Here is a 72,089-nt window from a genome sequence, read left to right as displayed (position 1 = left end):
GCCATGTGCGCCGGCTGGCACAGAGAAAAATAACATAGAAGCTGACATTGAGAAAATTTTAGCATTCCTTACCAATGTATACCACATGATAATTGCGTTGAAGTAGAAATTCTGCGTACTAGGAAGAGTAAAGGATTGCACCACATTTCACATGTAACACCGTTTATTGAGAGATAACCTGCTTTTTAACTTAGTCTTTGCCATAATATTTTTCACTTCATGCTACTAGTACAATTTGTCGGACTTAGAAACTGTTAACATGCAACAATGTTTGAAGTTAAATATCCAGTCAAGAACCTAGGGAACATATTTAGACAGTAATAACGAATGCATTGTTATAGTGAACATATGACACAGTGTTAGTGTATGTGTACATTGTTGTTAGTTGCACGATTACGTAACGACTATAAGGCTCACATACTTAGAACACGTACCGGTACTGCTAATGAGATTTTAATGCAACACTTTGGTTTACTTGAAAATACATTCTGGATTTAAAATACTTTCTGAGAGATACCGGATGACACAGTGGTTAGTTTATTTGACAGCTACACGATTATATCACGACGCTACTAATGAGTGACACAATTTATATTATTGCTTTTGCGCTGTATCTGTTTTATATCTGCACAGTTTTTCTGAATTCTTCTGGAAAGTAAAACATGTTTTAGTAGTAACTTTTGTGATATAGCTACAATGAGACAGTCTTTTCCATAGCACAACAATACGTTACAGTGCAGTGCTTTCTTCATCAGGGTAATAAGCGTAACAACTAAGATATATATACGCAAAGCATTTCACTTTTTTTTATGAGGAGGTTAGTACATCTACTTCAGCAGAACTTTGCTTACAGAGGACGATAACTACGACAGTTCCACAGAATTATGTTACAGTAAGACGCACATTTAGCGCTGCTGGACATGCATTTGTGTGATTAATTTTGTACTTAAAACATTTATTTTTAAAGAGTTTTTAATTATAATGATACAAAGGTTTTCCGTGATACATTTCATTCCATTGCTGTAATCTGTAACACCTGAGGTTATAATTACATTAATCCTCAGAGGGGTACACACTTACTTTGTGTACCATGTGTTTGGCAAGCACAAGCAGCCCTAGCTAATATGGTATTTGCTTATACAACTTTACACATTGGTACCATATTTCTCTAACACAGAATTACACAGCTATCTGATTATTTAACAGAGAAACAATTTTTTTTATAATGTCAGTGACACATGTTTACGCAAATTACACAGTTGGATAATTTCACACTTATGAAATTGTATTTTATCTGCACTGTGTGAACTGTTCATATTTTTTCAGAACCATTGTGATACTATGAGAGCTTTGAATGCCGTATTTGGTAAGGGAGCATGATTTTTGAAGTACGTTTGAGGTAGATAACTTTATTGAAGGTCTTGAAATTATTGAAATAAGCTGCGACGATTTTGTGATGTGAGTGATCTGTTATGATGTTATTATTACGATGACGAAGTGTATTATGCTGTTGAGGTATGTTTATGATCAGTAAGCTGATGTTATATGAGGAGTTTGATTATGGTATATATTTAATATGATGAAATATTCAAGAAGTGTCGACGAATATATATGTGTGTAATAAGGGAAGGAGTAATGAGTAGTGGTTAGGGACTCTGATTTGTGAAAAAGGATGTTGGAAACCAAGAATCGTACTTTAAGAGTTATGAAATGTGTGTAAATGCGTGAATGTATCACAATGATGATGAATATTTTTTGGACACTGTTATATTTATAGCATTTTGTTTCTACACATTTGCAACGCAAATTCTCGACCTGTGAAATTGTTATATGAGACTGTCACTGTAGTGCAAACTGGTGTCGTAAATATTTCGGTAAGAAAGCCAAGTGACCTAGACGTAATGTGTTGTGAGCGGCCAGCTGTGCCAGCCGCCTGGAGAAAAAGTCTTTAGGTGGAGCAAAAAGAGGCCATTAACCTTGCTATTGACATTCCTTTGTAGAAAGCATCGCAAATATGACACATTATTACTTGGAAACATATGATTATACTGTGGAGCACGTACTTTGTGTTACTTGCTGATATGTTCATGAGTTGATGGGATATATTCTTACATCTGCACACCTGATTATGATAAGTGTCTTTCTATGAGACTTGAGAGAATTTCTACTGACTTATGAAATGTCACATGGCTACTGAATTATGTTTTAAGCTTTGCTTTACACAGTTGCTTATTTCATTTGATATCTGGTTTCCAGCTGTGTTGCAGTATTGGTTACATAAAATAAAATTAAATGCATTTGCTAATGTGAACACTTTCTGTCAACAGATCTATTAAATAAGAATTTTATGATACGCGTTCTATGAATAAGGAGCACTTGGAAAGGAAAGAACAACAAGAAGGGACTAATAACAGTAACTGCATATATAATTTTCTTTTCAAGTGCTTGGTAATTTTTTGTAGAATAAGTTTTTGTGGTGCACCACTTTAATTACATAGACATTAAGATGTGAATATACATTTCCCTTATCTGCATTGTTGTCTTTAGTGTATTATTTTTTCTGCTTGTGGGTTTGTCATGTTGAGATATAAATTATTATATTTGCTGCTGCTGTTTGCCAGGCATAGTGCTACTGAATTTCACTTTGTATTACTCTGTTAAGCCAGTGTTACTACTGATTTATTTTTCTTATTTGCTCCACATTGCCTTATATTAGTTGTAATGTTGCATTTGCTTTGCTAATTTAGATAAACTGCTGCTTGCTTTGCTAATTTCCATCTTTTTGTCATTGATGTTTGTGTTAATTGTTTTTTACTGCTGCATTGCCTCGTCCGTTAGTACATATATCTGAGCTCAGTAGATTTAAGTTAGCTTAAGAGGGGGTAGACTGTTTAAGAAACTGACTATGGAGAATAGGAAAATAATGCATTGAGAAGTTATATGAAAAAGATTTGGGCCAAAATGAGTATTGTACAAGGAGAAATAATTATTTTGAAACAAATATGAATAGAATACAGAAAGGGAGTATAGATAGGACTTTTTGGGAATAATGATGTATGAAGCGAGATCTCCAAGAAGTAAAGAAAGTTTTGTTTGCAAAATACTACAGTAAAACATTCCCTGTCCTTTCCTTTTCTGTTATCCCGCTATGTGTTTGTGTACCCTTGTGTATTTGTGTTCTTCCTGGCCATGGATGAGTCAACTGATGGTGGCAAAAACATGTGTGGAAAAAGTAAAGGTGTTGTGGCTCTCCTTTCTAAGGCTGTAGAAAATAAAGGTGGCTCAAAACCATTAGTAGTGCATTGTATTATTCACCAACAGTCATTGTGTGGTAAACATTTTGATATGTCAGAAGTTTTAAAGCCAGTTATTTCAGTTGTTAGTTATATCAGATCCCATGCACTCAGTCATTGCCAGTTCCGCGAGTTTCTTGAAGATATTGAGGAAAGCGACTTGGCATATTATACTTCAGTGCGCTGGCTTAGCTGCGGTAAAGTTCTGACCCCTTTATTTTTAACTCTGAACAGTAATAGAAACTTTTTTGAACGAAAGGTATCACCGTCTGACTGAATTACGGAACGGTGAGTGGCTATGGAAGCTAGCATTTTATACAGACTTAACATATGAATGACCTTAATTTAAAATTTCAAGGTGAAAAGCAGCTTCTGCCTGATTTATACAAGCATGTTAAGTCCTTTCGACAAAAGATTGGTTTGTTTCAATCTCAGTTGAACAAAGTATGCATCACGCACTTAAATACATGCCAAACATTCAGTCAGCAAACTGAGATTCCGTTTCAAACTGAGATCCCGTTTCCTGTAACTTTCGCAATTGAATCTTTGAGCGCTTTAAAAATTAATTTTGAATCACGTTCTTCAGATATCGATGAAAATTCAAACGATATCAAGATACTTCAAAATCCCTTTGACGTCGATATAGAAGCGTTAACCGCAGAACTTCAGTTTGAAATTATTGATTTACAATGTAGCGAATTTTTTAAAGAAAAACATTCAAAGTCAACATTACAGGAATTTTATAAGTGTCTTCCATCTACACAGTCTCCAAATTTACATAAACTTGCCCGTGGCTTTTTTCAGCTTTTGACACTACTCATTTGCGTGAAAAAAATTTCTCCAAAATGAAACATGCAAAAAATATATACAGATCAAAATTAAGTGATGAGCATTTGAAGTCGCTGATGATTATCTCTACCAGTAAACTTGATCCACAACTGGAGGTAATTATGAAAGGAAAGTTATAGCTACATAAAAGTCACTATTTATGACTAAGATGTTAAATTTCTTTACTTGAATACTCTAACACCGTGAGTTTTCTAGAAATAAATTAATTACAGTTATTTTTATACATCAGTTACAACTAAAATATCCAATATCATTATGTACACCAGGTATTGTATTATCTTTAAATTGCCTTTAAATAAAAATATTTCATACGATTTACTTGTAATGTGTTTTTTTTTTACAACGTAATCAAAAGAAAGTGAAACCTCGATTAAGATGCACCCTCAATAACGATTGATTACTAAGGCTAGTCGCCGAAGTGGCGTCCATTTGAAAGACTTTCACCAGACTCGTTAGTAGAATGAAATGCAAAGAATATTTTTACCTGAAATGTTTTCGCCGAACCAGTCTGTTAACCGTTTTTTTTTTTTTTTTCACTATCGCACTAAGAATGGTCTGTCTGTTTATTGTGTATAGCCACAAGTTTAACCATGACCTTCCGCTTTGTAAAGATAGAGCTCTGACAATGTCGTGATATATTGGTCGCGATACGCCTCGAAACTCAATTGTTGGCAGTATAGGTACCACCTCAAATATTTGGCCGGCCGGATACCGGAGATGTCCGGCCAGCTGACGCGGGCCGGTTTGCCGGCCCTCGCAGGTCGGTTTCGGCCCGCGGGCCGTAGTTTGGAGACCCCTGGTCTAGATGACAGGTAGCTTATCTGCATGGCTGTAACGGATCGTGCAGCCATGTCTCGATCCCTAACAGATGGCGACGTTGGCAAGACAACAACCAGCTGCACGAACTGTTCGACGACGTTTGCAGCAGCATGGACTAGCAGCTCGGAGACCATGACTGCAGTTACTCTTGACGCTGCATTACAGCAGGAGCGCCTGCGATGGTGTACTCAACAACGAACCTGGGTGTTCGAATGGCAAAACGTCATGTTTACAGCATCATCATGCTCTCATCCGTGTTTGGAGACATCGCGTTGAACGCACATTGAAAGCGTGTATTCGTCATCGCCATACTGGCGTATCACCCGGCATGATGGTATGAGGTGCCGTTGGTTACACGTCTCAGTCACCACTTGTTCGCATTGACGACACTTTGAACAGTGGACGTTACATTTCAGATGTGTTACGACCCGTGGCTCTACCCGTCATTCGATCCCTCCGAAACCCTATATTTCAGCAGGATAATGCACGACCGCGTGTTGCAAGTCCTGTACGGGCCTTTCTGGATACAGAAAATGTTCGATTGCTGCCCTGTCCAGCACATTCTCCAGAACCAACTGAAAACGTATGGTCAATGGTGGCCGACAACTGGCTCGTCACAATACGCCAGTCACTACTCTTGATGAATCGTGTTGAAGCTGCAGGGCAGCTGTAACTGTACACGCCATCCAAGCCCTGTTTGACTCAATGCCCAGGCGTATCAAGGCCGTTATTACGGCCAAAAGTTGTTGTTCTCGGTACTGATTTCTCATGATCTATGCACTCAAATTGCGTGAAAATGCAATCACATGTCAGTTCTAGTACAATATATCTGTCCAATGAATACCCGTTTATCATCTGCATTTCTTCTTGGTGTAGCAATTATAAAGGCCGGTAGTGTACATGTGTTGGTAATGAGGAGCTACCTGACCACTGTGTCCCATTCTTTTCAGCTCTCTACACACAGTCATGGTGTTAGCTGGACTGCTGGCAAGCACACTGGAACTCACGAGTGATTCCTTCCGCTGATTTCATGCGATGTTTGACAACCGCCCTCCGTAATGCTCGACCACCCCTGTCCGTAAATACGGGAGGTTCGCCCGATATTGGTTTAGCTGTAGTTGTTCCTTCGTGTTTCCTCTTCACAGTCTTATCTGCACCTGTCGACTTGGGCTACATTAGAAAGACTGAAATGTCCCTGATGGGTTTGTTACTCAGGTGACATCCGACGGCCAGCTCACGGTTAAAGTTAGTGACCTCTCCTATCTGACTCAGCATGGTGTTTCTGCTTCTCTTTCACAATACTATATTCCCCGCCGCCATTTGTACTGCAGAGGTCTGCCTCCCGTAACATCTAGTGGTCAGTTCCGCGGTACACAATCGTTCGCGGCGAATTTTGATCAGAAAGTGTACGTAAACCGTACTAGCAATACTGTCACTGTGCAAAAGCAACAGTAATGTTACCGGTTAAAACGCCCATAAAGTGGAGATACTATACAATGCTTCCCGAAATTTCTTCATCCAAGAAGACGCAGTATATATTCCATAATTCGACTGAAGAACACTTGGCAACAAGAGTAATTTGGAAGGATATACAGCAACATCAGCCAATAAAGACAAATCTTTCAGTCCAGACCGCATACCAACTACTTTGCCTCTGGAGTATGTTGACTTAAAAGCCTCATCTTTAGCAGTCGCATACAACCGTTCTCTAGATATAAGATCCGAGCTTTAAGACTGGAAAGAAACACCATACACAAAAAATGAAACAGAAGTAACAAGCTGAATTAGGTACTCATATTGATATTTACAAGGATTTTGGAATATTTGCGTTACGAGACACTGTGAAGGAAGGAAACGACTATTACACATAACTAGCACAGATTTTGTCAGGTTCTTTACGTTCTGTTGCTCAAACAATTTCATATGAATTTAGTAAACCATGATCCATTTTCAAAGAATGTTCTTAAGAATTTCCAGACTGTAGCGCCTAGAACCGCTCGGCCACAACTCCAGTGCTGACTGATAATTTTAATCTCTGGCATTAAAATCGACACAAAGTGGACGAATGAGTACGTGTTGGAGATTTCAGCAGGAAACGATGTGCGTGGCAGTCTCGCATATTTTGGATGTTGTTACAAAGAGTTCCAGAAAATTTGCAGGGTTATCGTGTGTTTCGTTACCGTGTTGTAGGCCGACGGCAGCTCAAGTCAAAACATGCCGCTGATCTATTGCGATTCTGGATTCATAAAAATGGCTGTTCAGTGCTGATACCAAACACTCGATTAGAAGTCATGAATGGATCACTGTAGAATTCGGCACGCTGCTTCCTTTACAAATGAATCAGAGTTTCCTAAGATTCTCCCAATAATCCGGAGTCGACCAATCGCTTCCCTGCTACAACACCTACATGCTCGTTTCATTTCATAACGCTTTGCAGCAGTACGCATGTATGTTTAATCAACATGACTCTGTCACGCAACACATTACTAATGCTGTACACAAATACCACTGCTGCCAATGAGCCTTCACAGCAAGTGGCTGGTTCATGCACATGCTAACTGTTGTTCATCGGCGACGGAGTCTAGAACTTGTATGGCATAACCGCAAGGAACGGCAACTGGATGAACCACCTGCCAATAGGACAGATGGCCGTTGACATATACGGTGTGAAACGTTTGAAACCAGCCACACTGGATTTAAAGCGACTCAAGAGTCTGCTGTACGACCACCCCCATAGGGTTGTTCGCGCTATGGATCGTCAACCAGGAAACCTAGTGCAGTTGGCCACCTCCGCAACCCTGTCTATATCTTTCAGAACTTCATTGACTTTCTTCTTCCACGTCTAGAAGCGATCCCCAGTGCAAAAGTTCGTTATTGAGGCTTTTGGGTAAGCAGATGGTTAGATTAACGTGTGTGGACAGTATATATAACGTTACTTATTTCTTGCTATTGTTGACGTTTAAATGAGAAATGGCTTGTCAGCACTGTTAAGAGGTGTTGAAGATGCAGAACACGAGTTTCTCATTACACAAAGAAAACAACCATTTACTGTTGGACAAAGAACGAAGTCAAATTACTCTGACAGCGAAAAAAACAGAAATCTACAGCATTTGCTTCAGGTGCCACAATAAATATTAACATTTTTTATCTGAGCAACGAACAAAATCAGCGCCTACACTACGATGACTTCCTGTAAAGATTATAACGAAAATAATTTATACTTTCACAACTTGCTCCTCCTTGACAGAGGGGAACCTTCATAAATACGACTAAACTGTGAATAGGAATTACAATACATCAAAAGAAGTTTATTCGTGGAATACCTGCTGATTTTTATTGAGGAGATCTTCATTATGCAAAAAAGTTAAGATTCTTGAGCATAAAATATGTTCCATAATTCTACAATTGTGTGCATCTGCCGTACGGTCCTTCTTAAAAACGGGAATGACCTGCGCTTTCTCCCGGAGCTAGGTGCCCTTCGTTGCCCGAGCGATCTGTGATAAATTACTCCTACAAGGGGTGATAGTTCCTTCGAATAATCTTTGTAGAATCTTATAGGTATCTCATTTGGTCGTGAAGCCATTCCACTTCTTGGATATTTTAATTGTTTTTCTATTCCAGGATCGGTTAACTCAATATCTGCTGTTTCGACCTTCGTGCGACGATTGAAAGGAGGAACCGTGTTATGATCTTCCTTGGTGAAACAATTTCAAAATACTGAATTCTGTATTTTGGCCTTTTCTCTATTATCTTCCGTTTCTGTGCCCGTGGGGTCACTGATTCAATGAATAGAGGATTTTAATCCACATAATTATTTCACATAATGAAGCTAAGTTTCTGTCACTGAACGCTTCTCTCATTGCTGTCCTTATACTCGTTTTCGCTTCGTTCAGCATTTGTTTGTCAGCTCGGATTTTACTACTATTGAATCTGAGATGAAGTTCACTTCACTTACGTAGCAGTTTTCTAAAGTGGCTAGTAAACCATGATAGGTCTTTTCCATGTCTTACTCGGAACGTTCTTGTCTAGGGCATACTGCACGATGAATTAGAATTTTTTCCGTTTGTTCTACACATCACACGTGTGATGCTGACTGCTCAGGTACTCTGACATTTGTATCCTGTTACTCTCGCTAAGCAAGAATATCTCTTACGTTTCTTAACATTCTTTGTAATACCCCTTGTCATAGATGCTAGCACATCCTTATGAACACTGATATCTTCCTATACGTTAACTTATTCGATAACTTCATGTCTCTTTGTTGCCCGGAGGTCTAAGATGTTATCTGCTCAAATAAATTTTCGGACAAGACATCCGGAACAATGACACACGAATCACTGTCTATGGCACCATTTTTGATACGATGACACTGCCTATGTATGCGTGACAATTTGAAGTCAACCCGTATTACAACGGCACGATCAGAAAAATTACTAACGATATTATGTACTTCCTATCTGAAGGACTCCATAACTACAGATCCTGATCCAGGCCGTCTATAAGAGCATCCGATTACCATTTTTGACAGATCTTTTATATTTAACTTCAGCCAGATTAATTCAAAATCATCATCCGTGATAAACTCTCTAGATTTTATATGATTCTTTAATGCAATAAATACCCCGCCACTATTGGCAACTACCCTATCATTACGATAAACATTCGAATATGAACTTAGAATTTGGTTGTCATTGACGTCTGGTTTCAACCAGCTTTCTGTTCCACTTACTACCTGTGAATTATAATCTTTAGTAAGCGATACTAATTCTGGGACCTTTCCTTGGATGCTCCTGCAGTTTACTAAAATCATATTAATCTTTTCTATATCTGATGTGCGAAAACCAAGATTCTTTGAGGTCACTGTGGCTGATTTAACAAGCAAATCGTCTTTGATCCCAAGGGAGGGTTTCTCTGACCTATAAAAGCCCCATCTGCACGCCACACGTACTCCGCTACCATAGCAGGCGCTTCCTGCGTGTAGTGCGCTCCTGACCTATTAAGGGGAACCTACAATTCCGCACCCTACAGCGGGGGTCGAGAAATTCGGATCCGCTATCGTCGCAGAGTCGTTTGAGCCTCTGGTTCAGACCTCCCAGTCTGCTCCAAACCAGAGGACCGCGATCAGCCCTGGGTACGATGTTACAGATAGACAGCTTAGCCAGCACCAGGGTGCGGCGATAGCTGTCTACATCAGATCGTCAGAAAGGAGTCGTAGTTGCCCTCAGGACCAAAGCGGTAGATGTCACTATTGCTGCTATAGGCACCCAGTGCGCTCGATAGCCGCCAGCAGGGTCTCTTCCACTTCACATACGAGACCCCCCATCCTACATACCGAGTGCCCACGGGCATTCTTTCCCACTTTGCCTGCTATTTCCCTGAGGGGCTACAACATCCGCCTAGCGTTGGAGCTCCGAGTGAATAGCGTACCAACCTCTCCATTTGTCCGAACTAGGCGGGAAAATCAGCCGCTGGCCCAACAGGAGAGGCATCCCGTGCTGGCTCACAGTTATCATCAACACTGGGCAGCACCTCATACCTGTTGTTAAGGCGCAGGGAACCAGCCGCACGGCCTTTTCCGTCTTTCGCCTTCCGTCCAGCGACACGCGAATCCACCACTGTCTACCTCCCACTCTCGATTGAGGACGAACCGGTCATCTGATGCATATCACAAGATGCAGCACCACCCGGGTCACCAGTGGATTCCAACGGCACCAAAGGTGTCGCAGGTCTCATCAGCATGCCACCGGAACTTTGAGCATCAGCCCCAAGCATGTTGACGGTAGTCAAGGCAGCTTCCAGCCGCTTACCGACAACAGCCAATTCTCATTGTGTCGCTTACAACAATCACAGTCCCCAGCTATATCGCAATGTGTAAACAATGGATATAAGATATTAAATTTCCCTACTGAATTTGGAATTTACGCAGAATATAACGAGGAGAAGAAAGAAACATTAGAAACTGCTCTGCTGATTTCTCACCATACCCTGAGACGGCACTCTGTTAAACAAAAATAAATTTCTCTACTGAAGTGGAGGTATTTACAGTTACCTTTTACTAGAAGCACTGCTTACCCAAAGGCTACAGCACGAGATAAGTGTGCAAACCAGAATGCACCGATCTGAGCTGCATGCTGTGTACCAGCGCGAGGTGTAAACTTAATAGCATGACGTGAAGCTTCCGGCGGCGGGAAAATTACACTAGGAAGCCACCTCACACAAGATTTACGCAAAAAAAAAAAAAAAAAAAAAAAAAAAAAAACTCAGTTTGATTTGCTAACCACTAGTCTAAACAGTAAAATAAACAGGTATAACTCACTTCTTTGCAGAAGCACATGAAAAAAGCAGAAATTAAATTAAAATACAGTCTATCAGACAACTGCTACAGCTCGGCTCGGCGTCTGCCGGTACACATTTCGTACAACGACACACCACTTTGTTGTTACCTTCACTGTAGAATGAGTTTTTTGATGGAGCCACGACCTCACCACTGCTTGCACCACTTCATCACTATCAAAGCGAAGGCCTCTGAGGGGTTATCTTTTAGAAACAGATGAAAATTGGATGGGGCCAGGTCTACAGTATGGAGGCTGGAGACCTCTTAGCGCTCGTGTGTGGTCTGGCATTGTTCTGCTGAGGGAGAGGGTGCTTCATGTGCGAACGGACTCTTCGAATTAGAAATTCGATTAAGGCACGCAGTTTCTCACTCGCCTATATAGTTACATTACACACCACGATGATACACGCTTCAATTCGGAGCCTTCAAAAGGTAGAGGGCTGCCAGTATATGGACATAAGGTGTAGAATATTAATGGTGGTAGTTTTATTTAAAGGGTTTTAAGAGTTGCCACATAAAAATTCGGAGGTGTTATTTCCCAGAACGCCCTCGTAAATGGAAGAAATTCATCCTCATTTACAGCTATATGACTACTCAGCGTTTGACACTTCAATGTTTGACAGAGGGTGCATATAACCACATTCAGGCTATGTCTCTACTGTTTCGCTCTCGAATAGCACGCGGGTAGAATTAACAGATAAATGTTTCCATGCGAGCTCCGACGTCTCCTGTGGGATCACGATGTTCATTTCCCGCAACGTACGTGGGAATGAAGAAAATATTTTCGTATTCAGATGAGACACCGGAGATCAAATGTTTCGAGAAAAGACCTCACTGCTAAGAAATCCGCCTTTCTTTTAATGACTGCTACTCCAGTACGTTTCACATACTACAGTCACTCTCTCCACTGTTACGTCAGAAAAAAAAGAAAAAAAGCAATCTGCTTTCTTTTAACGTACTGTGTGTATGCAGTCTTTAAGGATTCAACAGCGTGCATCATAACTCCCGCAAGAGACGGAAAAGTGTAGTATGAGCAGTCTCCTTGTTGCACTTCCTTCCTTTTCTGCCAATGAAACGGAGTTTTTGGTTCGCCTTCCAACAAAATTTTCTATGTGACAGTTCCAATTTAAGTTGTTTGTAATTCTAAGGACAGTACACTTAGGTTAATCAACAACGTTTAAATTTGTATGACTTATTGTGTAATCGAAAGCTGGAGGAATTTTCTAAGCATTCGTATTTGCGCGAAGGAGATCACACGCTTTCAAAAATGGTTCACATGGTTCTGAGCACTATGGGACTTAACATCTGATGTCATCAATCCACTATAACTTAGAACTGCTGAAACGTAACTAACCTAAGGACAACACACATATCCATGCCCGAGGCAGGATTCGAACCTGCGACCGTAACAGCAGCGCGGTTCCAGACTGAAGCGCCTACCACCTCTTGGCCCACGCTTTATTCTTCAGGTTCAATTTCCACTTTTCGTGCCATGGAGATATCTTGTCTGAATCATTTTGTACTTCGTTTAGGTCTCCTGATGACTTTACTAAACAGTAAACGACAGCATCATTTACCAACAGGCGAAGTGGATTACTGAATTCTGTATGCAGATGGAGAATAGATGACACTTTAACGTTTCCTTGCGGAAACCCATACATAACATAGACTTCACTAAATAACATCGTTTCAATCAAAGAGTCAGTAAATCACGAATACAGTGAAAGAAACGAAATGATGTTCCACAGTTGTATGTCATGAGAACGATATTTTCTGAACTGGTCTTGATTGTGTGCCAATAAATCGGTATGTTCGAGGCATGAAACACATTATATCATTTAGACTCCTACTACAAATCAAATCAATGAGTGGCGTGTCTCGATTTTTTTGTTGTAACATTACATTTACTACTGTCAGTCACTAGTTTATTTCATTTACATCCTACACGGCGCGTTTCTGTCAAAACTTATATTATCAAGTCTGTTTTTCGTGTAACATAGAACTTCCGATGAGTGAGCTGCTACGTTATTCTGGCACCTTTCTTGTTGCCTTCTTATGCAGAACTCACACATGCTAAACATAACATGTACTGTGGACTATCAGTCATATAAGTGAAGTATACAGGGTGAATCACCTAAAACTTGCAACACAAATTTTGCAAAAACTGAAAGTGCTATTGATGTGCTGCTTTCACGAAATGGATCGGTAGTCAATAGACTGTAATAATACTTGGAAATCGTATTTTTTGTGCATACATTCACTAGTTTAAATGGAACAATGCCTACTGACATTAAAACGCCAAAATTGGGATAAATTAGAATGTCAATGGTGACTGATGTGGGATACTAGTGCGAGTCGTTTAGGAGATACCGTATTTTGAAAAGTTTACCCACCAACACTTACTTGGGCTTATGTAGTTGCTTGGAAAGATGTTGTTATATTTGCTTACATGGTTATTGTGTGTTCCTTGGGAGCACTGCAACTTGATAGTCAGGAAGGATGCGACGGTCGAAGCAGTATATAGTGAGTGAACGACGGGATTTGCCAATGCAGAAAAAACCGACATGCTCATGGTGTATGGAAAGTATAGTGGGAATGCTGTTCGCTCTAGTACGATGTATGAGATAAAATATCCCAACAGACGCCAACCGCTTCAGAATTATTTATCAACCTCCAACCGGTTACGTGAATGTGATACTAGAGCACATAAAACGAAGTAACAGAAGGAAATGAGTGACGACAAAAGAGAGGGTAGTTAAGGTTCTTAATGTTTTTGCAGTTAATTCGCACTTTATCTCCCACGCAACCTCACGAGTAAGTGCCATGAGTCGGGCAAGAGTACCAGCCGTTCTTCGCCGATGTAGATTCCATCCCTGTCACATTTCTCTCTATCAAGAGCTGCTGGAAAACACTTACGAGAATCGTGTTAACTCCCGTACATGGACATTAAAACCGGATGTATCACGTATCTTGCTTAGTGATGAAGCCACAATTACCAGTCATGGCAAATTAAACTGTCGGATCAGGTGCTATTGGTCTGTTAACAAACCCCCTTGGCATCACCAGGTGGAACGTCAGCGTCCATGGAGTGTAAAATTGTGAAGTTGTTCAAAAATGGTTAAAATGGCTCTGAGCACTTTGGGACTTAACTTCTGAGGTCATCAGTCCCCTAGAACTTAGAACTACTTAAACCTAACTAACCTAAGGACACCACACACATCCATCCCCGAGTGAGGATTCGAACCTGCGACCGTAGCAGTCGCGCGGTTTTGTGAAGTGGGATGGTGAACCATCACTAATAGGCCCTTTCTTCTTAGATGGAACACAGAATGCGCACAAGTATCGCAGCCTCCTAACAAATAATGTGCCACGGGTGATAGAAGACGTTCTTCTACTCAGTACGAGGAACCTGTGGTACTAACACGATGGCTGTCCAGCCCATAGTGCACGAAGTACCACAGCATATCTTTACGAATTGTTTCCAAATCGTTGGATTGGACGCAGAGGTCCTGTGCCTTGGAAGGCCCATTCCCAGGTTTTGACTGTGTAGACCTTTTTCTATTGGGAAAACTGAAAGATGCTGCCTAGAAGGAAAAATCAACTACACCCCATGATATGCTGTGACTTATTACTGAAACGTGGTCGGACATCTCCGCCGGAATGCTAGCGCGCATGCAGCTGTTGTCCCATACAAAATTGAAAGCGCTTATTTCCGCTGTCTGTAGTCATTTTGAACACAATCTGTGATGGTCAGTTGCATCGTTACTGGTCAGAATCTAAACAACTAGTGTAACCACTTGTGTAGTTCTTTAGTGTGTTCTACCACAGGTACTGTACAAGTCTCCATGTGGGAACATTTCAAAATACGGTAACTCGTAAACGACTCGCACTAGAATCCTGCAACAAACACCACTGACGTACTAATTTACCCTATTTCTAGTTCGTTAATGTCTATAGGTAGTGTTCCATTTAAGAAGTGGTACATTGGAAAAATAAAAACGCTTTCTTTGTATTATTACAAAGCGTTGTTACTCTAACAATTCGAGACCAGACTACCAATACATCCTGTGCAAACCGTACATCAACATTTCCGCAATATTTACGTTGCAAGTTCTACGAGATTCACATTGTTTGTTTGTCAGCTGCTGCATAAGAAGACAATAAGGAATGCTAAAGGCACCAGAAGAGTGCAGTCCGAAGACTGGTTTGATGCAAGACCTCCATGCTAGTCTATTCTGAGCAAGCCTCATGATTTTTTCCGAATAACTACTGCTCCCGACGCCCCTTTGCTCCTGCTTACTGTGTTCAGCTACTGGTCGCCCGGGGTGGCCGAGCGGTTCTAGGAGCTACAGTCTGGAACAGCGCAACCGCTACGGTCGCAGGTTCGAAACCTGCCTCGGGCATGGATGTGTGTATTGTCTTTAGGTTATTAAGGTTCAAGCAGTTCTAAATTCTAGGAGACTAATGACCTCAGAGGTTAAGTCGCATTGTGCTCAGAGCCATTTGAACCATATTGAACTAATATAATTGCGTAGGCTTCCGCGGCCAGAGTCAGCCGACATAAAAGTTTTCTGGGTTTGGTACCGCGTCATAATGTAAAAAACTACTGCTGCTGTGGAAAAGCCAACGTTTCGGCCACGATTGCAGCGGCCTTCTTCTGGGTCTAATGGTGCGTTCTAGCTATGCAGTGTCCTTTATATTTTGTTGTTAGGGTTCACTGCGCATGCCATTACGTCATAATTTTAAAAAGGTAGTTGGTTTATTGGTCACTTAAGGAAGAAGGAGAGGGAACTTTATTTTAATAGGTTATTGCGGTGGAGGGAGAACATGACCTCTGTTGTCCATTGGCTCATGTGTTATGTGCCATGATTGGTGGCCACCGTCGAATGAGAAGTTTGCTGTGTGTTTACCAGCTGCTGGACGTCGGCCGCGCGGCGGCAGTTACTCGCCGGTAGTGCTCGTGCCTCGTGTTGACAGTGCGGTCTGTTGGGCTCTGATAGCTGGCAGCCAAGATGGGGCAAGCCTGAGTCCATCCTCCCTGTTCATGTTGTTAGGGTGTTTGAGAATTTCGATGGCCTCTCTGATTTTGCGTTTCGTCTTGGTTGGCTGCTTGGCCAACACACAGGCTTCGCTGAATTTTATTTCTTTTCCGCAGTCAAGGTGATGTTCTGCCACTGCGGATTTATTGTGTTGCCCTAGACGAATGTAACGCTCGTGCTCCCGAATGCGCGTTGCTATTGGCCTACCAGTCTCGCCGATGTATGCCTCTCCACATTCGCATTCCACCTTGTAAACACCTGCAGTGTGTAATGCATCCACCTTGTCCTTGGTGGAGCCTAGCACGTCCTGGATCCTACGACCACTATAGAAGACAGGCTGCACTCCAGCGCGGCGAAGGTGTTTGCCTATTCGGTCAGTGACGTTTTTAACATACGGTAAGCGTACTGTTGGCTGCAATTTGTCTATTTCCTGCTTATATTTCTTGCTTGTGTTGGTCGACAAGGCTGTGTTTATCGACTTATGGCTGTAGCCATTGGCTAAAAACGTTGTGCGTAACCTTTTGAGCTCAGGTGTGATGTTTTGAGCATCACTTAGGCGCTGACCACGGATTGCCAAAGAGCGGATGACAGAGTTCTTCTGCGCTGGGTGGTGGTTGGATTGGGCGTGCAGATACCTGTCAGTATGTGTAGGCTTACGATATACTCTGTGCCCCAGTGTGCCCTCCGTTCTCCTGTACACTTCGACGTCTAGAAACGGGATAGTACCATTCTTTTCTACTTCCAGCGTGAACTGTATCTTCCCGTGCATACTATTCAGATATTCGTGGAACTTGTGTAGCTCCGTTTCACCATGAGGCCATATAGCGAACGTGTCGTCCACGTATCTAAACCAGCAACGTGGTCGTAAAGGAGCTGAACCTAGGGCCGTTGCTTCAAAGGCTTCCATGAATATGTCGGCCGCCAGCGGAGATAGGGGAGACCCCATTGCTACGCCGTCTGTCTGCTCGTAGTATTTTCCTTGCCATTTGAAGTACGTTGAAGTCAGGCACAACTCAACCAGGTCGCATATGTCTGGCGGGACATGTTCCTGAAGGATGTGGATGGTTTCATCTACTGGCACGTTCGTAAACAGTGATTTCACGTCAAAGCTGACCATGATGTCCGTAGGTAAAATTGTTTCTCCTTTTAGGCGTTCTATAAAGTGTGTCGAGTTCTTCACATGAGAGTCCGTCTTGCCAACTAGACGTCTTAGCTTGCGGGCTAGGTACTTTGCCAAGTTGTAAGTGGGCGAATTGATCCCATTCACTATTGGCCTCAAGGGGCAACTTTCCTTATGTATCTTTGGAACACCGTAAATTCTAGGAGAGACTGGTACTCTGGGAATAAGACCCTTGGCTGTGTCAGCGTCAATTCTCGAGTCCTTAATCGCGGCCTGCGTCTTTCGAATTATCTTCGCCGTAGGGTCCGCCCTTAGTTCTTTGTAGATGGGATCATTTAATAATTCTTTCATCTTGTCTTCATACTGCAAAGTGTCTAAGATGACAGTAGCATTGCCTTTGTCTGCTGTTAATATCACAATTTCATCGTTGTTCTTCAGTTCCCTGATAGCTGCTCTTTCCTCTCTGTTAAGGTTGTGTTTCTGTGGCTTGGCACGTAGTAGGACTCGAACAGTTTCCTGTCTAATTTTCTCAGCTTCTATCGCAGATGTGTGCCGGAGTGCTGTTTCCACGGATTCGATAATTTCTTCCGTGGGAATCCGCTCAGGTGTGACGGCAAAGTTTAGTCCTTTAGCTAGTGCTTCTGTAGCTGCGTTGCTGATGGAATGAGAAGAGAGGTTCACCACTGTTCGAGACGTATCCAGTCGAGGCGTAGTGTTCCTTGTTGACTTTGCTAGCTGCTCAAATTTCTTCTTCTGGCGGATGGCGGCGGTTTCACTAGCTGCATACGCTTGCAGGTGAGTGATTCTGTCGACGTTATTCCAGTCGGTTGGCGATAACGTAGATGCTAGCAGAAGATGTATTTGCAGCAACTGTTTGTTGTTGAAGTCAAGTTCTTTCCGCACCTGCTGAATACGCTCCTTCAGAAGAGATTTACTTGCTCGCCTGTAGATGCTTCTTGCTTTGTGAGTGTCGATATTAAATTTGAACTGAAGAAATTTAGGTATAATGTCCTGATCCCGACACCTCTTCAAGTAGATAAGATCGTTGAGAAGTTTCCCTTTCTTCTTCCTGAATGTTTCCAGTTTGCGGATGTTGCTGTGTGTTTCCTGCCCATACAGGTTGCTAATATAATTGCGTAGGCTTCCGCGGCCAGAGTCAGTCGACATAAAAGTGCATGACACTGCATAGCTAGAACGCACCATTAGACCCAGAAGAAGGCCGCTGCAATCGTGGCCGAAACGTTGGCTTTTCCACAGCAGCAGTAGTTTTTTACATTATGACGCGGTACCAAACCCAGAAAACTTTTATGTCGACTGTCATATTGAACTATTCACCTCCTATACTCCCCACGCTTCCCTCGAATCTTAAACTGGCAGTCTCTTAATGTCTCAGAAATCGTGCAATCAACCGACCCGACCTTTAAGTCAAGTTTTGGCACAAATTTCTTTTCTCCCTAATTCTATTCAGTACCTCCTCATTAGTTAGGCGATCTACTTACCCAGTCTTCAGCATTGTTCCATAATGCCTCATTTCGGAAACTTCAATGGTGCTCTTCTCTGAAATGTTTATTGGCCACGTTTCAGTTCCATGCAAGGCTACACTCTTCCAAGTACCTGTAGAAAAACCTTCCTACCCATTCAATTTATATGCGATGTTAACAAGCGATTCTTTTTCAGAACCGCTTTTCTTGCCTTTGCATATCTACATTTAGATCCTCTCCACTTCCACCATCATCAGTTATTTTCCTGCGCGAATAGTGAAACTCCTCTACTACTTCTGATGTCTCGTGGTTAATGTAATTCCTTCAAAATCGCCTCACTTAATTCAATTCACGCTATTATCCTTGTTTTGTTTTTGTTGATGTTCATCTTCTATCCTTCTTTCAATACACTGTGTATTCCATTCGACTGTTCTTCCAAGTCCTTTACTCAGTCTGATAGAATTGCGACGTCATTGACAAAGCTCAAAGTTTTTATTATCTCTTCCTGAATAGTAATTCCTTCTCCAAATTTTTCTTTGGCTTCCTTCACGGGTTGCTCAATGTAGGGGCTGAATAACATCGGGTATAAGCTAAGAACGTGTCTCACGCTTTTGTCAACCATTGTCTCTCCTTCATGCCCCTCGACTCTTGTAACTGCTGTCTGCTTTCTGTACAGGTTGTACATGATATTTCGCTCCCTGTATAACTGTCATAATACATGGGAAATGCACATGGTGATAGGAATTACTTGCCGAAGCGACTCTTGCGGGAAATACGTGAAGGCAAACCATGACTGGCGGCAGTAACTGAAACTAAAACACTGTTGTTACATTCGGAGTTTTTCCCCAACCAATTTCTAATGGATAAAAAAAGTAGTGGTCTACAATTCAGCGAATTACTTCGAATTTCTTTCTTGTGTATCGGTGTGACCTGTGCAAGTTTTCCGTCCATAGGTATGGATCATTTCAGAATTAACCAGTTACACTACTGGCCATTAAAATTGTTACACCAAGAAGAAATGCAGATGATAAACGGATATTCATTGGACTAATATATTATACTAGACCTGACATGTGATTACATTTTCACGCAATTTGGGTGCATAGATCCTAAGAAATCAGTACCCAGAACAACGACCTCTGGCCGTCATAACGGCCTTGATACGCCTAGGCATTGACTCAAACAGAGCTTGGATGGCGTGTACAGGTACAGCTGCTCATGCAGCTTCAACACGATACCACAGTTGATGATGAGTACTGACTGGTGTATTGTGACAAGGCAGTTGCTCGGCCACCATTCACCAGACGTTTTCAATTGGTGGGAGATCTGGAGAATGTGCTGCCCAGGGAAGCAATAGAACATTTTCTGTATCCAGAAAGGCCCGTATAGAACCGGCAACATGGGGTCGTGCATTATCCTGCTGAAATGTAGGGTTTCGTAGGGATCGAATGACGGGTAGAGCCACTGGTCGTAACGCATCTGAAATGTAACGTCCACTGTTCAAAGTGCCATTAATGCGCCGGGTGATACGCCAGTATGGCGATGACGAATACACGCTTCCAATGTGCGTTCACCGCGATGTCGCGAAACACGGATGCGACAATATTGATTCTGTAAACAGAACCTGGATTCATCCGAAAAAATGACGTTTTGCCATTCGTGCACCCAGGTTCGTCGTTGAGTACACCATAGCAGGCGCTCATGTCTGTGATGCAGCGACAAGGGTAACCGCAGCTATGCTGCTGAAAACGTCGTCGAACTGTTCTTGCAGATGGTTGCCTTGCAAATGTCGCCACCTGTTTACTCAGGGATCGAGACATGGCTGCACGATTCGTTACAGCCATGCGGATAAGGTGCCTGTCATCACGACTGATAGTGATACGAGGCCGTTGGGATCGAGCACGGAGTTCCGTATTACCCTCCTGAACCCACCGATTCCATATTCTGCTAACAGTCGTTGGATCTCGACCAACGCGAGCAGCAATGTCGCGATACGATAAACTGCAATCGCGATAGGCTACAATCCGACCTTTATCAAAGTCGAAAACGTAATGGTATGCATTTGTTCTCCTTGCACGAGGCATCACTACAACGTATCACCACACAACGCTGGGTAACTGCTGTTTGTGTATGAGAAATCGGTTGGAAACCCTGCTCATGTCACCACGTTGTAGGTGTCACCACCGGCGCCAACCTTGTGTGAATGCTCTGAAAAGTTAATCATTTTCATAACATAGCATCTTCTTTACGTGGGTTAAATTTCGCGACTGTAGCACGTCATCTTCATGGTGTAGCAGTTTTAATGGCCAGTAGTGTATTTAATCGTTGTTCCCTCCAAAGGATCAGATCTGCAACACAGTGCACAGTAGCTGGCACAGCATGAATACTGCAGCAGATTTGCATGATGTCGACTCTCAGGGGAAGAACGCACATTCGTAGCACGGATAACATAAAACAGAGCTACAGCAGCAAATGGGGCAACAACGTCACGCAACGGAAGGCCTCTCGACATGGAAGAATCCAGTCGCGAACGACAGCAAAGTAGACCGGAAGGGCGCGCAGTCGCAGACGGTAAATTTCCCGGCCGGCCCTCGCGGAACAAATGAGGCTTACAAATTGCGGGGGGCAGGCTAGGCGACGTCGCCCGGCGAGACAAGCGCAGCCACCCCCGCGGGCACTCGTTACACCACCTCCCCCCCATACCCCACCTCCTCCACTAACTCCCCTCCCCGCTCCCCTCACCTCCCACCCGTGCTCCACTGTCCCGACAAAGGCGCGCGGCTCGTGTAAGCGGCCGGTTCTCTGTCATCCCATTATCCTTCAGAAATCCTAGTCGCGTTATAAAAATTCCAGCGCTGGCACACTCTCCCCACTCCCCGGCGCTTCTGTCTGGCGGATACGCCGCCCGCTCGCGGCACGCACATACTCGAGCGACCGGGCGTGGCCCCCGCCGACTCGACCCGCAAGAACAAAGCGCGAGCACGCCCTCTCCGCCATTCTTGTTTTGCTGCGCCTCGCATAGCGCCGCACGGGGCTAACTGAATAGAGAAAAGCCGGCCGTAATTAACTGGACACCGGGCCGGCATTATGTGTCTTCCGCAGTATCCCAGGGATTTGTCAAATAGGAATTTTTCTGCGGATACCCTGTATAAGAGGGAGGAAGGGTCGGGAAGAAGGATGCAGGTAGGGGGGATAGCTTTGTGCTCTTTCTTGTCACATCCTTCGTATTTTATTCGCCCTGCCGGTCCTTCTTTTACATCTCTCACGCGTAAATCCAGACTGGCCACAATGGTTCAAATTAATCTCTTGTATTAACTTCCGAGCTTCCTTCTGTTAAATGTAGACCGGTATAGAACGCTCGTAAAAGACAAAACGTTGCTGCACGATAACTTACGGACAAAGATTCCGCCGAATGGTGTGCAATTTGAGACTCGATTGATACATCCGTCAATATTCTTGCAGTGGACAGTGTTTATTGACAGAGAACAAATGGTTCAAATGGCTCTGAACACTATGGGACTTAACTTCTGAGGTCATCAGTCCCTTAGAACTTAGAACTACTTAAACCTAACTAATCTAAGGACATCACACATATCCATACCCGAGGCAGGATTCGAACCTGCGACCGTAGCGGTCGCACAGCACCAGACTGTAGCGCCTAGAACCGCTTAGCCACTCAACAGAGAACAAAGAGAATTCAGATATAGATGTGCTTCCCGCTTATGTGGTACGAAATTCAATAGACACGTTGCAATAATGATCACGAATAGTGCAGTGACACAAGCAACAAGACAGCAGAAATCATGATTCTGCTTCAGTTACAATCATGAGCTCTTCTGCATGGGGAATTATTGTGGCTTATCTCTATTTAAAGCTCAGAAAAATGAAAAAAGGAAAGGAGGTACTGGTGCATACATACAATGCTATAAATGTAATAGGTCGACTATAGTTTCTCCATACAATGCTATAAATGTAATAGGTCGACTATAGTTTCTCGTGAACTCAGCAGCAACATCAGTTCCACGAATTCCACCGAATGAATCCAGACAGTTTCCACTATTTGGAGAAATTACTTACCAGTTGTTTGTGCTGCTCAGAAGCAACTCATTTCAAAGGTAAGTTGGATGATGAGGGTGAGTGACACGGAAAATGACGCTATGAAAGTTTATTGTTAGTGATACCACCTAGTAATGACCCGTGCGTGGCTTGTGTTCGTGCCATCTCTTATTTAACATCCTGTTTTTGCCGTACTGCCACCTCGTTATGTCAGTTTCAATTACTTGTGTCACTGAATTGCTGCTTTGCCTGCCCGCGAGCGGCAGCAGCAGCGCTTATAGATATAAACCCTGCCCTGTTATCTTTGCTGGACTGCTATTACTTCTGCTCGTCGTGTGTCGGGAAGTGAGTTGGAACGTACCAGCAGTTTGTTCGGACCTGGCAGTGTTTGAGTTGGCACGCGGCACAAGTTCAGTCGGGGCGCGGCAGCAGTGAGGTCCGGACCGCCATGACTCGCCCGACGGTTGCCGACACACATGATTGGAGTGTCGACGACTTTGGTTGGTCTTCGGTCGGTCGTCTTGCCGGACGACGTGTATTTTGACCGCCGATCGCTTATGGGTTGGCTGTGTGTGCCGACTTCTGAATCGTCCCTGTTATTGTACAGTCACTGCCGTTAACATTGTCTGGTTCTTGGCGCAAGTGTACGTTAAACTGTGTGTAGTTTCCAGAATGAGATTTTCACTCTGCAGCGGAGTGTGCGCTGAAATGAAACTTCCTGGAAGATTAAAACTGTGTGCCCGACCGACACTAGAACTCGGGACCTTTGCCTTTCGCGGGCAAGTGCTCTACAATCTGAGCTACCGAAGCACGACTCACGCCCGGTCCTCACAGCTTTATTTCTGCCAGTATCTCATCTCCTACCTTCCAAACTTTACAGAAGCTCTCCTGCGAACCTTGCAGAACTAGCACTCCTGAAAGAAAGGATACTGCGGAGACATGGCTTAGCCACAGCCTTGGGGATGTTTCCAGAATAAGATTTTCACTCTGCAGCGGAGTGTGCGCTGATATGAAAGCTGTGAGGACCGGGCGTGAGTCGTGCTTCGGTAGCTCAGATTGTAGAGCATTTGCCCGCGAAAGGTAAAGGTCCCGAGTTCGAGTCTCGGTCGGGTACACAGTTTTAATCGGTGTGTAGTTTGTGTGATTTTGATTGACCAGTTATTTTAAGTGTTGCCGGGGTACTGCGCACTGTGCGATCAGTCGGTCGGTTGAGGTGGATCAGCCAGGAAATTTCCTCATGGCAGTGGGCTGGGCCCGCTGGCGATCTCTATGCAGCGTCGGAGTGTGTGGGAGCTGTTCCGATTGCTACGAGATTCATGGATCACCTATCCAGGACATAAAAATTGAACGGTGATTTAATTTCTGGAGCCAGTCTGCTCACATTGTGCCGCTGGTTTTCATGGTTGGCTGTTGGGAGGGGTACTCCTGTGAGCAACAGCGAGTGTTCGAATTGGCGAAAGTTTGGCCACCATCAGGTGGAGTTTAACTGTATTTTGGTTATTTGAGGTCCAAGTGCACCAACGGAATTTTCTGCGTTGCGGTCGTTCGCGTTCCGGTTACCTGCCCTGGCCACAAATGTAAAATTCATGCAGTGTCCTGTCTTCACCCTGTTGTCGCTGTCCAACACGTGCGTGTAGTTTTGACAGCTTATGCGTACTTGGTTGTGGCTACGCCTTTTACGTTTTGGCCTTGGAGTTCCTTGTGGACTGGTCGGGTGGAAAGCAAGTCGTCTTGTAGGTGGGTCTGTTGACTGTCTCTTGGTTGGGTTGCCGGCGGATCGGATATAGTTGGGCTGACTACCTGTCTCCCCTAAGCGAACGTTAATATTTCAAGTGCAGACCGAGCCCCGGAAACTTCTGAGAGCCGTAGTTGTACTGTGTTTTCTAATTGATGTTTGATTGAGTATTTTAATGGCTCATAGTCATTAGTTGGGTTTTAAATAACGGGCCTTCAGCCGTTTTAAAATTGAAAGTTTCTTACTTGTCAAGTCTAGAATTGTTTGGACCTTCAGCCTCATTTTAAATATTTTTTTCTGGATAAAGCTTTGGGCCTTCTGCCTTTTGAAAATTTATTGTAGTTGTGTTTTCCAATCATGGGCCTTCAGCCGTCTTAAATTTTAAAATCCTTAATTGATAACTCTTAGAATGTTTGGGCCTTCAGCCTCATTTAAAAAAAAATATTTAAGGATAAATCCTTGGGATTTCTGCCTTGTAAAAATTTAAAGTGTTTTGGATCATGGGCCTTCAGCCGTTAAAAATTAAAAGTCCTTACTTGTCAAGTCTTAGATTCTTTGGGCATTCCGGCTGATTTTATATTATTTAAGGATAAAACCTCTGGGTTTCTGCCTTTTGAAAATTTATTGTAGTTATGTTTTAAGTCATGGGCCTTCAGCCGTTTTAAAAATTAAAGAGGTTGTGCTCTTAAGCTGTAAGATCGAGTCGACAGTTAATCTCGGAGATTTGCGCTGTAATGTTTGGGCAACTAAATAAAGTTATATGTGTTCGAGTGTACCTGACAGTCGCTCATTTTTGGCCCCTTTCCACAATTCCAACTACCTGTTCTCTCCTGCGGATTTAACCAGGCGTTTCGTAGTACTTTACTCAGTGGTGTGTGCGTGTGTGTGTGTGTGTGTGTGTGTGTGTGTGTGTGTGTGTGTGTTTGTAAATGATGGTTAAAATATAATAAAAATAAGATGCAAGGTAGAATAAGATTCAGCTTGATATGTAATCAGAAGACAAATTGCTGGATATCAAGTTACATGAGCCGCTGTCAGTGAAGTGGCAGAGGACAGAGAAATTTGCACGGCTGCAGACGTCTTTTGAGCTTGAAAGTATACACCCGAGTGATTTCTGTGGTTTGCACTCTCAGCGTCAGAAAATAGAAATATGAGGCGGGCAGCAACAGCCTCGCATTTGGCCTCCCAGCAGACTACCTGTGATATACTGTGACGGAAAAAGTCGCAAGACCAAGGAGGAGTTGAGCGTGATAGACGGAAGTTGGTATGACTGTTTCTGCGTATGGAAGATGATGTCTATTTAAGTGCGCCTACCTCGTAAGACAAGCGCCGGTAGTGCCACCATGACGGCGTAAATAAGGTTTGCTTTAAACCGGTCGAGAGTGTTAGTTACCTTTGAGATTGGACGTGGTGAGCTGATGTTAGTCAAGAATGCCTTTAAAACGACACTTCACTGAGTTTGAACGAGGTCGTGTAATTAGGCCACGAGCTTCTGGATGTTCCTTATGCGATATTGCAGAAAAACTTGGCAGGCATGTAGCCTTTGTATATGAGTCCTGGCAGCGGTGGTTGCGGAAATGTAAGGACGCAAGAAGACCGAGCTCTGGACGGCCAAGTGGCACTACCGAAATGAAAGATCACGTTCGGGGGTGTGGCAGCAGAAATATGAGCAGCAGTTGGGACCACAGTGACAAGAAAGTTGTTATAAATCGGTTACCTCAAAGACACCTCAGAGCCAGACGCCGTGTTCAGGGCATTCCACTGACCGCACACAACCACCATTTGCAACCTTAATGATGTCAGGCCAGATCTCATCTGAGGGTGGGGTGCAGATTTTGAAACGTCCCCTTAGAAAAATTATACATGACTGTGCTCAAACTGACACACAATATTTTTTTAGCGCAACGCAATCTGACTTTCAATAATCCCTACAAAAGAATGGCCCTGACTAACATTAACCTGTACCTTTCACCAATCACTTACCTCACAAAAATCTTCGTTACTCGAACTACTGCAATACAGCGAGCGTCACTACTGCCAGCTAAATAAAAGATTCCAACTACTGAAGGAACTAACTACTGATAGGCATAGTTTGCAAATGAAAGATTTTGATAGAGAACAAACAATGTATTTACCTTAATAGTGTTCAAAAGTCGTAATATACAGGGTGAGTCACCTAACATTACCGCTGGATATATTTCGTAAGCCACATCAAATACTGAAGAACTGATTCCACAGACCGAATGTGAGGAGAGGGGCTAGTGTAATTGTTTAATACATTCCATACAAAAATGCACGGAAGTATGTTTTTTAACAAAAACCTACAATTTTTTTAAATGGAACCACATTAGTTATGTTAGCACATCTGAACATATAAACAAATACGTAATCAGTGCCGTTTGTTGCATTGTAAAATGTTAATTACATCCGGAGATATTGTAACCTAAAGATGATCCTCGAAACCTCCGACGTTCAGTTGCGTGTTGTAACAAACACGGGCCACGGTCCTGTGTTTCGTTGTACCTAAAGCTTCACCGGCTGCAGTTCTTAATATGTTCTTAGTATGTTCCCACTCATTTTCAGTACTCTCTGATTCTGTGTCTACGCGTCTTTGATAAAGATTCTTGATTGACTCCTGTTCTAGTAAGTACACTTTATACAGGGTGTCACAAAAAGGTACTGCCAAACTTTCAGGTAACATTCCTCACAAACAAATAAAGAAAAGATGTTATGTGGAGATGTGTCCGGAAACGCTTAATTTCCTGCGGCGACATTACACCAGATGTACTGCGACGTGTACGACATTCATTACGCCAGAGATTGCAATTGGGTGCAGCAAATGATGGCCACCACATTGATTATCTATTGGCCTGACATGTCGGGACACACTCTATTCCACTCCGTAATTGAAAACGGAAACCACGTGTGTACGTGTACCTCACCCCTCATGGTAATGTACATGTGCGTCAGTGAAAAAGACCAATAAAAAGGTGTTAGCATGTGGACGTAATGTGCTGTTCTAGTCACTTCTGTACCTAAGGTCCATAACCGTTCCCTTTGGATCCCTACGTAATTCGGTGCTCTCCGATACGCACGATCGAACAGCGGAGAAGTGGTACTCAAGCGTCAACTTTAGGTTACAATATCTCCGGATGTAATTAACTTTTTACAATGCAACAAACGGCACTGATTAAGTATTTGTTTATATGTTCAGATCTGCTAACAAAACTAACGGGGTTCCATTTTAAAAAAACATAGGTTTGTGTTAAAAAACATACTTTCGTGCATTTTTTTATGGTTTGTATTATCCAATTACACTACCCTCTCTCCTCATGTTCGGTCTGTGGAATCGATTCGTCAGTATTTGATGTGGCTTACGAAATATATCCAGCGGTAACGTTAGGTGACTCACCCTGTTTATATATATATTTCATGATATCCAGTCTTACAAATTTGCTGTCTCTGTCCAGATCATCCGCTATCAAAACTCCGCCATCTCACTCCCCACATCCACCACTGCTGGCGGCTCACCTCCAACTGCGCAACGCTACGCGCTGTTAACATCCAGCTGCCCAACACTACAATAGCCAACAACAATGCAAACCAGCCACAGACTGCACACAGCACAGCCAGTGATTTTCATACAGAGCGCTAAGTGGCGTTACCAATAAAAAATGCCTACACAGCCTACTTACAATCTGTTATATACTCTGATTAACTCTGGTTATTTCTCGGTGCCAGTGTTGGAGGCCAGTTGAGGGCCTCTACAGTCGACGAGTTGTCTTGGCCTTCTCGGTCACCGCATCAGTATCCTATCGAGCACATATGGGACTTACAATTCCAATGCATCCATAAACAGAATTAACCCTCCCAAGAGCAACAGGCATGGAAATGCTTCCCACAAATTGACTAGAGGCATCTATACAACACAATGAATGCTCTATTGCATGCTTGCAGTCAGGGTTGCTTCTGTGTCAAATCGTTAGTCGCAATGCGTATCAAATCGCATATGTTGTCGCCTTATTGGGAACTGCACCACAAAGAAAGATTCAAAGTGAGGAGAGAAGTCGCATCGGTGCATGCTGGCTCAAAAATGTGGTCAAATGGTATTCATTCAAGTTCTTAATCACAAATCATGTTCATCCACAGCATACAGGTAAATAGTTCGAGCCAGCGTCCAATGCTTATATGCCATCAAAAACCGCCAGGACCCCAATAGTTCTCCAATCCAAACTCCGGAAGCATCTCATTCGGCCGCAGAGTGCTGCTAGAACTTGCCTTTTATTTAACACTCTCCATGCCTAAGGATAGAGCTGTTCAAGTGGTTACGAATTAGAGTGTGAAAGACGTTTCAGCTAAACAACAGGCGATGTGGTATTTGGGCAAAGGGAGTCCGAGTTGGTAAAATTTGGGAGGACACTGCTAGTTCTAGCATTTGCTGGGGAGACATTGGACAAACGTTGGTAAGGGTTGGAGGATTTGAACAATGTTTAATTCAGGAAGGTTACCCCCATGCAAAAAGAAATTGAAGCCTAGTGGGTGTGAAAAGCGTGTATTCGTATGTCTCAGAACAAATTCGATGACTTGATCAACATGTGTAGTGTACCTACACTGCCACCGATCTGTGCGAGGAACACACTTAAATGTTGATGGTCATGCCCTGTTTCAACTCCATTGATCTTTCCTGTCAGACCGCGTGATACGAGGACTAATTTCTCTGTAGTATCGATAAGTGTTCTACTACATGCCTCCTGCTAGAGGTCGTTGGAATTTATGCCATTTCGCAGTCAGTGTCCGAGCCTCTACAACGTCATAATTTTTCACGCATTCGGGTTTCCTTCACTTTATCTAGAATATATATTTACAGGATTCCGCAAACCTTCTGAGTCCAGCTTATGTAGATGGCAAGGGTTCTAAACTGAGGCAATTAATGGTCCTACGTGAATGTTGAGATTTTTTATGAACGTAAGCGTCTTAGTGCATCAAATGAACTCTACAGCAACCGCTCAAACAGCGGCCACCACAGTCAGTTCATGTATTAGAACGTTATCAAGTGGAATCATTTGACCCAGTTACTTGCGTAAATATAAAATTTTGGTTTTCAAAAGAATGGTGCAAACACGAATCACAATGGGTGGCGTTTATTGTCAGCTTCCATGTAGAGTCAGTTCACGTTTTGGGCTCTTTTTCGTACACATATCTCATATCACATGTTTACACACACAAAACCCGGATCTTACCACAACTGTAGGATAACATCACGCAGGAAGTTGCAATAACACATACTGAGAAGTTAGAATGCTTATAAGTGGACTTTTCGCATGAGCCAGAATATCCTAGAGAACGGATAGCGTATGCCTAAACTTAAATCTTAAATATGCGTTAAGATGGCATATAATTACGAGTTTTTTTCTTGTAATGTAGCTTTTTAATTAAAAATCAAGTAAGTATTCCTCCATCCGGTGGCAGCTCTTCTTGGTGTCACAGGCATATAAGTTCCCCGCAACTCCGACTTCACCCACATACCATTCTTTTGTTTGTCCACCTCTGGATCGCTTTTACTTCAACCATCCACGAGCAACAATGACGTTTGGGATCCATGTACAGCATGTGCTGGAGTTATTTCATGTGGAGCAAATACAACCCCAAATCCAGGGTTTCTCCGTCGGCCGTCCTGGTTATTGTGGAGATCCAACGTAACTTTAGATTTAGTGCAGTACAGGAGAAATTAACTGCTTCTGTTTTTAATGCGATATTTTCTATCATTTTATGTGGGTACCACAACTTTGTAGCTGTCCGTATTGATGGGTCTAAGAAGAGGGACTCCGTTGGTTGCTCTGTCATTTTCCCTAATCGTGTCCTCGAGGTCCGACTACCTCAAGAATTCTTGCGGGCACTGGAGCAGATGAGGCGTTCTTCAAGAGGTAAATTTCTTATCTGTTTCGACTCTCTGAGCACCCTACACTATCTCCAACGTTTGTACCCAGTGAGTGAAGCAATTCGGGGTATCCAGGGTCTCCTCCTCCAACAACTGGGGAAGGAGGTGTCTTTCTACTGGGTACCAGGGCACCTGGGGAACGAAAGAGCGGATCTAGCAGCGGGCGTGTCGTGATCATCAGTTATTTCGGTGTGCTATCACCCTGTATGCAATCACCTCACTGTTGAGGTACAAAGTCATGCGTCTATGGGAAAACAGCAGTTTTGAAATGAGAAATACTAACTTAATTTTTAATTAAAAAGCTGTATTATAGGGAAAAGCTCGTAATTATATTCCATCTTAACGCATATCAAGACAAGTTTAGGAAGACGCTATCCATTTTCCAGGGCCCATTATTCAAGCTCATGCTAAAAGTTCACTCATAAGCATTCGAACTTCTGTCTATCCGTCATTGCCACTTCCTGCGTGATGTTATCCTGCAGTTGTGTTAAGATCCGGGTTTTTTATGTATAATCATGTGATTTGATATATGTGTACAAAAAGGACCAACGTTAGAAAATGGAAGGTCCTTCGTGTCCACATAATATCCACAACACAGGTACTAACACTCATTTCTGCATTGCTACTGGGTCATTCTCAGCCATCGACCTCTGTTTCGACTTTCTAGCCCTCTCAGACTCAGTTCAATGGGAGGAAATTGAAGACCATCATTCTAATGACCAATTCCCACTCTGCTTTCATCTACTGGATGTAGTACTACCGGAAGAGAAGCCACCGTCACCGGTTAATGAACAAAGTAAGAGCATATGGACTATCAGACCAATTGTGTGATTGGATTGAGGAGTTCCTAGATAACAGGACGCAGCATGTTATTCTCAATGGAGAGAAGTCTTCCGAAGTAAGAGTGATTTCAGGTGTGCCGCAGGCGAGTGTCATAGGACCGTTGCTATTCACAATATACATAAATGACCTGATGGATGACATCGGAAGTTCACTGAGGCTTTTTGCAGATGATGCTGTGGTGTATCGAGAGGTTGTAACAATGGAAAATTGTACTGAAATGCAGGAGGATCTGCAGCGAATTGACGCATGGTGCAGGGAATGGCAATTGAATCTCAATGTAGACAAGTGTAATGTGCTGCGAATACACAGAAAGATAGATCCTTTATCATTTAGCTACAAAATAGCAGGTCAGCAACTGGAAGCAGTTAATACCATAAATTATCTGGGAGTACGCATTAGGAGTGATTTAAAATGGAATTATCATATAATGTTGATCGTCGGTAAAGCAGATGCCAGACTGAGATTCATTGGAAGAATCCTAAGGAAATGCAATCCGAAAACAAAGGAAGCAGGTTACAGTACGCTTGTTCGCCCACTGCTTGAATACTGCTCAGCAGTGTGGGATCCGTACCAGATAGGGTTGATACAAGACATAGAGAAGATCCAACGGAGAGCAGTGCGCTTCGTTACAGGATCATTTAGTAATCGCGAAAGCGTTACGGCGATGATAGATAAACTCCAGTGGAAGAGTCTGCAGGAGAGACGCTCAGTAGCTCGGTACAGGCATTTGTTAAAGTTTCGAGAACATACCTTAACCGAAGAGTCAAGCAGTATATTGCTCCCTCCTACGTATATCTCGCGAAGAGACCATGAGGATAAAATCAGAGAGATTAGAGCCCACACAGAGGCATACCGACAATCCTTCTTTCCACGAACAATACGAGACTGGAATAGAAGGGAGAACCGATAGAGGTACTGAAGGTACCCTCCGCCACACACCGTCAGGTGGCTTGCGGAGTATGGATGTAGATGTAGATAGTCAGCAGGGTTAAGTGGTCGGTGTTCAGCCTGCTGGCTGTGTTTGAACATCACAACAGCGTCCAGGAATAAGTGGACCACCTCACGTGAGTGACCCATCATGCCGCTGACTTACCCATCCAAGAGTCCTCAGATCATCTTAGGAGGTAACCTGTCTCTTGGTGAACAGATGAATGCCGTCCAGCCATCCGGGACAGGCGAGCGGATCTTCGCCGATTTAAAAGACGCCCTGCAGCAGACAACCTCAAGCCTGCATTTCTCGTGGTGTTGCCATATTTTTGTCCATCTCTCGTAAATCCTTGCTGCAAAATACATCTGAATTTTCTAGTCAAAGCTTGCGTCTATTTTACATTTTAAATCAGGTATCTCTTTATCCCTTAACTTTCATTAGTTAGTATACAAATTACAGGGTGGCGCCCGAAATGTGTTACCAATTGTTTCTTTCACAATTTACGACGCACATTAGATATCCCGCTGGGATCTCTACAGCAGTACCAGCAAAGCTTGGAAGAACAAATTAGTCACGAAATGACGTGTAATTCACGATACTGCCGCCAGGAGACTAGTAAGCAGCAATGGCTGACAATTGAAGACTGACGACACAGCAACGAACGGCAATTGTGTTACTTTTTCATGAAACGAAAAGCCTTGTTGCGACTCAGAGGCGTTCTCGACAACAGTTTAACACACGATGGGTCCCTTGGAAGAAGACCCTCTACAGGTTGTACAATAAATTTGTACAGGAAGGAACAGTATTGGAAGCGAAGCGACCTCGGCCTAAGCCTGTATGTTCGCCGGAGAATATTGAAGCGGTACGAGTTGCTGTGCAGAGAAGTCCCGGGAAATCGTGTAGGAAGGCAGCAGTGCAACTGGGAATATCCAGACGCTCCGTTCAACACATTCTTAAAAATGACCTCCATTGTACCCATACAAGATGACCTGTGCACAGAAGCTCACTGAAGAACACAAGCAGCAGAGACTACTGTTTGCTCAGTGGGCGGAGGATAGGGAAGAAACTCTCAACAACGTTTTGTTTTCAGACGAGGCGCATTTTCACTTAGACGGTGTGATTAACAAACAAAATGTACGCTTTGGGGCCACTGAATATCCACATGTGCTTCATGAACGACAACATTACGCTCCGAGGATTACAGCGTGGGTAGCAATTTCCAGTCACGGACTTATTGGACCCTTTTTCTTTGAAGAAACTGTGAACAGCGAGCGTTATTTGAGCATGCTTCGCAATAGCTTCATTCCACAGCTTCTTGCTACTGCCTTGTCCTTCAACACGCAGTCGTTTATGCAAGATGGAGCAAGGCCACATACTGCAAACACTGTGTTGCAGTTTTTACACGAGCATTTAGACATGCGGATCATTTCATTCAGGTTTCCAGGTCACTGCAATGACGGACAGAATTGGCCCCCCAGTAGTCCAGACCTCAATCCATGCGACTTTTTTCTTTGGGGGTACCTAAAGGAAAAATTTTTTAGCTTATTAACGCCCAATTTCTCCGCTCTGCCCTCACGCATATGTTCGTCGTATATCCCACATTGATTTCTGCAGTTATTTCACCCAGTGTTGCTTGTACTCCACGCAAACGCCTTTGCACTCGGTCGTTAAGTGAAGACTGACGGCCACTGCCTTGTCCGTTGTGAGAAGTAACGCCTGAATTTGATATTCTCGGCACACTCTCGGTACTGTGGATCACAGAATACTCAATCCCTAACGATTGCCGAAATGCAATGTCCCATCAGTAGTAGGGTACAGCAGGAATTAGCGCAATTCGTATCAAATTAATGAAATTTATGAAATAATTATCCCCACCCCCTTGATGACATCATGGATTTTTCCCCAGTGGGCACATGGCTGCCGATATGAGGGCACTTTTCCTTGTTACCCTCCCCTCTGGAAAATCCTCACACGTCCCCTTTCTCCCTCTTTTTCACCACTTAACCTATTGTTCTGCTCCATGTCCGAACTTTTGATATCAAATTAATTTACTAATCAATGAAATAGATTGAAACATTTGGCAGAAAATGTCTCAATTGAGATACCTCCCATTCATTTAACATATAGTCCCAGTTTCCTTATTCTGTTGTTGAACACAAGCTGCTTCAGGTAAGGCATGAGTTATTCGAGTAGCCCTCCTCCTTCTGGAAATATTGATTTGGGAGGGAAATGGATTGTAGTGTGTGGAATATTGTTCATTTAAAGAGTATATTGGAAAATGGACTGTAGTGTGTGGAATATTTAAACAATTTGTGCCATTTTTATCCAGTTGGACACGGAATACCATCCACATTAAACACCCACCACACATGATTACATTGTGCTCACTTCTTCTGGAAACTAATACTTTCTCTGTAGCTACGGCGTAAGATCGGAAGCGCCATGTGACAGATGTTGTAGCCACATCACTAGCGGGACAGTGAGGTGCGCACGCCCTCCCAAACTACCGCCCAATCCATGCACTGGGTTCCCACCATAGCAGCAGCAGCAGGGCAACTCTAATCCCCCAAAACATAGCACCATGTGGTCGCAAGTTTTAGATTTTGATACCTGATGAATACCTATATTAGCACAAACTCTCCCTATCTCTCTCTCTCTCTCGCTCAAGTGGATGCTTCCTGTTTATGTGAACCAACATATGCAAACACACACAGAACAAGATGTCCCTCTATCCCCTCCTCCCTCCCACCCCTCTCCCCTGCCATCCCTGCCACTCAGGCAGAGCTGGTGTTGGTAGTTGCCACGTCCTTTTGTTCTCACACTTCCACTGGTATGGAAACCTCGAGTGTATGAAAAAAATAAATTCCAGAAGAACTAGGCAGCCCCTCCGGAAACGCTAGGCTGTAGATGTGTTGGAAATAGGTCCACACACTCTGTTAGATTAATTAATTAATTAAATCGTTACCTTTGTGTGGGACAGTTTTTATTTGCCTGTTGTTGGTGGATACTATGACTGGCATATGTCCTACTGTCCCACCTTCCGGATTTCTTCTTACCCTTGCCTCCTATTGGTAGATACAGGCACAGTTACGTCATTTGGTAGGAAGTCCATTACGTTGGAGGTATCTGAAAATTTCCAATTTCAGTTGAAGTGCATTCTATGTCCTAGAACAATCTGCAGAGAGATTCAACTGGCCGACTGGCGTATGTGCTCGCAATACCACTATCGGAAACAATAAATTAATCGATGGCGAATTTAATGTTGTGATTGGGTATTTAAAGCACAAAGAAGGATGAGGAGGCGGAGGAGGAGGATGAGGAAGGGTCTATCACATGGTAGGGTAGTAACAGTAACAAATAGCATTGCAAAACAGAATTCACGGCATTGTGTTGAGAAGTGCGAAACACAACACACCTAAACCACAATCCGTAGTAATAGCTGTCATGGCTAGATGTAACAGATCACTGAAATCCCATGCGCTATTGTCACGATGTCCACATGTAGCGTCCCAAGACAGAGAGCCATGCAGCGCTAGGCTCCGCCATGTATACGCGTCGTAGCGACCGCACCAGAACGGTAGCTGGATATATTGGAACGTAAGACACCGTCTCACACTGCTACATATACACATTTCAGACAAGCAGAGCAATTATCGATTATAAGTGTACAGCACCTGTAAAACATTATGGTATGCCTGCATTCACACCAGCTACTTGTATCAGTTCTATTCACCTCAAGGAAATTATTTAACGTTTAAGTTTTCCAGTCAGCGCTTCCGGAAGGTGCTGCATCCAGCCAAGACTCTACCAGCCAAGACTCTATCATACAAGTCTTATAAAGAACAGGCGTCCAGCACTATGAGACAATCAACAGAACTCACATGGGCGAAAGGGTTGTGAAAACATCATCCATATGGGTTGCTGTATTATAATAAAAACTGCAGTCGATAGTGTAACAAAGAATACGTGAGCATATGCTTTTGGTGAGCCAACGAGAGGACATTCTGTGTATCCGTTTTGTCCCAGCCATATTTCCCATCCTGTTAGTACACTGTTACGGAACAATTTAACACTTGCATTGCTACATTGTTCAGCTGTTTACAAAAATAATCTGTCATCCCTTACGGTGAGATATACTCCTCACTGCATTGACATCCCAGTTACCCATGTCAAATCTATCCTCCACTTACAACTAGAGATACGTAAGTTTTTACAGGAATGGCAGTCTGACATCTTCCCACAAACGTTGGCGATATTTCGGAACATAAACCACATAACCTTTCCTTCAAGCAGCATAACATTTCTGACCATCAATCATAGGTGTGTAGTGTCAAAAATAAATAAATGAATAAAAGATACGTCTATACTCGCACCAGCTGAGTATCGCCTCGTACTGCTCACTATAAACCCCCCCCCCAACCCCACCCCCATCCGACCACCACATCGTTTTTATCAGATATTTGTTGAGGGATAACGAGTGTAATTATAACTAAAAAAGCCCTCACATCTTTCTTATTGTCTCGATTTCACCACTTCCACGAACCCCTTTTGCATTTTTTAAACTTGTAAATCTAGCCAACAAAGTGACGTCTTATATATTATGATCGCCAAGTTGGAGTTTGTGTTAATGCACTGAGCCTTATGCCAAGATTCGACACATAACAAATTTCCCAACGAAGGCATAACTGCGAATGGAAAATACTTAAGCATGCCCATTCGGGGTTAATTTTCAAGGGCCAAGCAAACGAGTAGGAAAACTTTTCATACCAAAATTTATCGCAAAACTATTTTGTATCGAGTCCAAGCATATTTAAAGTCCTTCTTGCTAAGCAGCATACCTGTTTAACAATTTCGAGGAGAAACACAATGAGATGGATCTGACGCAGCTGGCAAAAATGAAAAACGAAAAGGACCTGTTAGAGCGTCATACAAAGATTTTGTTTGTTATATGCGCAAGAAACGGTGACTTAACGATACTTATAAACATGTCTCTGTTTAGATCCTATAACACATTTTCAAAGGGAATACCAAGTGATGTAGAAACCTACTATAGACTTGAATGCAAAGCTTGTTTTACTCCTAGCGTACAATAGACTTCTGTTTGTCACTTCAGTGCACCAGCTGTATATAAGTGAATAACCACTACGAATCCATCCTCATGCAGTTATTCAACTTACAGTGTGTGCAAGATGTCTGTGGATAAGGTGACACTGTTGGAAGCTAGGAAGAAGAGTAGCAGCATCATAAGTCTAATAGTGAATTTGAACAGTGTCAGGGAGTGTTTTGGGCCAAATATGGTCGTGGATGCTGAGATTCATGCTTGAGTTATCGCTTTTTCGAAGCTATTAAAGGCTGGTAGTGAATCCACGACTCTGCATTATTCAAGAACGCTTTTGTTACAACAGTTATCCTTGATGATTATTGATTCGCTGGAAAACGAATCTGCTTACATGTCTGAGTGGGTGAAATTATGAAATGTGGGTAATGTGCTCTCGGACATTTATATGAAACATACTAAGAGTCGTCGCCAAGTGAGCGCTCTTGGTTACTAAATGTTCCCTGCACAGCTTGTACCATTACTATGTCATATATGGCACAGATTCTATTTGTTACATGACGTGTTTGAAAAGGAATAAACTCATTTCTTGCCTTAAGCACTATGCAGATTGATGGACCACAGTCAATTAAAGTGTACTGTGCTGGTTGTATAGCAGAAACGATCAATAATAAATCGTTATGTCTGTTGTGTAACCAAGACACTACTAACTGTTTTAAAAACCTATTGCTTTACTTCATGATTCCTCTGATGCTGAGAGTAGACAGTTCAATAGAGACATTCTCAGCAAACATTGCACTACCGAGGTCTTTCAAGGATGTGAATGTTCTGAAACATGGACGAATGCAAAGTGGTTACTATGAAATTCCCTGGTATCCCCTAGAAAGGTGTGATGATGTCTTTTTGATTATTCGACCATTATCTGCGCGAGGGATGCGTGGAATCTTTAAGTTTGCTGCTATTCAAGACGTGGAAATCTACTGTTGCTCTACTCCTCATCTGCTCAGAATGAAGACTTGGGAAAACAGTGTTGTTGAATCTGTTTACGAAAATGTAAAATTACTTTTGAGCTGGATGAGAAATAAATGATTTTCCTACCTCACAATATGTGTTTACTCTTTTTACTGATTTCACCCTGTTCTCACTTTGATGGTATACAGTTTTGCCGAGATACTAAGTCTGTGGTTTTCTTCAAGCACTGGTGACATAATATTAGACATTTTCGCTATATGTCTTTGAAAGCGGACATGGTCATGTGCCTCCTGCTCCCATAAGCCAATTCATTCTGCACGATAGGAGAAATCCCACGCAACCATTCTATATATTTTTGTTATCTTCCATCTTAAACTTCATCTCCTTAATAGCACTCACCTTCAGAAAAACTAATGTCATTTGTGTCACTCACGTTCTTTATACACATTTGTGTGGATAGGGATTTGTGAAATAACAAGAAAGACGTATGGTCACGATTTTTTTCATTTCTTCAATTCACAAAGATACAATTTCATTACTTAGAAATAGCTCAGTTCATGAGATACAATTCCGTTCTTGATGACAGACCAGTACTTGAGGAACAGTTCAGTTTCTGAGATACAATTAGACGCTGATGTTTCAATGGTTCAAAAGGTTCAAATAGCTCTGATCACTATGGGACTTAACATCTGAGGTCATCAGTCCCCTAGAACTTAGAACTACATAAACCTAACAAACCTAAGGACATGACACATATCCATGACCGAGGCAGGATTCGAACCTGCAGCCGTAGCGGTCGCGCGGTTCCAGACTGAAGCGCCTAGAACAGGTCGGTCACAACGGCCGAGGATACTTCAATGCTGAGATACTTTTAACTTACAGGCTATTGCTAATAACTAGGGAACGAAAAAACCTCTCAACACTAAGACTGGCTAAGAACACTTTTGCATTTTTCTCCAGTAGCACTGGATGAGAATATTAATTTTTATAAATTTAAGCTGAAACCTAAAGTAGAAATATCTATATACAACTAAATTTCACAGTTCCAATAGCTGAGGTTTTACAATAACTCTGGTGGACTGTGGCTATATAAACCTAAAAATTAATCAGTCTTGGACAGCTAGTTAAAAACTATTTTAATTACATGATGCATGTGATGCATGGGTATATTCACATGTGTGTACACAGTACACATATGCCGTGTATGAATAAATAAATAGTTAGATGACATATATTTGTCATACACTTTTTACATTTTTAAACGTTTTGCTTCTTTTCACACTGCACATGCACACCACACACGCGCACGCCCCCGCGCACACACACACACACACACACACACACACACACACACACATATATATATATATATATATATATATATATATATATATATATATATATATATATATATATATATATAAATCACAACCACACGCACACACATACACACATGTATGCTGTGTGTCTATATACTTACAAAAGTGTTTACACTGTACACAGTCCTCACATGAATAAATATTTACAATACTCTCTCTCTCTATCCCCCCCCCCTCTCTCTCTCTCCCACCTCACTCCTTCTCTCGCTACAAGTGAATAGTGTAAGTATGGGCGAATTTCATTCCAGTCATCACAGATGACCATTTTATCGTCACGAGACGACGGGCCGATTTTAGACTGCACCACAGCGTACACCTCATGTCCTCTCGATCGAATAATAATGTGCCGATCCATATATGGCGGCTGCTGTGCACGACCGCGAACACTGCTTTACAGGTACAGTAAATGGTCTTCGATAGAGAGGGCTCTCGGTGCCATACGACGCACAAGGTTAGCCCACTTCTGGGTGACACCTTCCAGTATGTGGTACACCTACAGTTTTGATTGCAGACCTACAAACTCCACAATCGCCAATCCTTTCGCTCTGTCTTTCATAAGGCCGAAAACCTTCTTCTTCTGTGGAATTATACCATAAGGATTATCGACCAAGCATGAAAGGGTGGCGAATTAATTACCGTGGTACCTCATTACTTCATATGGACCCCAGTTCTTCATCCAGTAAACGACGCTGTCTGTATCCATATAAAGTAATTTAGGATCTGCGAAACGAGTTTTAGCAAACTCATAACGAAAACAATACATGTGTAGTTTGGATAACTCTAGTATGCACATTCGGACATAAATACGTGTTTTAAACTCTGCTGCAGGCTTCGTCATCTCTAAAGCACCCTATCTCTTATTGAACGTGGTGATTCGCTTAAAATTTGGTGTGGCATTGCATTTTATTACGCTTCAACGCCCATCCCGTTCAGTATGACTCAAAATTTCAAGTCTTTTCCTCAAAATCTCCATTGTTTCGCAGAAAATAGAATTATTCGTTAATTTAAAAAATTCTTTCCGGCAGTCACACTTTGCGGGAGTTGTCAGTGTTCTATTCATATCAAATACTCCTTCAACCAGGGAGACTGCTTGCAGGAGATAGCCTGGGTGATTCCAACCAGCACCATCCCCAAGCTGAGTCACTGCTGCAGATTATGATGGTAAATAATGTATCTCAGCTTGTTCCACAGCATTGTTTTGTGATGGAGTCTACTTCCTCTGGACAAAGCAGCAAATCGGCGAGCGCATCAGATAAACTAATACGATATGTGATTCTGCCTCCACCACATACCCCACATCATAATCAGCCACCATACTTCCTTGATCTTTCCACTTAATCTCTTGCATTCGTCTTTGGACACCAATTGGAACTAGCCGTTCGACAGTGTTTGTTCCACGGCGTGCCCGTATAGGTTATTTACATCTAGGTACAGTCGTGGACAAAACGAGCGAGACCCCTCGCCTTTTCCTTATGCTGATCCGCACATCTTTAAAGTCTGCTACACGGCATAACAGGCAAGGCGATGAAGTGCTACCAACATACTACGCACAAGCATGAAATAGAAAAACTATTCGTACTTTATTAGACTATTTTCAATCATGTGTAAGACTATATTAATGCTGATTAGCGTGTTAAACACATGTAAATATAAGATACAATCCCGGAAATTGAAATAAGAACACCGTGAATTCATTGTCCCAGGAAGGGGAAACTTTATTGACACATTTCTGGGGTCAGATACATCACATGATCACACTGACAGAACCACAGGCACATAGACACAGGCAACAAAGCATGCACAATGTCGGCACTAGTACAGTGTATATCCACCGTTCGCAGCAATGCAGGCTGCTATTCTCCCATGGAGACGATCGTAGAGATGCTGGATGTAGTCCTGTGGAACGGCTTGCCATGCCATTTCCACCTGGCGCCTCAGTTGGACCAGCGTTCGTGCTGGACGTGCAGACCGCGTGAGACGACGCTTCATCCAGTCCCAAACATGCTCAATGGGGGACAGATCCGGAGATCTTGCTGGCCAGGGTAGTTGACTTACACCTTCTAGAGCACGTTGGGTGGCACGGGATACATGCGGACGTGCATTGTCCTGTTGGAACAGCAAGTTCCCTTGCCGGTCTAGGAATGGTAGAACGATGGGTTCGATGACGGTTTGGATGTACCGTGCACTATTCAGTGTCCCCTCGACGATCACCAGTGGTGTACGGCCAGTGTAGGAGATCGCTCCCCACACCATGATGCCGGGTGTTGGCCCTGTGTGCCTCGGTCGTATGCAGTCCTGATTGTGGCGCTCACCTGCACGGCGCCAAACACGCATACGACCATCATTGGCACTAAGGCACAAGTGACTCTCATCGCTGAAGACGACACGTCTCCATTCGCCCCTCCATTCACGCCTGTCGCGACACCACTGGAGGTGGGCTGCACGATGTTGGGGCGTGAGCGGAAGACGGCCTAACGGTGTGCGGGACCGTAGCCCAGCTTCATGGAGACGGTTGCGAATGGTCCTCGCCGATACCCCAGGAGCAACAGTGTCCCTAATTTGCTGGGAAGTGGCGGTGCGGTCCCCTACGGCACTGCGTAGGATCCTACGGTCTTGGCGTGCATCCGTGCGTCGCTGCGGTCCGCTCCCAGGTCGACGGGCACGTGCACCTTCCGCCGACCACTGGCGACAACATCGATGTACTGTGGAGACCTCACGCCCCACGTGTTGAGCAATTCGGCGGTACGTCCACCCGGCCTCCCGCATGCCCACTATACGCCCTCGCTCAAAGTCCGTCAACTGCACATACGGTTCACGTCCACGCTGTCGCGGCATGCTACCAGTGTTAAAGACTGCGATGGAGCTCCGTATGCCACGGCAAACTGGCTGACACTGACGGCGGCGGTGCACAAATGCTGCGCAGCTAGCGCCATTCGACGGCCAACACCGCGGTTCCTGGTGTGTCCGCTGTGCCGTGCGTATGATCATTGCTTGTACAGCTCTCTCGCAGTGTCCGGAGCAAGTATGGTGGTTCTGACACACCGGTGTCAATGTGTTCTTTTTTCCATTTCCAGGAGTGTATAAATGAAAGAAGAAACGCTAATTAGTGTGAATTTCTGCTTATCGAAATAACATAACTGTTTTAGTAAGACAAAGTATCCCCGATCGCTAGGAATTAGCAAATTATAATGCGCATTCGGCCGCGAAACGGTCTGTGTCAACGTTCAGACCAGGCATACTGGATTACCGTTGCTGACCTACCATGAAAGCGTGAAGATTCATAACGAAATTTAGTTAAACATCATTCACTGCCACACTTAAGTCAATTCAGTTATTGACAGAAGCGGAAAAAGTAGGGAGTAACAAGTATGAAATTCTACAAGAGTTTCACATTGACATCCACAGTGCGCCGGTACAGAATAAAGGCAGTAATAAAACGTATTGGGGGCGCGAGAATTTCTTAAAATTGCTTTACTGATAGTGTATCTGCCTCCATCGAGATTAGAACCGAAAACAAACCAGATCTCCCTTGCATTAGCAAACCCCTTTCAGTACACTAGCAGACAACCCAGGCAAACAGCCGTCTATTATTACCCCAGACATGAATAAGCCGACAATTTCACAATGAAAATGGCAAAAAGATCTGCAGTTCCTGTTGCGTAGAGCTTTTTGGACTCAAAAACATGAATTTTCTACCTTTATGTTACCGCTTATGTGACAATCATTCGGGATGTTTATCGAAATAACAAAATACTGTTATTAGCGAGTAAATTTAGTAGGATAATTCTGCACCACCCGGGGAAATAAATGGCGACCTAGCTGCCAAACGTATTCTACAATGTTTCGAATTCTCCATTAGACTCGCCACAGCCAGAAAACCTTCATTAGCCGAAGTGTTTCTTAAGCTAGCTATCAATGGGAATGGTCGCAGTTGTAAGACGCGCTGGCATTAATACTGGGATCTGAATTACCACATGTATAGACAATTTTATTCGCATTGCTGTAAACGTGATTTGGATCGAAAGCGCACCCATGATTAATATGCTGACGTATCGACTATAACTAGAACATTTCGAATAATGAGTAGGGGAGTAACTGTCGTAGCTATTTTCTTTGTTAGGATTTCGTCATCTAAATCGGTAAAAATGGAACCCTACTAGTCTCACTTTCTTGACCGTCTATCTGTCTACCCAACCATTAAAATCCGTTTACTTCGAGTACGAGTAGACATAATAAGCGGAAATCTATCTCACTTCCTACGGTATATGGTCCCTTGGTGGTGTAAAAAAGTGAGATTCTGTGTCAACGCAATCTAAACATACGGCCATTTATGTAAAGAAAATTTACGCGAAAGGTCCAAAAATGGCTCTATGAACTATGCGACCAAACTGCGTAGGTCATCAGTCCCTTAGACATGGAACTACTTAAACCTACCAAATCTAAGGACAACCCACACATCCATGCCCGAGATAGGATTCCAACCTGCGACTGAAGCAGCCGCACGTTCGTGACTGAAGCGCCTAGAACCACTCGGCCACAGAACCCGGCGAAACCCTTTTCACGTCATGTATAACGATAATACATACTGTCTTGTGAGGATAAAGTGTATTCGCCAGCAACTCAGATCGTTTGATCACGGAACTTTTACGAAGCTACATTCAAATTTTGTTCGAAGTCGTTTGCAATATCCAATTGTAAACACCCTAGGAGCGTCGTATGCGATATCCACTTCTGAAGACGCTGGCAGATACTGCAGTACCATAACAAGTTATGGTTTGTAGCAGACTTTATAGCTGTGCGGATCAGCATAACGAAAAGGTGAGGGGTCTCTCTCGTTTTGTCCATGACTGTATGTTGTGGGTTGGCAGGAGAGCCAACACCGGTATACTAGAGGAAGCCGTTTTAGCTCACGCAGGCTGGCGTGAGGTCTGGAACAGGACAAGGAAATTAGACTTTAGAAAAACGGACGTAGCTGGTGGAATACATAACTTTAATCCATTAATGATGAGCGTCGCTCTTGACTGTACATGATTCGGTATCAATAGTAACTGGTAATGGCGGCTTGCTAGGTCATAGCAAATGACGTAGCTGAAGACTACGCTAACTATCGTCTCAGCAAATGAGAGCGTATTTTGTCAGTGAACCATCGCTAGGAAAGTCGGTTGTACAACCGGGGCGAGTGCTAGGAAGTCTCTCTAAACCTGCCGTGTGGCGGCGCTCGGTCTGCAATCACTGATAGTGGCGACACGCGGGTCCGACGTATACTAACACCTAGCAAGTGTGGTGTCTGGCGGTGACACCACACTGTACATGATGTAACTCGAAACAAGGGTTCCGCTGAACCTGTCACCCATCCATGGGTTACATGGCTTGGCATGCCTATGGACACACTGGCATAGTCCCCTACGGATTCCTCGCTGAAAGAAATCAAGCATATCGGGATCACTCAATAATTCGATGCTGTGCTTCATTGTCTCGAGCATTGTGTCCCAAGGTAGCCCAGGTGCCGCGTAATAAAAGGCGGGGTCCAGAGAATATGTGGTCATTAAATTCCGGAATTTCTCGAAAACGCCCGCAAGCAGATCCCCATCTGTGTCTATGTAAAGTTGTGTGTAATATCCTAAAGTGGAAATTCCCGCCAGACATCCGTGGCATGCTCATACTCTGCATCCGCTATGGCATTGGCTGCAAGGTTGCTGGAGAGTGCAGTTGTAGTGGGTAGTCTGGCTTCCTTGAGTTTTACCATATCATCCACATGCTCATGTCGGAAAACGCCCGTCCTCCTCTAAAGTTGAAACTTTTCTTCGTTGGGACATGAAGCTCGAGTGATGTGCATATCCTCCCATGGAAGAGCTTCAACGAGTTTCTGGAGTGGTACCCATAAAAAGGTAGCGAGTCAAGGAAGCGGAGTGTAATTCTTGGTGTTATATATATTTCGACGCTCTCAGATAGAACATTGACCAGATTTTTCTCCCTGACGTAATCAGCCTAGTGTTCAACAGGAAAGTGAGCGTCATCACTTTTTAAATTATGGAAGAAAACGGCTTTGTGCCTCAGTAACTGGTACTTCAAACTGCAAATATTATGAGCTGCACCACGGAATGTCCCTGTAAGATGACAGTGGTCCCTTCGGGGAGTTTCCACTTCTCTATCTAACAGCAAACCACACGTATGACAGTCAACAGAGTTACTGTAGAGATCTTCACTCTCCTTCGACTTGGTCACGGGAACTTTATCACTGTAAAGCTCATCAATCTCCAATGAAAATTTTTCAAGCTCAGTGAGAACAGAAACCGCAGGCATATCCTAAGATAAGATTTGCAGCGGTTAAGCCTTGATTCAGAAGATGGTACAACATGGTACGCTGTTGCATATGGCACATGTTTTTCTGTAAAGGTAGTATGTAAGACTGTAGGGTCAACTTCATTGCAGCTCACAGGAGCGAGGAGGAATTTAAAGTCGGTGTGCACCACAATGAGGCATCGTACCTGGTGGTTAGCATTTTTAAACTTTATTAATATGTTTTCCTCCGTACGCATAGTAACACTTACCGGATTCTTGGAAGCTCAACCTACCAGATGCTTTGCTGCTAACTTGCTTGAAGGAAAGGCACTGAGGCATTTTAAGGAAATATGTTCTTTATACTTACTACGTCCAGCCTTGTCATCAAATATGGGGTGTCTAGGAAACCTGCTTTTTAGAATCGCTAGACTACTTTCAAACAAATCGTATTAATAAGTTTTATCACAAAATGAAAAGATACAGTACTTAAGCTTGCAATTACACAGATGTGCCGCAAGCACACGACATACGAAATTACAAATCTTCTCCAGTACAAACAATTCCAAGTCTGTGCTACATAGAGTGTACAAGCGAAGTAATGAGCGTTGAAGCTTTTATCCTAGTCGCTAATCTCGAAGCTACTATTCAACTGGGGCGCGAGCAGTCAGGCGCAGCGCTTATGTTTCTTCACATAGGGACCGCTGCTGTCGTGTTGTCGTCCTGGAGAGCGGCTGGCCAATGAGCGATTGGTTTGACACCTTCTCACAGTCTTCTCTTCTTCGTCGTTCCCAACTGGCGTGCCGGCGGTTGACTTTATGCCGTAACAACCCTTATGTCTACCCACCTGAGAGGCGAGAAGTCAGACATGTCTTTGATCCAAGCATAATGATAATTGCCTTTCTCCTTATTTTCCTCATCAGAGAACGCATACTCAACTGGAAATTTTTAGAAATGGAGGGGGCTAATAACTACATGTTTGTTCTGCTGAGTTGGAGTTCTCCTGGTCATAAACATGAGATGATATTTCGGTATTCTGCATATCAAATTTAGGTTGGTCTTGCATTTGGACGGTGAATTCGTCACCATCAAATTATAAGATTTACCTATGCCGTATCGAGATGCGGGCTGCGGTTTTTTCTCGTAATTTCTTTTGCAAGCCAGGATTGAACATACAAAACAAGCCTTGTCGGTTTTATTTTTAACATTATTGCATGCTTGCTTGGCGGTTGTATCCTTAAGAAGCCCTGTATACGTGGACCCTCCATTTACTGGATCATAAACATGTGTATATACGTCCATGTGTAGTATTTAGCTGACTGCTTTAGGCCAGTATAGCTCTCCAGGTGGATCCACGAAACCACTTTGTGATTTACGTGCTCCACGTTACCATGCTATTGTTGCCCCAAAGATAATGAAGAGTTGTGTCTTCAATGCATGAGGTAACCTTGGGGAAGGGGGGAGGGGGGGTCGATAGTTCGACGCACAGCACTGCACCGCATTTAATGGCGGGATGCAACGGATAAGGAGCTTTGTTTCCATGACAGAAAGCACATTCTTAGAAACACAACAGGTTTGAGGTACTCTCCTGCCAGATTCTCTATTCAACTGAATCAGATTTTCTCCTCAAACGCACCCACAATCACAGAGTATTTTAACTATGGTATGGTATCACTGACCTGATGTTCATCATTAAATGGACAGGAGAGGGAACTGCCGCTAGGTATCGGGTTAGTATAGCTAATAGTACTACAAATAAGTGGCAAAGCTCCTTGCGATGGGATGTTGAGCGGTATGTGCCTTACCTTGCAAGATCAGAGACGACGAGATGGAGGAGGAGGAGTGGACGCAGTGATAACGAGCCAGTGCAAACAGCCTGGCAGCGGCTGCTGCTGCTGCAGCCCTGACCCGCTTGCCAGAGGGATGGTGGCGTGTGGACGCCAGAGAGGAGCTGGTGTGAGACCGGCGGCGGCGGTAGCAGAGAAAACACAGCGTCGGTGGCTCCTCGCGTGGCGACTAGCGGCGCCCTTGCTGGTGGGGCATGCCTAATCGGTCCCGCTTTGGTGAAGCAGGCTCTGCCGCCCCCAGCAGCCATGTCACAGTGTATTGCATGGACAATGATGTTGTGGAGAAAGAATAACGAACACAATTAAGTACAACGCCCCAGACATCGCCAGCTGCTATTGCTGTAAGGAAAGGAAAAACACTGATTATTTGTAAGTAGAATGAGTACACTTATTACCAGTTTCGCTTTGGATGCTTGGCATCTCCCTCAGTCATCCAGCATCTCCTCACGCCAACAAAGGTCTTCCTCCTTCTCCCCCCACTGTAGCATTTCGTCCTCGCCTAAAATGGGGAAAAGCCAACTGTCCATCTCACTAATATCACCTAAAACCACATATTAATTTTTTTAAATAGTAGAAACATATACATAGTCATAAAACTACGAGAAAAATATTTTTTTAATATGCACTTAAAGAAGATCTTAAATGGTTCAAATGGCTCTGACCACTATGGGACTTAACATCTGAGGTCATCAGTCCCCTAGAACGTAGACCTACTTAAACCTAACTAACCTAAGGACATCACACACATCCATGCCCGAGGCAGGACTCGAACCTGCGACCGTAGCGGTCGCGCACCTCCAGACTGTTGCGCAAAGAAGATCTTAGATTGTTCCTGCTTATCCTTGACTCATACCCCTCCCTGCTGCTCTACTTCTAGTGGGAAATCGTCTACAACACAACAAAAAATATGCACCATATTACATAGACGAAGAAATTTTTTTCTCAGACAGCTACATATTACGTAGATGCAGTAATGTGAAGAAAAAAGGTATGTGTAGTACTTAAAGTGCTGTTGATGCTGCTGTTGCTGCTTCTCATCATCCAGGTGGTGTCAGCGTGACGGACTGCCTTCCTAATCGGCCTGGGTTAGATTTACGGCCGGGTCAGGGATTTTCTCCGCTCAGGGAGTTGTCTTCATCATCATTTCATCCCCATCCGGTGCGCAGGTCGCCCAATGTGGTGCCGAATGTAATAAGACCAGCACCAAGGCGGCCAGACCTGCCCCTTAAGGGGCCTCCCAGCCAGTGATTCCAAACGCTCATTTCCATCATGCAGGTGGCCAATTATCCGTTGGACAAATGTTGAATCACTAAGACGACATGTATTCAATACTGCGAAATAGTAGTCAAGAAAGTTATAGTTATCAGTTTTGTACCACGAAATCATCATTAGCACAGAATATGCTACATATTACTTGAATGATTAAATCTGTTTTTAGAAGTAAATTATGTTGAAATGATCCTACTAGGGCACTCTTGCATGTGGCACCTGAATATCATAAGAATGTAAATATGGCTCAAATGGCTGTGAGCACTATGCGACTTAACTTCTAAGGTCATGAGTCGTCTAGAACTTAGAACTATTTAAACCTAACTAACCTAAGGACATCACACACATCCATGCCCGAGGCAGGATTCGAACCTGAGACCGTAGCGGTCGCTCGGTTCCACACTGTAGCCCCTAGAACCGCACGGCCACTCCCGCCGGCAATGTAAATACAAATTGAAAAGGAAATAGTATACTATAAGTGATGTATGTCTTTGATAGGCTTTATATCGCTGACTGTGTACGACCACAGATCCAGAGATACTGCTTCGGGTCTGAGATTTATAGTGTTAGAGTAAGAGAGCGCTTGGCGCTCAGTTGTAGGTAGCTGTCTGTGAGCGAAGGAGGGTGGAGTAGGCACTTTTTGTGCTGCGCTGTGTGAAGCCATCAAGTGTTAGATTAATGTAGTAATGTATATCAGTAGTGTTGAACATGGAAGTAGATGTCTTTATGCAAGGAAGATAACGATGTTAAATAATTATGATTTTTGATTTAGTGATTGCGTTAGTATAGGTGAGTTAACTGATAATTTGATATTGTTGAGTAACCCCAGAATATACGTAAACTGTGGCCGAGCGGTTCTAGGCGCTTCAGTCCGGAACCGCGCGACTGCTATGATCGCAGGTTCGAATCATCCCTCGGTCATGGATGTGTGTGATGTCCTTAGGTTAGGTAGGTCTAAGTAGTTCCAAGTTCTAGGGGCTGATGACCTCCGATGTTAAGTACCATAGTGCTCAGACCCATTAAAACCAATACTTCACTTTTTCAATGCTTCTAAGATTGGCTAACCGAGCTATGTCTAATGTGATGATTTGCATATGTGTTGGAATATTGAAGTTAGATAATACTTGATATTTAATTCTCAATGTTTGTGAATTAGTTGTGAGTAATGTAGCTTCAGTTGTTAGACGTCTTTGAAAAGCCAAACTTGACTTGCAATATAATTTTGGAAAAAAACTAAGTGTACCGACTCCCTGTACAGACCATATGTTTTTTAAACGAGTTGGATTTATTTAAATGTTCTCGTTTAACAGCCAAAACAAATTCAAAGCATTATGGTCATCATTGTAAACTACTCACCTGTAGGTAGTATGTTTTTGTTTTTCATGAGAGACCAGAATATATCACGTTACTCCGTTTTGCTCTAGAGGTAAGACAATTTTATTCATTTGTTATGTGCACAGGGACCAAAGTTATTAGTTTTGAACATGGCCATAGGATTCAGTACCTAAGGTGCTGAATGTATTTAGCAGTGACTGTATGTCTTTATCGGTTATGGGAGTTGCACTACCCAATCAATACGTGTAAAGTTTTGTTAATAATAACACAGAGTAAGCACACCACTAGCACGCTACACGATAATTCGAGTTCAGTATCTATTCCGCAGTTCAGACATTCACTCAACGTAATCAGAAAATACCTATTTTTAAAAGAACGTTACAACTACACTTAGAAAAGGAAAGAAAAACTATAACACTTACGGCGCTGTTGCTCTTACTGTTTCTCAGCATCCAGCTGGTCATTTATCACCCAGACAAATACTGAAACAATATGACTATAAGTATTCAATACTACTACGAAATTATTAGTGCCAGGAAGAGTTAGTTGCCGATTTTGGTTCCTCGAAATCATCTACAACAGCAAAGACTACGCAACATATTATACAGAATGAAAATTTTTTAAGAGAGAAATTATGTACAATACAAAGAGGAAGAAAAATTATACTATATACTTATGATGATATTGCTGACTCTGCTGTTGCTTCTAAGCATCCAGATCGTCACGTATCCGATGGTGAAATGGTGAAACAATAAGACGACATGTATTCGATTGTACGACATTCTTAGTGAAAAACTTTTTAGTATTAACTTGACTGGGAATTCTCCAGCCTCCTCTAACGATCTCTGCCGCCACTGGCACTGCTGCTTCATGATGCTGCTGAAAGCTACATGTTAGAGAAGGGATGAAACAAACTAAAGAGAAAACAAGAACAAGAAAATCGACCTCACATAACGGCGGCGGCTGAAGGTAGATTGAGACTGGGAGTGGAAGGGGTAGGTTTTATAGAAATTTACTGATTTAGCGTCAGCCAATAGCAACAGAGTATTCTGGAACTCTCAGCCAGTAGGAGCACAGTATCCTGGGACGCCTTCATCAACAGGAAATAGCCACTAGAGGTGGCAAAGAATGCCGCCATGAAGGAAAGAAACCACAGTTGTAGGATGCCTTAGCTGCCAGATTAGATTGCATCTTCTGTCACGGACCAGGAACTTTCTAGGCGTTCAGTGTTCTTCGTGTAATTTCAGTATCGATTCAAGCCACAGTACTCTCACAGATGTAACAAACAAAATCTTTGTATGATGCTCTAACAGGTTCTTTTCGTTTTTCATAACAAACTCATTTTTGGCAGCTGCCAGGGAGAAGGAGGGAGGGAGAGATTGTGTTTCAAGAGAAATTTCTCAAGCGTTAATATCAAAGATTTGCCACCACTTGGTGCTTCATTCGGAGGGATTAGTGTGATCCTGTGGCGGCTGTAGTTATGGGAACCCAACTCATGGATCCAGCAGCGGAGGCCCCGACAGCTATTTGACATGTTCACACACCCCACCGTCCTCCTAGTGATGCGGCTACTACAACGGACGCCTGGTGCTTTTGGTGTCATGTGTCAGCTGCAGCTCAAGTGTTTTTTCCCCAGAAGAAGGTGACCACAATGTAATATTGTGTGGTGGGTGTCTTATGTTGATTGTATTCCTTGTGCAACTAGAAGAAAATGGAGCAAATTGTTTAAATATTCCGCGTACTGCAACAAATTTCCCAACAAATTCTTTAAATAGACAGTATCCCTCAAACTGCAATCTGTTACCAACCAATCAATCAATAGTTCCAGAAGGGGCAGTATCCACCAAGAAGAACTGTTCAACACAGGAGGATATCGATTTAATTGATTAGTCAATCAATTTGATTATGAGCAAGGGGGACTATATGAATAACTCATGCATCACTTGCAGCAGCTGGTGTTTAACGACAGAGTGCATGAAATTCAAGAAGTGTCCTCATATCGGCAAGGCAGGAGGGGGAGGGGTTAGTGGTGGGGATTTCCCAGAGGGAGGCTGACCAAAGTGTCCTTGTGCCAGTGGCCATGTGCCGACTGGGGATAACCCATGACAGAATGATGGTGCTGGGCTAATTAATTAATCAATTTCAATATCAGTTTGACATCAGAAATGTGCTCGTTACCACCTCACCCTACTACTACCGTGTGTCTAGCTCCAGCTACCATTCTGTGTTCACAGACTGTTGATTTCTGTCTGGCGGGCATAGCCACATCGGACATCTTCTCACGTGAATCACCTTGTACAAATGACCGTTCTCCCAATGCACTGCCCATGTAAGCCTTGTGTATGTGATACTACCACAACATATATATATACGCATATCGCTCTCCCGCGACTGTTACCTCAGTGCAGAATCCCATACCATGCCCTACTAAATAAGTCAATTTTTGATACGGTGCAATTCTCAACTTTTATTTACAATAGCGTATTTTTTGCCTCTCAACTTACTTGGTATTGCTGAACCAGTGGTCTCTATTAATTGCCTACATGTACATTACACAAGCTTAAGGTCTCTGGCTGAAATGCACATCTGCGCCCTATACATGGTGAATTAATCATCTAGTAACCACATACTAAAGAGTCCATAGGCAATTTCAAGGTTTTTATAAAATAAATATATCCTAGCCTCATTCGCTCTCATTTTCCAATGTTTAGTGATACGAAGTGATTCAGTTGCCTACTGCTATCATCAGTTGATTAACTGTTACTTGTAAGTAAGTTGTTATTTACCGAATCCTGTGAAACCCGGAAAGATTTTTTGCTGGGGGTGTCAGTACATTAACTTAATCGGTGTTACCCTTGCCCTTCTCCAACAAAAATTCTGTTCAACATTCGCTTGAATATGTAATTAACAGTTGATGAATAAATGACATTTACACACACGCGATATTTCAGAAAAGAGTCGTACCAGTAAATGTGGGGAAATACACTTGGGTGAGCTGAGGAAGTTTCATTTTGTAAATTTCATAATGCAGCCACCGACCTCAACCGGTTACTCGTAAAATGGACAAATTTAAGGTTCAAACGCTTAATCACGAATCGTAACATCGATTACAGCATTAAATTACTCAATTCTGCGCGTCGTGGAGCTCTTGAAGTTTCTGCTTGACGGGTCATATTACGACTAAGGGGGTACGACACGGTGGGCCAAGATGCGTCTATGGCAGACAGCGTGGTGTTTCACTAAGCAGCAACTCAGATTCCAGCGGAAACGCGACCCCTGAGGGGCCAATCTGCTGAGGCGCCTCCAGTCCGCACAGATCTCATCTAACTTTGCTCGTTCTCTGTGAACCTATTTCATAAGGTGTCCGGTGATCAACAGAGACGCGCCGTGACCGTATGACGAGTTCAACGTACTGCCAGCTCCTCCACTTTGGCTCTGGAAACTCGTCCTCATGACCGTAACTGCCGTTCGCCAGAGCAGTTGGATGTCGAACTCCTAATACCAGATAACTGAAGTGTATATGTAAACATAACAGGTACGTTGGCATCGTGAAATAAGACACTACCAAATCTTGTGAAGTCTCTATTTTTGGAAATCCTTTCCTGTCACTTTTTAGTAGGAGTGCCGAAAGAGTAATAGTGCTCTGATACGTACTGACAGAAGCATATCGGACGAGAACCATCTCAGCAAGTAAATAAAATATGTAAGCAATGTGTTTAGAGATCATGGCTTTCAGGCACCTGAAAGCGCTAAAACTGACGTTAGCGTGAGACCATCTGTGAAAATATTTTTGGCAGTATTTCAGAGGTTCCGAAATCATAATGTTGCGTAATTATTACCAATCTACTTGTCGTATTTCGCCTATATCGCACCATGTCCCATTTGCAGATGAGGAATTGAAAACAAACTGCTGTGAGAAATTATCGCGGACTCAGACAGTGATATTACGCCATTACTTTTCTTTTTTTACTTCAGATTTATTGCTAATCATTCATCTTACCTTATTGTTCAGTCTCCAGCTCAGAAGTCAATAATGATGGAGAGTATAAAATAAATAAAATAAAAAATATTATTTAAATATTAATTATTCTATCTGTATGATGGTGATTGTGATTGTAATTGTAATTAATATTTGCTTATCTGGAACGTGGACGTTTAATTATTCAGTATCAGACGCTTGACAATGGCTTTCTCATAAAGGCAATGTTACTCGTAGTTGACCGTGAAATAAAACTGAAATAATCGGACTTCGTAAATAAATCGTTTCCAAAGACTGCTGCGGTAGGTGCGGACTCATAATCTAAATCTCACTATTTCAATAATTTGCCAGCCATGCCAATACGTCGTACAGAGGTGATTGACTATTTTATAAATATAAAAAAGTTACACAGTTAGTTAAATCAGATATATTCAATAAATAAGCCTACAGTTCATAATCCTACTTACTTTTATAAATATAAATTCTTTACAGAATCGGGTGCCTAGTCTGGTTGCAACTCGCAGTATTCTTCTATAACATGAAATATGACGGTGTGCCAGACAATAAAATAAAATACGTGCTTCTCGCACCACTTCTACCAGAGCTCTCCCTTTTCTCATCAAACATAAGAGTAACGTAATTGTGCTTTTGTTTTATCAGCGACACAGCGCTGCAGTTGTGTGCCATAGGCTTTATTTATTTGTCACTGATTATTTATTTAATTAATATTTCGCGTTTCCGAGGAAACTCACGCTCGGCATGCAAATGTGCCTTTATATTGCCCCCTGAATTGCGAGGCGGAAGGACACACCTGCAGGCGAGCAATTCACCTAAAGGCACAAGAAAATCTAAGTTATCTACAACTATTTACATGACCTACATTATACACATTTTACACATTATATACAAAATTTGAATGACGCGGGTGCGCCGTAAAAGTTCTTATGTTGGCAGATAGAGTGCGCGCATGCGCAGAAGCGTCTGTGTGACTCCGGCACTGCCGTTATATCGTACAGTTAGATCACGCGGCACAGTATTGCAGTTCATATTGTTCGTGTGCGTGCGTTTCTCAGTCGTTGCACAAAGAAAATATTCAACCAAGATTACATATGAAGACTACATTCTATGACAGGTAACTTAGTTTTAAAATTTACCATAGTTGTTATAACACAATACAACTTAGACTGTTGAATGTTCTTAGTTACATAGTATTGTTTTGAAATACTTCAAAGAAAAATGTCCGTATGTTTCAGGTGCGTTGACCTATACACATCGTGTCGTTATTGCAGTTCATATTCATCTGCTGCACAATAATTTTTTACAGGTTAGTATCGTCGTGGTAAAGTTTTTTGATCACAGTAACATCGTTGTATAACAACGTGATTAATACATAAGCGTGTCCATTTCCCATTTCCATTATAGTCGTTGTGATGCAGTTCGTTGTGACTAAAAGCATTGCTTATTACAGATCAGACGTGACCCGTCGAGTAATTGGTCCACGTGCAGTTCGTTTTTTACATTCCGTGGAAGCTTGGTTGCAGAACCTCGGACGGCACATAGCTGGCGTCGATCCTTGGACAGTCCAGGTAAGAGTGTCCGTCACATTTCGAGAACATTTCATTCCCTGAAGTTCCAACCAAAATTCTTCCACCCGTCGTGTTGTTTTCTGGACAGGCACCTTTTGTCCATTTAATCCAGTTAACATCTTGAAGTTAGGTACTGTAGTAATGTCACTAGACGATGCACGAATTATGCCCTTCACATTTTCAGTTTTTTGCTGAATATAGCTCACCTAAATGTTCGTAGTTATTAATCAAAGAAATCATTCATCGCGTTTACATAGATACGCTGCATAATGAATGGCATTAACCGTTTCTTTCACATAGGTTTCTGCGTAGTTGCAGAGTTAGTAATGTTCGTTAATGTCCGTGAACAGAAAATTTCTACACTACTTATTATCTGTGTTGTAACAACAGAGTTTTTCGAGTTGCTTAGCAATATTTTGATGGGTATGACTTTGACATTATTCAGCATGAAATGCTCTAAGATCTCGGTGTGCGTATTTTTCTAAAATTCTTTGAAGTGTGTCAACGTGTTCCTTCCAAGACTGTGTAGCTATCAGTATATCATCTACATAGTGTGTGACTGTCTCAACTAAATCGTCGCCAAGCACGGTATCCAGGGCTGTAATGAATACCCCAGAGCTGACATTCAGTCCGAAAGGTAGAACACAAAACTGATAGGTTCGCCCCCCGAACATAAATGCAGTATATTTCCGTGAATCAGGAGTGATACCCACCTGCCAAAACGAATTAGCGAGATCTATTGTGGAAAAATATTTTGCATCTAGAAATTTCTGTAATTGCTCTTCTAAATTTTCGGGTTTTGTGTGAACCGGTAAAATTATTTCATTAATTGCTCGAGCGTCTAACACTAACCTAATGCTTCCATTTGATTTTTTGACAACAAGTAGAGGACTACAATAAGGTGAGGTGGATGGTTCAATGACCTTCCAGTCTAACATTTGTTTTAATTCTTGCCACACAGCAGGTCGTTGAGATAACGGTACGTTATATGTCTTGTGGTAGAATATCTTGTGAGGCTTAACTTCAATCTTGTATACATACGTGTTGATAACACCTAATCGTTTGGTAAAAACTTGTAAATATTTGGATAACACTTCCTGTAGTTTTATACGTTCATGTACACTGAGAGCTGTAGCTTCACTTATCTTATGATCAAGCAATGTTTTCAAGTCCATTATCTCTGTGTCAGATGAGTGTGTTTGCATATCTTGAATGTCATTGTCAAGTACTAACTGAACCTTGTACCCTGTACAGTGTTTGTCATGCTTTAGAGTTCTCCTGTCCAAATCAATAATAATTACACTGCCTTTATCATTTAAAATACATTTACCTTTGGAGAAGTCTATAATAGAGTCCTTCTCGCTCATAATATCTATTCCTAATATGCAATTTGTCACAAGGTTTTGTACAACCAGGAATGGCCATTGTACGGTTCCATTACCTATTTTAATGTTTACAAAAACTTGCTTCGTAACCCTACATGACTTATTACCTAGTGCAGTAGTTATTTTACAGTTTTGGGCAGGAAACTCAGGCACAGGTTCCAATTCACATATCTTTTTATAGAAATTAAAAGACAAAACGCTCACAGCTGCACCTGTATCTAGGATAATAGTAGTTGGAATCCCACCTACTACACCAGTAGTAGATGCTAAAACAATTTCATTTGTGTTTGAACGACATTGTGTACTGTCTTGTAAAAGTTCATCTGATATATTGTTATTGTAGTTGTATCTTATAAATAAAACAGGTAATTTTTGTTTAGAATTATTCGGCATATCATTATTCTGTTGTTCAAGTGTGGTGTCAAATAACTGATTAACATTGAAGTCGCCCCCCAAGAATTCTTCAGCCACGACCTGGGGCATAGAAGTGACTGTTTCTAGTTTGTTGGATTAGCATTTGTACTAGGTACTGACACAGATTGAGGTTGTGCATCAGGTGTCATTTCTATTATATTCACATTCGGATATTGCCTATTATGATCTCCAAACTTTTGCGGTTGTTGTTGCTGTTGCGCATTATAACTTACCTGTCGGTCGTAAGGTATGCTCCAATTTTGTCCTGGTGGCTGCTGTGGTAAAGCAGAGTTTGAATGAAAGTACTGATCGTTACGAGTCCAACCTTGATGCTGTCTTGGCTCGTAGTTATTATTATTTCTATTTCTGTTTGTGTTTTTGTTGTTGCCTTTGTATCCGTTGTTACCGTTGTAGTTATTACCGCGGTGCCTTTTGTATGGATTGCCGCATGAAGTGTTATTACTGTTGTAACTATTGTTTGTATTGGAATACGCGTGTTGATTTTGATTTTCGTATTGAGACGGCATGTGAGTTTGCTGTTTTTGCTGTACCGCGTATCCAACTGTGGGCGCGCCAGAATTGAGTTGGCAAGCCTGCATGTTTTGCATACCACTAGTGTAAACATTGTGGCTGCTGTTTTGCCGCGCGAAGCGCTGATCTTCAAGTAACATGTCAACCGAATCTAAGGCTGTTAAAAAATAATCTGAATCGTCATCCGGGATATGTAGGAGTTTTTCTTTAATGTTGAAAGGCAATTTGGCCTTCAACGCACGGAGTATATCACGCGTTGCGACTGGTTCGTCTAAAAAGTGTCCCATGTTCAAGTATTTTTCAAAATATCTGCGTAAGTTGCCATTTTTACTGTTAAAAATTTCAGGTTCTAAAATTTGTCTTCTGAGTCGCTCCTGGACGGATTGCGACCAGAATTTGTTCAGAAAAGCACGCTCAAACTCACTGTACGTGGTACATACGTCAGCTTGACTGTATGCCCAGACAGCTGCATCGCCTTGGATGTAACCGACAATATATGAAATCTTTTTCCGGTCACTCCAAGTGCGTGGAAATGCGTTACTAAAAGATTTAAGAAAAATCACCGGATGAATGGTTCGTTTTTCTGGGATAAAAATCTGAAATTGCCTGTGTTTCATTAAGCTTTCTTCTTCCTTCGCATTGTGATATGGATTTATTCCACTGTAATTACTGGTATGTTCAGCTGGCGAGTAATTACGATAATGTTGCTGTGGTTTACCATGATAATAGCTTGTGTTTGTGTTTGCACATCGTGGTATGTGTTGTAGTCGTGGTGTGTTTTGTTCTTGTGTGTTTGTCGTGTGCGGTATGTGTGTGTCATACTCGAATGTATATTGGTTCCTGAACTGTGCATTTTGACTGATATTTTCGTTACATTCAGACTGTGGTCGATCGGTGAATTGTCTCATGGGTGCAGTGACGGATTGTACTGCGTCACTGATCAGCTGTTTGTTATTAGTAATGTATTGCGCTACGGAGTCGTGCACAATTGTTGGTAAATTTTCACGTAAGCATCTATCAAAATGTTTGTCTTTGTTCACTACCCAATCATGAAATTCTTTATTAATATTTTGAAAATGAGCTGTGGCATCATATTGTAAGATGTCAGTCAGGTGTTGTTCAACATTGTCAAATTTATTCTGTACGTCAGTAATTCGTTTTTCAAGGTTGTCATGTACTGAAGGATATGTTTGAATTTGTTCAGTAAGAACTTCACACGTGACATTAAGGTTTTTTACTTGTGTCTGTAAAAGTGCTACGTCAGTTGTAGACTTTTCTTGTCTCGTATTAAGCTGGGAAAATGTAGTACTGAGTTCAGTCATCTGTTTGGTCAGTGTGTCGTCTATAAGTTCCACACGTTTACATAAAGTGTCATTACCTGTCTTGAGTGCTATGAGGTCAGATTTAATTGCGTCATTTTGTGTCTGTAAGGTTGCCATGTTTTCGGCGTTCTGTTTCCTTATGTATGCCATATTTTCTGCGTTTTGTTTCATTAGCATTTGTAACATGTCGGCAATGTTTACTGTTTGCAAGGTCTGTGCCCCCGTCGCGTCATTAGACGTGACGTCATGCATCAACATGGGCTCTGACTGAGACTTTGAAATTTTTGTAGTGGACGGCCTATTGCCAAAATTTCCGTCAACACTTGCGTCAATGTTTGATAAATCGTCACTACCGGTTGCTGTCGTAAAGTCATTTTCTAACATTTGTCTCTCGTCCGAGTCGGATTGCGTCTGAATAGTACGTCTTTGCTGTTCCATTTTTGCGTATTGATTTCTAGTTATTACCATGCCACACGTGATATATGTTTCAAGAAAATATTTGACACTGATTTTAAAATAAAATGCAGTTGAGCATGAATCGCTCGTAGCAACAATGGCTGTCTGTTAATTTAAAAATATAAACTGAATTTGAGATTATTGGTAATGGCTGCTGTCCATGTTACTACGTATCGTACAGAAGTCGGCCATATTGTACACTCGTGTATTGGTATTGTTGCATACGTTATTGTTTAAGGAAAAGTACTGAGAATGAAATTTATCACTGAAAACTGTTATGCACGAAAGAAACACTACAGAATCTACTGGAAAGTTAATACACTGAATTATACGTGTGGTCAAGCCTGCTAATGCAAAGATGCTGCGTCTTACCTTATTTTGCTGGAAGTTTCATTGCGTCTTCCCGCAAAATTTTAGAATTGGAAAATATCTTCAGATTTTTTGTTATCTCTCATACATTCACGTCCAGGTCCAGAAAGTTGATTTTTCACATGAAACAAAGAGAACAATGTAACAAATGACAAAATAACAAGTCCGACACGCAGTCGCCAATATAAAATAAATAAAATAAAAATATTGTTTAAATATTAATTATTATATCTGTATGATGGTGATTGTGATTGTAATTGTAATTAATATTTGCTTATCTGGAACATGGACGTTTAATTATTCGGTATCAGACGCTTGACAATGGCTTTCTCCTAAAGGCAATGTTACTCGTAGTTGACCGTGAAATAAAACTGAAATAATCGGACTTCGTAAATAAATCGTTTCCAAAGACTGCTGCGGTAGGTGCGGACTCATAATCTAAATCTCACTATTTCAATAATTTGCCAGCCATGCCAATACGTCGTACAGAGGTGATTGACTATTTTATAAATATAAAAAAGTTACACAGTTAGTTAAATCAGATATATTCAATGAATAAGCCTACAGTTCATAATCCTACTTACTTTTATAAATATAAATTCTTTACAGAATCGAGTGCCTAGTCTGGTTGCAACTCGCAGTATTCTTCTATAACATGAAATATGGCGGTGTGCCAGACAATAAAATAAAATACGTGCTTCTCGCACCACTTCTACCAGAGCTCTCCCTTTTCTCATCAAACATAAGAGTAACGTAATTGTGCTTTTGTTTTATCAGCGACACAGCGCTGCAGTTGTGTGCCATAGGCTTTATTTATTTGTCACTGATTATTTATTTAATTAATATTTCGCGTTTCCGAGGAAACTCACGCTCGGCATGCAAATGTGCCTTTATAAGAGTCTTACCACAACAATAACTGGTGTGGTATTCAGCTTAAGCATTTCACTTAAAATCAGTAACATATTATTGTGTTTCACGGAACAGGCGATTTGTGATACATTTAAAGAGACAAATGACGCGCATAATACAATTTGAAATATTACACAGCACATTAGCAATTAATGACATTGCCATAACCATGAAGTCTAATGCTAATTTGTTGAACAAGTCTGATCGGTGCGCATTTTGCGTCAATTAGCTATGATAACTGGACAATAACCAAATCTGTTGTCATGGAGTATTGGCCATCGATGAAGTAAGGAAAACACGAAGATGTAACAGATATACTAGTACCAGTGATCTCTGAACTACGTGGATTTAGACATTTGGTCTCGGAACACGGAATTTTTGCGGGCTTACAGATTCTTGTCATCTGCATAGACTGCCATGTTGTAGTCTGGCAAAAACATTTCCACCGCCTGTACGTGATAAAGAATTCTTTACTTATTTCTGGCTTTGTCCTTTATATCAATATGCGATAGGCTGACGTGGGAGCAGACTCTGAAAGTACTTTCATTTACCCTTCGCGTGACATTTCGTGCCAGCCACGTTATGATTAAGCAAGGAATGAAATAAGAGCATCTTTGGGTGGCACATTCAGATAGCTGAAGTCGTAGACACACATTAGTAGATTGGCAATACCGTATACATTATCATTGGTGTTACCGAAGCACTTTAGAGTCGCCGTATGGCGGCGAGAACGAAGGACGTGTTAAAAGCTGTTTGTCTATTAACAAGAGAGTCGTAACAAACGGGAATAAGCTCATATAACTACGTTACCTTTAGAGTTTTGACATAATGGTCAATACATGTGACGTGTCTGTCTGTAAGATTTCGTGCAGCAGAAGTAAGATACAAGGAAAGAAACACGTCTCAGTGTAAACATAACTAGTAACATCTTACGTATTTTTGGTTCTGTACTCCATAAAAGATTTCTCTGGGAATACTTTGCTCGTTATGAAAGTGCACCTATTAGCAGAACGCGCTATTTGTCGTTGATAACATGTGCCTTTATTAATCGGATTGTTCTTACGAAATCTACAGTATTCTTTAAACGTGTATTTATGTAACTTGATATTTTTCTCATAAAAGATTCTAAAATGAATGCCTTAAATTCAACTAATACGCAAATATTAACTTAACTGCTAAAATTGTGTACACCATTTCGTAAACATTCATTTTGTTTCAAAAATCATAATAGTACCATACGCAAACTGCCTGAAGCCGCCATCCTATCTCATCAAACGTCAGGCTTCAGTAAGAGATACACCTTTGGCAGTCTACTAATGTACGTCTGCGGCAGGACTGCGACATACATATGGTATAGAGATAAGTGATATTACCCGCTGAGAACAGAGATTACATTGGTCCAGGGGCGAAATGTTACTCGCAGTAGCTTTATTTCCATCACGACCTATAAAATGGAAAATATAAAAAAATAATTCTGGTGTAATCAATGATCCATCACAAGTGATTTATTACAAAGGCAATGCGAGAAAACCGTAATATTTTGAATTATGTGCAAGGAAGTTTAGCTGTGTCATTAATTCTTGTCACTGTAACGACATGGGTGTAATGCAGCCATCCAAACTTGTCTACTCTGTGAACCCCACTCCATCTCCGCAAACCCACCACAACCTCCAACCATTTGAACTTGTTTAACATTTCCTTTCGCCATAGAGCCATCTTCTCCCAAATTTAATTCAGTACCTCCTTATTCATTACTCAGTCGTCTAATTGGATCTTTGAAAGTTCTCCCATAGCTGTTATTTTCTCTTTGTCTCTACCTTTTTAGTCCGCTTTTCACTTTCCCAAAAGAATGAATTCAAATAAAAGCTTAGAAAGGGTTTCCTAGTACCTGAGTTTATGTTTAATGTTAACAGAAGGTGCAGAAAAATATGGAAACACCATTAACGCAACACATTAACACGCTTGAGCTGTGTACGGCTCGTGTACATGCCATTTATTGTTTGTCATCTTCTGTTACGGTACTGCCACGTCGTTTTCTTATTCCATTTACTGGCGTCACTAATTTCCTGTCTTACTTGTCCGTGAGCGGCAGCAGCAGCGCGTATCAATAAGTGCATTGTCGTACCGTCTCTGGAGTGACCGATAGTATCTCTGGGCCGTCGTGTGTCTGGCAAGTAGTTGGAGACGGACCAGCAGTGCAGTCGGGTTGAGGCGCCGGTGAGAGCCCGTGCTCGCCGACCGCTGGCCACACACATGAACTGTCCAACGGAGGGAGATTGGAGCGTGAAGACCGTTGGTTGCTCGTTCGGTTGGTCTTCTCATCGGCCGATGAATATTTGGTCCATTCACCGTTTCCGGGCCTGGGGAGTCGGTCGATTGGGGTGGAGCAGCGAGGAAGTCTCCGTCGCGCGTTCTCTGGCTGGGGCCACTGGCGATGCGCATGCACGGTTGGAGTGTGAGGTGCTGCTTGCCAGTGCTGCGAAGTTCGTCGCTCACCGATCTTGGGCATAAAAGTTGAGTCTTCACTTAATGGATTGGTGATCCCATGGAGTGTTGTGTGCACCACGCCCAAATAATAGACAGAGTTGGAAGGAAAATCAGCATTGGCCGTATTTTGTTGTTTTATTGTCAGAAAAATCGATTTTCAGTCATTTAGTGACCATCCTCAGTGCTGTAATATACAATTGAAATTGGTAGGCACTGGTATCAAGCTATAACCACAAGTTTAGAGCGATCACATAATTGTACATTACAGCACTGAGGATAGTCGGATAGTCACTAAGTGACTGAAAATCGATTTTGCTGACAACAAAACATCAAAATACGGCCAATGCTGATTTTCCTTCCAATGTCTTCACTTAACCTACTATCGCGCCTCAACTTTTTACATTTCTTCTTTTGATCCTGGTTGTTACTTCTGGGACATTGCCGCGGCCAATAACGTGTGTGTATTCAAGGCGGCTAGGATTCCAGCTGCGGAGTTAAACTTAATTTTTTCCCGTTATTGAAGTTGACCAGTAGTATCTTCTGCCTTGTGGCTGTTGACGTTCCGGTTACCTGCCCTGGTGGTTGACGTAATTTTCGGCAGTATATTTTCCTCGCCGTGTTGTTGCTGCCCAGTGCAACGTGTAGTTCGACAGCTGAGTTGTTGTTGGTCGTTCTGGGCTCCAATATTCTGCGTGTCGCTGTATTGAAATCTTGTGGTCCTTCTGCTGGTTGCGTGGAGTGGAACTGATCTTGTTGATTGGTCGGTCGGCTGTCTGTTGGTTGGGTTGCATTCAGAATAAGAAGTCGTTGGACAGGAGGCCTGTCTCACCTAAACAGGAGTTAGTGTTACAACCCTAGGCTGACCCTTGGAAACTTCTGAGCGCCGTTCCTTGTGTGTTACATAGTAATTTCTCTGTTTGCGTTTTAGTTATTTGGTTGATGTGTGGATTTCGGCTGAATATTAATGTCTCTTAAATTAATGTTCTTGTCTTTCCCTTAAGGCATGAGATTGTTACTTTTTATAGGGGACTTCAGCCGAATTTTATATGAAACGCTTTAAGATATGGCCTTCTGCCTTTTATAATAGAAACTCTTCTTTCTAGGGCTTAAGCCATTAAATTATTTGATGATGTGCGGCCTTCAGCCGAGTTTTAATATCTCTTTAATTAATGTTCTTGTCTTGCCCTTGAGGCATAAGATTGTTATGCATTTGTATGGGGCCTTGAGCCGAATTTCGCATGAACTATTCTAAGATAAGGCCTTCTGCCTTTTGATTGAAACTCTTCTTATTGATTAATATGCGGCCTCAAGCCAAGTTCCATTAAAATTAAATTACTGAGGCCTTCAGCCTGTTTAGGTTGAAGATTTAGAATATATTTTTGGGTGAAACCTCCAGAAGAACCTTGTACTTCAATTTCTTGCAGGATTTTGAGTGTGGCCTTTGTCATCAGTCTACTGACTGGTTTGATGCGGCCCGCCATGAATTCCTTTCCTGTGTTAACCTCTTCATCTCAGAGTAGCACTTGCAACCTACGTCCTCAATTATTTGCTTGACGTATTCCAGTGTCTGTCTTCCTCTACAGTTTTTGCCCTCTACATCTCCCTCTAGTACCATGGAAGTCATTACCTCATGTCTTAGCAGATGTCCTATCATCCTGTCCCTTCTCCTTATCAGTGTTTTCCACATATTCCTTTCCTCTCCGATTCTGCGTAGAACCTCCTCATTCCTTACCTTATCAGTCCACCTAATTTTCAACATTCGTCTATAGTACCACATCTCAAATGCTTCGATTCTCTTCTGTTCCGGTTTTCCCACAGTCCATGTTTCACTACCATACAATGCTGTACTCCAGACGTACATCCTCAGAAATTTATTCCTCAAATTAAGGCCGGTATTTGATATTAGTAGACTTCTCTTGGCCAGAAATGCCTTTTTTGCCATAGCGAGCCTGCTTTTGATGTCCTCCTTGCTCCGTCCGTCATTGGTTATTTTACTGCCTAGGTAGCAGAGTTCCTTAACTTCATTGACTTCGTGACCATCAATCCTGATGTTAAGTTTCTCGCTGTTCTCATTTCTACTACTTCTCATTACCTTCGTCTTTCTCCGATTTACTCTCAAACCATACTGTGTACTCATTAGACTATTCATTCCGTTCAGCAAATCATTTAATTCTCCTTCACTTTCACTGAGGATAGCAATGTCATCAGCGAATCGTATCATTGATATCCTTTCACCTTGTATTTTAATTCCACTCCTGAACCTTTCTTTTATTTCCATCATTCCTTCCTCGATGTACAGAATGAAGAGTAGGTGCGAAAGGCTACAGCTTTGTCTTACACCCTTCTTAATACGAGCACTTCGTTCTTGATCGTCCACTCTTATTAATCCCTCTTGGTTGTTGTACATATTGTATATGACCCGTCTGTCCCTATTGCTCACCCCTACTTTTTTGAGAATCTCGAACAGCTTGCACCATTTTATATCGTCGAACGCTTTTTCCAGGTCGAAAAATCCTATGAAAGTGTCTTGATTTTTCTTTAGCCTGTTTACATTATTAGCCGTAGCGTCAGAATTGCCTCTCTCGTCCCTTTACTTTTCCTAAAGCTAATCAAATGTTTTCGATTAAAGTTTTAAGTGTTTTGCATCCTTGTTGTAATATTGTGTGTTGATAAATAAAGTCTGTATGTTGAGTGCGTCTGACAGCAACTTATTTTGGCCCGTTTCCTCAACCTAATGCGCTCTGTCCTGCTAGCCCAGGCATTTCGAAGCTTAATACGCTATGGGAACGCCGTTAACATTAGAAACAGCTTTCAGTCGTCCCTGAATGGATAAATACGGGTCCTGTATGGTTGTCAAGGGGGTTTATTCCTGTAGAATAGTGGGACGTTGAAGTAACGATCATAGAGGTGGATAGGGAACATGCACACACTTCTCCACAGTAGACAACAAAGGCTCAATAATATTGCGGTGTGGTGACTGCAGTGATCAGGGAGATGCGACAATTAATCCTCATGCTCACAAAACCAGGTCTGGACGATGAGAGCTGGATGAGCAGCCATCCACAGTTTCATCATTGGGGTATAAAGATTCTATGCAGGGATACATTGACCTCCCAAGATGATCACATAACCCTTGACAATAATATGGCCTCGCAGATTAATCATGGAGCCCATGGAATATCACGAAATGGCTGCCAAAATCATCACTCTTGGGAAGTAAACTCGGTAAGACGTTGGACACAACGTGAAACTAGACTCATCCGACCAAATGGCTTTCTTCCATTGCTCCACAGCCCAGGTCTTATGGCTTCGGCAGCACTGATGAGAAGTTTCGGAATTTCAATTTTCCATACAATTTTTCTCCTAATGGATCTCTCTTTGTGATGTTTTGTTTTAGACAGGATTCACGAGTGCAACATTCAGTTCTGAAGTAACTTTTGCGCCCGTTTTCCTCTAATTTTTTGTCATAATCCTCTTCAATAAACGTCTTCCCCGATCACTAATTATACAGTTTCGTTCGCGCTGGCAGCGAATGATGCTTTTCGGCTTTCCATAAATGCGATGTATATCTTCTATCAGGAGAAAGAAAACTGGCATTCTACGGATCGGAGCGTGGAATGTCAGATCCCTTAATCGGGCAGGAAGGTTAGAAAATTTAAAAAGGGAAATGGATAGGTTAAAGTTAGATATAGTGGGAATTAGTGAAGTTCGGTGGCAGGAGGAACAAGACTTCTGGTCAGGTGACTACAGGGTTGTAAACACAAAGTCAAATAGGGGTAATGCAGGAGTAGGTTTAATAATGAATAGGAAAATAGGAATGCGGGTAAGCTACTACAAACAGCATAGTGAACGTATTATTGTGGCCAAGATAGATACGAAGCCCACACCTACTACAGTAATACAAGTTTATATGCCAACTAGCTCTGCAGATGACGAAGAAATTGAAGAAATGTATGATGAAATAAAAGAAATTATTCAGGTAGTGAATGGAGACGAAAATTTAATACTCATGGGTGACTGGAATTCGAGTGTAGGAAAAGGGAGAGAAGGAAACATAGTAGGTGAATATGGATTGGGGCTAAGAAATGAAAGAGGAAGCCGCCTGGTAGAATTTTGCACAGAGCACAACTTAATCATAGCTAACACTTGGTTTAAGAATCATGATAGAAGGTTGTATACATGCAAGAGCCCTGGAGATTCTAAAAGGTATCAGATAGATTATATAATGGTAAGACAGAGATTTAGGAACCAGGTTCTAAATTGTAAGACATTTCCAGGGGCAGATGTGGACTCTGACCACAATCTATTGGTTATGACCTGTAGATTAAAACTGAAGAATCTGCAAAAAGGTGGGAATTTAAGGAGATGGGACCTGGATAAACTGAAAGAACCAGAGGTTGTACAGAGTTTCAGGGAGAGCATAAGGGAACAATTGACAGGAATGGGGGAAAGAAATACAGTAGAAGAAGAATGGGTAGCTTTGAGGGATGAAGTAGTGAACGCAGCAGAGGACCAAGTAGGTAAAAAGACGAGGGCTAGTAGAAATTCTTGGGTAACAGAAGAAATATCGAATTTAATTGATGAAAGGAGAAAATATAAAAATGCAGTAAATGAGGCAGGCAAAAAGGAATACAAACGTCTCAAAAATGAGATCGACAGGAAGTGCAAAATGGCTAAGCAGGGATGGCTAGAGGACAAATGTAAGGATGTAGAGGCTTGTCTCACTAGGGGGAAGGTAGATACTGCCTACAGGAAAATTAAAGAGACTTTTGGAGATAAGAGAACCACTTGTATAAACATCAAGAGCTCAGATGGAAACCCAGTTCTAAGCAAAGAAGGGAAAGCAGAAAGGTAGAAGGAGTGTATAGAGGGTCTATACAAGGGCGATGTACTTGAGGACAATATTATGGAAATGGAAGAGGATGTAGATGAAGATGAAATGGGAGATACGATACTGCGTGAAGAGTTAGACAGAGCACTGAAAGACCTAAGTCGAAAAAAGGCCCCCGGAGTAGACAACATTCCATTGGAACTACTATCGGCCTTGGGAGAGCCAGTCCTGACAAATCTCTACCATCTGGTGAGCAAGATGTATGAAACAGGCGAAATACCCTCAGACTTCAAGAAGAATATAATAATTCCAATCCCAAAGAAAGCAGGTGTTGACAGATGTGAAAATTACCGAACAATCAGTTTAATAAGCCACAGTTGCAAAATACTAACACGAATTCTTTACAGACGAATGGAAAAACTGATAGAAGCCAACCTCGGGGAAGATCAATTTGGATTCCGTAGAAATGTTGGAACACGTGAGGGAATACTGACCTTACGCCTATTCGTAGAAGAAAGAATAAGGAAAGACAAACCTACATTTCTTGCATTTGTAGACTTAGAGAAAGCTTTTGACAACGTTGATTAGAAAACTCTCTTTCAAAATCTAAATGTGGTAGGGGTAAAATACAGGGAGCGAAAGGCTATTTACAATTTGTACAGAAACCAGATGGCAGTTATAAGAGTCGATGGGTAAGAAAGGCAAGCAGTCGTTGGGAAGGGAGTGAGACAGGGTTGTAGCCTATCCCCGATGTTATTCAATCTGTATATTGAGCAAGCAATAAAGGAAACAAAAGAAAAGTTCGGAGTAGGTATTAAAATCCATGGAGAAGAAATAAAAACTTTGAGGTTCGCCGATGACATTGTAATTCTGTCAGAGACAGCAAAGGACTTGGAAGTACAGTTGAATGGAATGGACAGTGTCTTGAAAGGAGGATATAAGATGAACATCAACAAAAGCAAAACAAGGATAATGGAATGTAGTCGAATTAAGTCGGATGATGCTGAGGGAATTAGATTAGGAAATGAGACACTTAAAGTAGTAAAGGAGTTTTGCTATTTGGGGAGCAAAGTAACTGATGATGGTCGAAGTAGAGAGGATATAAAATGTAGACTGGCAATGGCAAGGAAAGCGTTTCTGAAGAAGAGAAATTTGTTAACATCGAGTATAGATTTGAGTGTCAGGAAGTCATTTCTGAAAGTATTTGTATGGAGTGTAGCCATATATGGAAGTAAAACATGGACGGTAAATAGTTTGGACAAGAAGAGAATAGAAGCTTTCGAAATGTGGTGCTACAGAAGAATGCTGAAGATTAGATGGATAGATCACATAACTAATGAGGAAGTATTGAATAGGATTGGGGAGAAGAGAAGTTTGTGGCACAACTTGACCAGAAGAAGGGATCGGTTGGCAGGACATGTTCTGAGGCATCAAGGGATCACCAATTTAGTAATGGAGGGCAGAGTGGAGGGTAAAAATCGTAGGGGAAGACCAAGAGATGAATACACTAAGCAGATTCAGAAGGATGTAGGTTGCAGTAGGTACTGGGAGATGAAGAAGCTTGCACAGGATAGAGTAGCATGGAGAGCTGCATCAAACCAGTCTCAGGACTGAAGACCACAACAACAACATCTTCTATACGGTGCCTCGAGAAACGCCAAATACTATGGCTACCTTGAATACGAAAGCACCCACCATAAGACCACAAACAATTTTCGCACGTTCGAATTTACTTATCTCTTACATAATCTACTTACAACTACACAGAACACTATTCTAACCGCTTCTGACACTTTCAACGTACTGAGGATACCAAACAGGCGTCGTTCATGATCAAAAACAAGCGCGCAATCTGCAAGGTTGCTAGTATGTGCATGTATGTTCAAGAATGGATTTCTCGTGATGTTTTCAAATATTTGTGTAACCCTGCATTCTCCTTTTTTTTCAGAAAAGACTTCCTTTCTTTTACCGTCCTTATTTCTATCATGGTCAGTTATTTTACTGTTTCAATAGCAAAGCCGTCTACCAGTTTCTAAATTTATTAATGTAACTCTCACACCGTGTGGTAATAAGCTAGCCGATTTTATTACTCTTGTTTCCTCCCTGACATCTCATACTCTTTCCAGAAATCGTAGTTTTATTTCTGCTCGCTCAGTGTTGAGATAAACCAACACCGGTGAGAAAGTGGCACCCTGTATCAACTACTGCTCAACTACCGCCTCCCTTTGATGTCGAAGAGCAGACAAGATCGTAAAATGTTTTCTTTTTTACTCTACTGGAACGAAATTTGACAATTAAGAATAGTTTCGTATAGCTTGAAACACGTATGTAACATAGCAGCGATGGTGAGGCACGTTAAAATCTTTGACCAGAGAGCCTATAATCGTAGTTAGTCTGCGCTTGACCGCGCGAGTGTTGCGAGCAGTACTCAGTCAGTAGTCGTTGAGAGCAGTACAGTAGTGGTCTGGTCCTGTCACGGTCGCGAGCGGGACGCAGTCGGGGAGCATAGATATGGCATTCTGGTCAAGATGCTCAATGAGGTATATTGTTAATTAAGGTAATCGTCAGATAATGTAAAGTTTATTTATTGTAATTAATTTCCAACAAATGCCCCAATAATAATTTTGATTTCAAAAGCAAATTTTAGAAAAAAAAATTTATTTAATTGAATTAACGATTTTATTCCACTTCCCTTAAAGACAAATTTCAGTTAAATTACAAAAAAAAAAAAAAGAATATTATTTGCAATGCAGTTCCTCCAAGCTGTGCGCAAGAATAAGAGCAGAAATGTGACTAGCAGTTACAATGAGGTAAGAATTTAATTCTTATTTGCACAGGGCCAAAGACCGATATTTCGGTTTAATTGAATTTTCATTGTCACTGAAGTTTCATTAGCACTGAATTGTTTTTCATTATTTTGCGGAAACTTACACCAGAGTCAGATAGCGAATTTCACATTTTTGTTGTCACTGTCATTATATTTAATTGCTAGGGAGGTTACGCTTGGCTCCCATTTTTATTAAATATTGTCACATTTTTTTCTTTCAAAATTATTGTGGGGAGGTTACACTTGGCGACACCCAGTCCAGGATCGTATTTCGTTGAGAGTCTTTTGAACATCAGTCAGATATCTGCTCTTATTTGCTTAGATATAATTAGGATTTGGCGCAACGCTTTTACTAATCTTGTGACTTTCTTTCTACAGGCCAACGGCAATTCGTTGCTCTATTGTATTTGTGTGTTGCTTT

This window comes from Schistocerca cancellata, chromosome 8 (assembly GCF_023864275.1).
Source record: "Schistocerca cancellata isolate TAMUIC-IGC-003103 chromosome 8, iqSchCanc2.1, whole genome shotgun sequence".
NCBI classification, from domain to species: Eukaryota; Metazoa; Arthropoda; class Insecta; order Orthoptera; family Acrididae; genus Schistocerca; species Schistocerca cancellata.
The sequence above is the reverse complement of the archived record's forward strand: the minus strand, read 5'-3'. Positions refer to the sequence as shown.